Below are 72,089 nucleotides of genomic sequence, written 5' to 3' on the forward strand. Positions count from 1 at the left end.
TGTCGAAATATTGTGGTTGGTTATATGTTGTGAAGTTGCTATTGGGTACATCAACAGTGATACTATGATCCCTAGCTTGCAAAAAATTTGCAAAAATTAAGGCCGTCCGGCTCGCAAATATACAGGGGTTCTGACCACAGCTTTAGCTCAGTGATAGATGCATGAGTATTCTCACAATAACAGACCACCATGGGTTTAAACAACTGATAGTTAATAATTCTTACCGCTGCTCTCTTGAAGGTATTGTAGAATACCAGGAAAGAAATCGAAAAGATAGTCAGTGACTGGTTTACAGTAACCATATATCCAATCAAGAATAATGAAAATCAACTATTATTCTTCTAATTGAGTTTCAAAATGCTCATCATGAATACAGTTGTTCACTAATTTATCCTTTCGAAATTCTTTATCATTTATGACGCCAGTTCTAGACGATCTCTGGAACCTTATAGGATATCCTGACTTATCACTATAATGATCAGTAAATATTTGCTGACTGAAGAATGTGACTATCATCAAAGGATAAGTAATAGTTGCTCATAAATAAAACTGGTTTAAATGATTCATCAATTAAACTTGTTGCATGAAAATAATGCTTGGTACCAAGATAGCTCAAACTGTATATCACGAGATGGATCAGGTAAAGAATAAGAATTTCTAAAACTTTTTATGCTGACAAAAGACACAAATATATTCCCATAAATAAATATCACTATAAAATATATATATATATATATATATATATATATATATATATATCAATGTAAATAAGCTTTCCAATATCTCTAATATCACAGGAGCTATTAGCATTAACAATAACATTTGCTATAAAAATATTTATTAATACTGATATATGAAAATTCGGGTCGATTCAAAATTTAGCAAATTGGAACCTGTTCAGACTATACATTTAATGAATATATTTCAATCAATTAACAAAAATGGTTATTTAAAACTCAGGGATATGAATTGCCGTGCCATGCACGGAAATAAGCCTCCTACAAATTTCCAAATATATTCATGAAAAGAGTTCTTAATAAATATACTATAGTGTCTGACACATTGCAAAGTATTCAAGCTTGATTCAAAATTTATAAAGCACTTTTGAATAATTACCCAATTCACTAAAAGGCCTTATTAATGAGCTCATTAATTATATGACTCACTCAAAAGATGTTTGCTGAAGTTCTCTTTGAATAATTAATTATCTCCAATAATTACTATAATTAATTATCTCCAATAATTAATTAGCCAAATCCGTTTGACTCTTCTGTGCTAAGGTATGGTCCAGATTGCATATAATTTTCTATCAGTATTAGCTATGAATGGGAATATTTTACAATTAAGAACTCCTCAACATTCACTGAGTTCACAAATGATCAAACATTAATTACAAATAATTGGACATTAAAAAGGGACTGGCTTGATGCTTTTTAGAAATATTTGAAAAGAACCCTATCCTCATATGCTGCCTTATTGGTCCAGATCACAAGCCAGAGAGAGGCCTTCCTAGAAAATGTTCATCTCTCTATGATTGGTTTTCAAGTCTTTGTAAGACGTTATATGATTGGCTATTTAAGATTCAGACTTTCCATAGCTTTTTGTTACACAATAAGTGAATAAGTTCATGCTTAAATAAATTATATAATAGACCATAAGAATTCCAATTGAATGAATCTTAATAAATAAGAAAGGTAATAATGAATAAATTTATTTTTTATGTGAGCTCTATACACTCTTGTTTTTCATATTTTTTGATGCCAATAAATATTCAAAGTAGCAAAATAATCACTGTTTTTTACTTTCCTTGCCCTATTACCATAGGTAAGAAAAGTATTGCTTTCCGAAAAAAATTAAGGTAACCCAATTTCTAAATTTCTATACGTTTCAAGGTCCTCTGAGTCCAAAAAAATGGTTTTTGGGTATTGGTCTGTGTGTGTGTGTGTGGTGTTGTGTGTGTGTGTGTGTGTGGTGTGTGTGTGTGTGTGTGTGTGTGTGTGTGTGTGTGGTGTGTGTGTGGTGTGTGTGTGGTGTTGTGTGTGTGTGTGTGTGTGTGTTGTGTGTGTGTGTTGTGTGTGTGGTGTGTGTGTGTGTGTGTGTGTGTGTGTGTGTGTGTGTGTGTGGTGTGTGGTGTGTGTGTGTGGTGTGTGTGTGTGTGTGTGTGTGTGGTGTGTGTGTGTGTATGAGTGTATGTGCGTCTGTGTACACGATATCTCAACTCCCAATCAACGGAATGACTTGAAATTTGGAACTTAAGGTCCTTACACTATAAGGATTTGACACGATCAATTTCGATCAAATGCAATTCAAGATGGTGGCTAAAATGGCGAAAATGTTGTAAAAAACAGGGTTTTTTGCGATTTTCTCAAAAATTTGATTTTGATCAAATTCATACCTATAAAAGTCATTGATAAGCTCTATTGATTGCCACAAGTCACATATCTGTATAAATTTCAGGAGCACCGCCCCATCTATGCAAAGTTTGATTTTAGATTCTCAATTATCTGGCTTCAGATACAATTTAAACAAAAATGTTTTAGTGGAAAAGATTCAGCGTGAATATCTCTACAATTTATGTTCAGTAACATTTTCACCTAAAATTGAAAATAAGCTCGAAATACGAGAAAATAAGATTATTTAATTGCAAACTGTTGGCAACTGTTGATTTTATTAAATCATTCACTATGAAGAGATAGCAGACTCCGTGTGTCTGGAGCGCTATTGTCCTGTCACCAGCTGTCTCAGATCTTAGAATAGTAGATTTGATATGCGCGGGTACACTAACGTCAGTTGATCAATTTTCATAACGGCAAGGAAAGTTGTGTGAGTGCGCCAAACCAGATTTTCAGTTATATAAACCTTTCCCTAACATATAATACTTATACAATTAAAATATAAAATAAATTTATATTACAATAGTTGGATGGTCGGTTAGCTGATTGATCGAGCAAAAAATCAAATAAATTGCCGGCTGATCTGAGATCATGTGACCTACTAAATCATAATAAGAATTATTCCAACCTCAAAACATATAGACATTTTTGGATCTGCCAATAAACAAAATAATTATGTTATTTTATAATTTTATTTCTGCCAAAGAAGGATAACTCTACTAACTTAGATAATATAGTTGACCGTTTCATAAATAAGTTGTTATCTTATATAAAATTATCAACTAGTCAAATAGAATTAAAAAGGAGTAATAGACCCCTAAAAGAATGGATAAGCTCAGGCCTGGTAAATTGTATAAGAACAAGAGACAAAATGCATAATGCCTTGAAAAAACAACCTTTTAATGTCACATTGAAAGAGAGGTATAGAGCCTATAGAAACTTATTAAATAAACTTATTAAATCAGCTAAATTCGAATTCTATAAAAACAAACTGAAATCATGTGAAGGAAACAATAAAAAGGTATGGAACTGCATCCAGGAAATTTTAGACACTAAACGTCATAAGCTCCCCTGATATTGATCCTGAATTATTAAATAATTATTTCTCACAGGTGGGAAAGACATATGCAGAAAAACTATTTGAAGAAAATGAAATTTTCCTCAAGAAACTGGTAATAATTCTAACTTTCGATTTCTGAATTCATTTTTCATACGTCCCACAAATTATGATGAAGTTATAAATCAGATAAATATTTTAAAAAATAGTGCTGCTCCTGGTTTCGATAATTTAAGTAGCGTTTGTCTTAAAAGAATAGCCCACTTCATAGCTCTACCTCTCACTTTAATCTTCAATAAATGTATGGAAACAGGGCATTTCCCAAGTCATTTTAAAATTGCCAACATAATTCCATTACACAAGTCAGGAGATAAAACAAACCCAACCAATTATCGTCCAATTAGCCTTATAAGTAATATATCCAAAGTTTTTGAAAAAATTATAAAACAACAGGTTGTTCCATACTTGAATGAATTCAATTTAATAAACAAATATCAATATGGTTTTCAAGAAAATAAATGCACTGAGGATGCCATGACTGAACTTGTAAATATAATAACAAATAACTATAAGTCAAATAAAAAAACTTTAGCTGTATTCCTGGACCTGGCTAAGGCGTATGACACCATCCCTCATTCAAACCTGCTTGAGAAACTTGAAGGAAATGGCTTTCGTGGTCCAGTATTAAGACTATTTGCTAGTTATTTGGAAAACAGAACACAAGTGATTAATTTGAATGGAAGGGAGAGTAAAATAGCTTTGTCAGGATTTGGCCTACCTCAAGGAACAGTATTATCCCCGATTCTATTTCTAGCTTACATAGACGATTTATTGAGTCTTCCTATTCAGGGGTGTAGGATATTGTCTTACGCGGATGACACTGTATTAGCTTTTACTGGATCCTCGTGGGACAGTGTTGTATCTCTTGCTAACAGTGGACTTTGCAGGGTGAGGTCTTGGCTTGTGGAGAATGTTTCGACATTGAATTATAAAAGAAGTGTTTATATGACATTTTCTCCGAACTCGAGTACACAGCCAACTGACAAAATAGATAATGTGAATGCAGTTAGAGTACATAAAAGGACTTGCTTAAATGACCCCAACAATGATGATATGAGTTGTTCATGTCCTGTGTTAGAGAGGGTAACTGAAACAAAGTATTTAGGTGTCACTTTGGACCCAAATCTAAGATGGAATAAGCATATAGATAAGATGTGTAGCAGGATGAAATTCATGATTCATAAATTCTATAAATTGAGCTTACTAAAAGAGAAATCTTCAAGTAAAATGGTCTATCTTGCATACGCCCAATCAGTTTTTCAGTATGGAATTAGGGTCTGGGGTGGTGCTTTTAATGCTCATTTCAATAAACTAAATATTATTCAAAAGAGTATCCTCAAGGCAGCACTAGGAGTGCATAGAAGGTACCCTAGCCAGCAACTTTTTATGGAGTTCGGAGTTCTGTCAGTTAGGCAACTGTATATCAGAAATCTTGTTAAATATATCAGCAACCATATACATCTTTTTACACCTCATTCAACTAATTATAGTTTTAGATCAGTAAATAGATGCTTTGTTCCTCGAACAGATCTAACTATATGCAGAAGACAATTCGACTATACAACAAAAAAGCTTATTAATTTTATGCCAGAACATTTCATTGCAGGAAAACCTACAAAAGCACTTAAATTAAAAATTGAAAGCTGGATAAAGACAGAAGATATCATACCTAAAATATTTTAATTTGATGTACATATACTGTCTTCCTCAGTTCCTCTGAATTTATTATTAGTAGGGCTATACTCCCAGATTAATTTTCTCTCTCTGAGTTTAAGTTTTATTTTTTGTGTCATATGTACTGTATTGTATTGTTTTTCTAATTCTCTCTTTGCTTACAAAAGGAATTGCATATATGCTACAAATGAATTACATTATGTTACTAAATGGATTACATATGTACAGTGAATTGTAGATTAATAATTACATGAATCATCTCTTTTTCTTTTGAGTTTTTAAATTATTATGAATTCATTCTAGTTTTTCTGCTCTCTTAGTATTTCACTCTTAGTACTTCTTCTTTTCAGATTGAAATTTTTTTTTCTAGTTTTTCATACATTCCATATGTTTCTTTTTTCTTTATTATATTTTTTCTATTTTCGACTGAATCTCAAGCCACTAATTATAGCCGACTGATTACTCGTTGCCATCGCTCAAACTACTTAGTTTTGCTGGTAACGCCAATGATAATATTATAATCGATTTTTAAATGGAAAATATTTTAATTTTAAGTTTTTGTAATGTATTGTATATGAAAATTTTTATATTTTTCACATTTGTAAAGTTTGTTTAATGATTTTGGCAATAAAAAAAAAATATCGATAGTAGCCGTACTTCTTATCAAAAAAAGACTCAATTTCATAAGAATGTTACCTTGACTAGGCTAACTGTTTTTTCAGTTTCCTAATTCTATCTAAGATGATTTATTTTATTGTGTGTCAAACGTGACATCAAAATGTTAATGATAAGAGGTTTTTGATGATTGAAGAATTCGAGTAGTTCTAATACTGGTAGTGATGATTGTTGTATTGGTGGGATTCACAACCTTCATTAGAAACCTGGAAGGCAATAAAATAGTAATTGTAAAATCAATTGCGTGACCTGGCTGCCAATGTCAGAGTTTTCAAGTCAAGCTTGATCAATTTTAGGAAATTTAAGCTTAGGAGTTGAAAGCAGTAAATTTAGATTATGAATAGCTACAAAATCATAATATATGATATGATATGATAATCTACACCATAACAAATTTCATACGATAAATAATCCATTGGATTAGACAATGTTACCTATCCAAAATATTATCCATTCATCGTATATCTCCCAATTGTCAAATCGTAAAACCTTCAACTGTGATTTTAAAAGTCCACTTTGGATATGGATCAACAAAGAAGTATTGAAGATATCATCTCTTTGATGATTATGGCTATCAGTTCTCATTGAGAATTCCCTTTTGGAGGGGGAATAAGAAAAGGTGGAAGGGAATGGAAAATAGTGGAGAAAAGAGAAATGAATAATCTCCAATGTCAACGACTTCTTTAAAAAATTCCTTTCTCATTTCATATTTTTTCTCTACGGCAACAGACTGGTATCTTCTAGCTCTTCTAAGGTATTATAAAAGTAAAATAAAGACCCAGCAGGCTTTCTAACAAATGTTCAAGAAAAGCAGTGTAGTTTCTAATATTCTTGAACTTTGATCTCTTTTTCTGATCAGACCTAAGTACACTTTGTTGCGACAATGATCATCCCCTTGATTCCTTCCCACTCACTTCTGTGAAGAAATGCAACAACAGAGTAAGGAAACGCAAAGGCAAGAAGAAATATTATAAAATGAGAGAGCATTTTCATAAAGAAGACGTAGATATTGTATTCTTCTCTTCGGTGGATCTTCACCTCTTCATCTTGTCCTCTATCTCCCCTAGCAAAAATTCAAATGATGAGAGTGCAGAATGATACTCATTTCCTTCCACTCGTTTCTTCACCTTTTTCTATTATTCTGTATGTCATTAATTCCAGCATCAATTTGAATTGCATGAATCTCTCACTTGAGGCATGAAAGTTCGTTTCCGTTTCTTTAACATTATCTTTCTTGAGCAGATAATTGGAGTGAGCTTTGATAAGGTTTTGAAGGATTATTTGTAGCATTGTAGCAGTTCAGTGCTAACTTCACATCCATATTTCTTGAGGTATCCGAGCTGTCGTGTAGCAGGCTTGTCTATTTCTTCGACCATGTTTAGGATATACACATGGTCTATGGATATATATGGTCTAGGATATACACTTGGTCAATGAATATAAATGATCTAGGATATACACATGGTCTATGGATATATGAGTGCATTGAGTAAATCGGTAATGTTTCCAGAGCTATGACAAAATAATGGAAGCAATCAGTTTTTGTTTATTGAATCTATTTCTATTATTATTGGCTGAGAATTTGAGATTACATTTCATTCAGTTGTTTTATGTGTTAATATTGTTGTATGTAAATATGTTTGAATAGCTTATGCTTGTGAACTACAGATGTAGAAAGTCAACTTCTTCTTTGTTGTATTGCACCTATTGTTGTATTGTTGTACTCCTCCTCTAAACACGGTCTTGTTCCATATTAGAGGAGTAGTTTCCAGGGAAATACATTGTAAGATGTACTCATTCTACTGATGATATAAAAATTCTATATATGGTCGAATATATATATTCTATATATACTATACGACTAAGATATTGTAGCTCAAAACAAATAATGTAAAAAATGCCTGTGAGTGTATCTTGCACAAACTCATTTAATGAAGTAGGCAATTTAAAATTCAAGCCTAAGTTTAAGGTGCAATCTCTTTGCCAAGCAGATCATCAAAAATAGGCTATTGAATTTCAGTGATTGGAATTGAATAAAAACGGGATTATCGACAGTTTTCAATCTTTTGGAATCATTATATACGATATTGAATACATGAGAAAGATGGATTCTCATACAGTTAGTTTTGCATATTGAATAATATTTTGCAAATAGTTTTTGACCAAAACTTGTCTGTTCCCAAAAAATAATATTAGAGGTTGTTAGCAATTATAATGCTTCATGATATCCCAATCAAAATAAGTAAGAATGGAACGAAATTAATATTATTATCAGAGTGGTGTGTGCTTAGTTATCAGTCAAGTTATTTATATGACTTATGACAAGTCTCAATGATAATAATTTCACCTTCTAAACTTCTAGTTGGAAATCACGAAGAAAATTATTCCGGTTCGGTTCTAGAAGAATTTGAAATTTCAAGACTTGGACGGCCTGTGTCCTCGGTTAACTTTTGTAAACTACAATAACTTTCTTGAAATTAGAAATCCTAAATATTATCCAAAGAAATTTGAATCCGTCACCACATCATTCATATGATCATATAATTCACATTTAGGCCTACTCATCATTGTGCAATCCTCATATAGATTAGTGGATATAATAAAAATTAACTAGATCAAGTTATTTATTGAAGTTTTCCAGTTTATAGTATGATATCATGTAGAGTAGCTAGATAACTAGATCAAGTTATTTATTGAAGTTTTTTCAGTTTATAGTATGATTGTTCCACATCATGTGAGGCCGGACTCCCTAATATGCAAGTATCAGTAGCCTACTGCCAGCACTGATTATTATAATTTCCTCATAATCCACCGACGAAATCATAAAACATCTCACATGCTCATTTTCCTTATAGTTTGTTCAAGTAGCTCAATCATAATACTGTAAAATATAATATCAATTCGAAAGAATAATCAATTATTCCTTCTTTGTTGGACTTTGGGATCAGAGAATCAATTTATATGCAGAAGATTGAAATTCGATTATAATTAATTTGTAGTTTGTAGTCGATCCTTGTCCTTGATTCACAAACCAAAAACTGGATTTTCTATCCATATTTTCGTAAATTTTCAAGAATATCACAGCGTTGCCTGTTATACTTCTCAAAGTAAAGTTATCTCAAATAACCCCAATTTACTCAAAGAAAAGTTAAGTACTTTAATCAATGTGAAGTTATTACTTGAAGATCCAAAGATATTCCAGGCACGAATTTGGCGAGAGGAAACTTTCGATTAAAAAGTCATATTTTTCAAAAAAATCAAACATTTCTTTATTTCAATAGTTTACAATATCATATAAAATGAGAAATTATACAGAATTTCCGAGTGATACAAAATAATCGTAACATCAATAATTATAATCAAGAATCGCAATAATCGATAATTAATCTACTACATACAAAAGTGAAAAAACCTGTACAAGGATGAAAGACCTATCGGGCAGCTCAGATGCAAGCAGCAGCGAGTCTGCTGCTTTACAAGTTAAAAATGTTGAAAACAAATCGATAATAAGTAAAATTAATATTTAAATGACTGGACAACATGTCCTAGGGTAATTAATACTAAGTATGAACAAATGAACGGTAAAACGAGAGTAAATGGAGAACATAATTACACAGTTATCAGTTACCTTGATATACATAGACCATAAATACAAAAAATCTGTCAAAACACTGGTTTAAGCACATATTATATAAAATATAGATATAACATATATTTCTAGCCGATTCAATCAGTTTATTACCAGATAAAGCACTTGCTATTGATTTTATATGGACATATAGTATTAAAATTCAATATTTGACGAGAAAGAAATAAAAATTGAATTTAGTGACATATTATATTTGAACAATATACCCCAGTGTACAGAGTATAGAGTACCCCAGTGCCCCAGTGTATAGAGTTCAAGACTGACATAATCAGAAAATTATGAACAGTTATAAATTTGCTTCTAGTGCTGAGGAAATGTTGATGATTTATTGAGAAATAATCTCTTAATTCAATATTACTTACAATCGCTATAAATTTACAACATACTGCGATTAAAAACTTTTGAAGTTGGTATTAAAACATTTTATTAAAAATAAATATTTTTGTATAAATATCAATATAAGGCATTACAGGGATTCATTCCTTATTAACGAACAGTAGGCTGATCAAATAGGGTCGAGATTATCATCACAGTTTCCAAAGAGTGTAAATGAATGTGGTCTTCCAGAAATTCATTCATCGACTTTATTTTGCTCTCTTGTTCTTATTCCATTCTCTTATCATTGTGATGCAATAAGAACTACGTGAATTTGAATAGTCTTATAGTGTTGTGAAGATTTTAATTTCTATTATCAATGAAGTTATTCAAATTTGCTTTGAATAATCACAATATTCATCGCATTCTATACAAATAAATTGACAATTTTGGTTTCTACAATTTTTTAAAAACAATAGAGTTGTAAAATTAGTTTTAGAGCTGGTATAATCAAGACCCCATTTACAAGCTATTTTTTCCGACTCTCGTGAAATTCTAATAAAAAAATGTCATCACAATCTATTAGGCCAAACATTTCAGTAAGTATCGATAGCTTTTTGAAAAAAAACGCTCATTAGTAATTCCTTCTACAGTAAGTACTTTTAGAAAAATAGAATTAGATTTCTTGGACCATTTCAATACCATACTTGAAATATTCAAGAACAACTAAATTGTTCGCCCAAAAATTGATATCACAAATATTTTGTTTCAGAATCATATTCCAACATTCTAGAATTTCAAGCAAATTATTGACTGCTTCAAGAAAAGGCTATACCGTATTGTATATTGGATTCATGTCCAGTCTGGCTTAAAAAGTGAAATGCTTTGAGTATAACTGAAATAAACGAATGAATTATCTGTCAAAAATATGCTACGATAAGTTTTGAGATAAAGTTCATTGAACATTGAGTCCAGTTTCCAAACTCAATCATAATAATATTATGTACAAACTACAGTTAACAATGCGCTTTTCTTTGAGTAATAATCATAATATCACTTAACACTAAAGATCTCTTATTGTTAATTATTTATCAATATAGTAGTAATCCACTAGTCTACAGACTTTAGCTGACTAGGGGGAAGAAAACGATAGATACCGGAGATATCTAGTAGATATCTTACAGTAGATCTTGATATCTAGTGGATATCTTCGGTGTTTATCGTTTTCCGTCTAACCAGAAGATACTCCGTAGCAATTAGGGAGAATATTCTGGACGGGAGATCAAGGGGAATAGGAGATTACCCAAGTGCTCTAAAACACAGTCAGGTAACATCACAGTAACGCTTTGATGCGCGTGTCTCCGCCCGCGGGTTGAACTAACTTTAAGCGACCAGTTTTCGAAAACTTTAGGATTTTCATAGTTCTCCTGAACCGTTTTATTTTTACAATTATACCGTACTCTCAAAACCGTTCATTCCCTAATCGATCTAAGTTTAGTTGATTTACTTGATCAAATCTTAACGGTTACAATCATTGCTTCAAGACTCTTGGCCACGATATTTCAAACAGTACCACAAATAATGATTATCATCGATTAAGCAAAATCACAATAATTATATTATATTTACACAAAAGCAAACACAACAACCCAGTTATCTATCTACATTTTACATCTATATGTTCACATGTGGAAAACTTAGCATTTTTCTTAATCGAATTAATTTATACAAATGAAATATTACAGTTAATCACAAGCACAGACAATCGAATCTGTGTGTAAAGGCATTGAATGTGGTGTTGCCATTTCTTATGAGTTCAAAAAAATTAATGATATATTACAAGGCTGAATAATGTGGTTATCATGCATGCATAAAATAATAGTAGTGGGTTAATATATGTGTCGAAATAAATGTCACGTGGAAATGGGGAATAAATCATGCGATTGAGTCAAGAGTGATCTTTACAAATGTAAACTCATGGGAAATCTTAGCAAAATGGAAAAAGAAATTTTGTAAATCGTATAATTTAAAGAATAGATTTAAATATGTATCAGTTGAAAATAATTTAGAGCTTTCAAGAGTATTAGACTGATTAAACAGAGGGATATAGCCTAATATGAATAGACAATATGATATAGAATAGGTTCTGATTTCAGGAACGGAATTCTTGCAATTATACAATTCTTGTTCATTATAAACAGTTTCAATGCTGTAATAGTAACTGAGTACTTAGAGAAAACCAGGAAAATTTACTATCAAAACAAAACTACAGTCACAGGTATTCTCATACACTGTACTTGATAATATAAACTACTTGTTATGTACAATTAATAGAGTACAAAACTCGAGTAACAGAGTTGTGTTACTCGAGGTTATTTTCTACTCTACAGGTGGAGATCATTTGAAAACCTTGAAGAGTTTCACCATAGCCGAAAACCGGGAAACTCTTTGATAGAAAAAAGAAAACTATACAAGCAAAATTCACAAACAGTAACTGCAAGTGGTTAAATTAAAAATGAAGTCAACAAAAGAAGATTATTAACACCAAGCAGGGAATTTACAAGGCCAAATTTTAAAATTATACAAGGGTTGCTGAAATAACCGTGAACTGATGTTACTTCTCAGAAAGAGAACATCATGGACAAATCATATGATACAAATGGCACACCCTATGAATTACTATTTAAATGGTACAACAATGCTTCCAATGAGATCATTATTTGATTTTATGGTTCAGCCATCTTTGGAACAATTATACATTTATCATCGCGATAAATATCCTAAGTCAGTAACAAAATATTCACTAGTGATTTCAAAAATCGTCGTTTTACAACAGAATACGCATTCTAAACCATACGAGTTCCAACTTAAAATTAGGAGCAAAAGTGTACACGGAATAAATCTACTAAATTAACAAATATGACTAAAAGCACAGTCTATATTTCTTGTCTCATAACAAGAGCAACTAAATATTATTTGTGTCCCTATGTCTTTTACGATTATAAAAAATTATAGTCTATAATAATTGAAATCAATAAACCTGGAGGAAGATGAACAAAATATAATCTGAATGAACATAATTATTGACACACTAAATATTCTACGGTTTGAAACTTAAAACGAAACTTACATACAGTGATAACTAAATAATATAATAGACAGGAACTCAGTTAAAAATGAACTAAATGATAAGCGGATCTACATTGTGGATCAAGAAAATAAATGGAACCTTGTAATAATGTCGACCAATATATGTTGTGTACCGTTATGAATAATTCATTGAATGAAGTAAACTAAGTAATCGAAGTTTTACAAATATTGATAACAGCATGTTTGCATAGCAGAATATCCATTCTGTTGAAATGAAATTAGGGTCAACTTTGAATTTTTAAATGAATAACTATGATCATACATTTCAAATAAGCTGATTATTTGTAATATATTATTGCGGAAACCAAAATGTCACTCAATTTTCAAATAAATGATTTGAAAATGGTATTGGAGATCCATATTTTTCAGTTTAAGAGATTCCGTCACTTTTGCAGACACATTTGATCACGAAGGGACACAAATTTCATCGAAACTCCAGTCGATGAGTGGATCTGGTTGAGGCTGGCATCTCTCACCGATTGTGCCTCATCAGCAATTTCCAGCCAACTATGATGATCACTGTTGTCCAAACTGATCCACAAAACGGCGCTGGAACTAGAAGAGATAAGAGGCTCGATGCTTTCAGTTCTACACGTTTCGTTCTGGGTAGATCTGGTGCTTCACACTGCAAAACAACAGGTAAAATATATTATTCAAATGAAATTACATTCATGAATATCAACTTCAAATCAGGAGACAGAAATTTTAACATTTTTGAAGTTGAATGAACACTTGATTCATAGATATTTTCATTTCAAAGACCATTCTAGATAATAGAAACAATAATTATTACAAGAAACATTCAATGCAATAAGAAATTGAAAATTATACCTTTTTCAACTTATTTATCATTGATATTTCATTATAAATGTGGATTGTGATCAGCGACTATTTCTTCAATCGGAATCGAATAGAATAATATAGAATTTATTGAAACACAAATGGAGCATTGCACAGTAGTATGCGACATGTCAAAAGAGTTTATATAATTATATAAAAACAAAGTCTCTATATGAGAAAACAAAAAAAGTCCATGATTTTATTTTGAAAGAATTTATTGAAATGGAATACTTCAACTTCAACCCCGATAAAAAAATATTTAGAATATTTCATTTGGATTTTGGTTGATAACTTCAATCAAATTATAACTCATAAAATAATACAGTACGGTAGTCCTATTATCAATTTTCTCATAGTACGTGAAAGAGGAGCCTCAAGCTAACAATCAGCTAACTTTAAAGTGGATTAGATCAGTGCTTCAATTTATCAGACAAGGAAATGGAGATAAAAATGGTATCTTCAGGAAGAGTAAGGGTCGAAGTTAAGTTATGGAGATTGTGAGTATCGTTCATTCTGAGTATAAATTACAGTCTTAACAGAGAAGGGATAGGAGGATCCTTTTTACTTTGTGGTACACTTAATTTGTAAGCTCAGCAGTGCGATCGATAGTTTAGTTCAGCAGTTTGCTCATAGATGGCATTAGACGGCATGAACCGACAAACACAGCTGCTATCGAATTGTTTCACTGACCTACAAACAATGAGATTTCGTTGCAGTAGGTTAGTGCTGCTCTTGGCTCTGGCAACGGATTAGTGCCAAACTAAACAGACTAGGCTACGTCATATCAGCCGATAAGAGTAGTTGCGTCAAAACATCTATGATGTCTCCATCTCACAATGATTTTAACATTATCAACAATCAATCCACATGAACATCTGATTATGTTATTTTGATTATGACACGGAGTAAAGAACTACCGAAGTGTATAAAAATGTGATTATTTTTTCTGTGCTTATGATATTCAAGTTTTTAATCGATTGGACTGATTATTCCAATGATTACAAATAGGATTCCAAAGAAATTTCAGCTTGAACAAAGACGAAAAAAAGAAATGGCTGGAAATGTCTGACGCCATCTCAATAGGCATGATTGGTTTGACAGAGGACGACAGACATTGTTTGAAAGTTAATTTGTCAAGAGAGAAATCTCTGCTGAAAGGGACACCAGTTTGATGGCACTTTGTTCGGGAGGTCAGAACCTTTCAGCTGGGAGACAAAACAAAGACCTGCAGCCTGTAGGGGTCTAACAACAGTGGTTGCAAACGATTAAACCATTGTGGAAAGGCCAGCGTAGCAGATTGGAGCCTATTAAGAGAGATTGGTCCGATTTTGGTTCTGCAGTGATGTGATTGGGTCAAGAATACTTTTAGCAATAACAACTGAGGACACGCCTCAGCTAGCATTTGTGTCTCAGCAAGAGACAGGTTCGAATTGAGTGAGGTGAGGGCCCCACCTCAATAAAAGTTGAGAGCTGTTGTCTAGTGTCCAGTGGTTTAATGTGATTCCGTTTGTGGCGAGGGAGTTCAAAGGTGGTGAGGCGAAAAGTATCAGTGGAAGTCTTGTGGTTTCTGGTTCCCCTATTGTTATAGTGTCCACTTCATCCACCCCACTGCACTGCACTGGAGATGCACTGCTCTTCAAAACAAATACGCTTTCTTTTCAACAGTTCAACTCTTAACATCGGAATAGTACATTTCAATATCTTCCTGATCACTTTTAGGTTACATTTGTTTCTTCTGCGTAACATTCTTACATTTATTTGTGTAACTTTCTTTGTTATGAGAGAATCAGTGGTAGGCCTAGATGTGGTTGACGTGGTGGACGTCGATTTGGTCCGGAAGTCCTCCGCGATTTTCCTGAGCTCCTCGCCGACCATCACCCAGTTCTCGGCAGAAGTCTTGAGCGAGTGTGAAAACTTGAGTGAGGCGGGACAACATGGCTTCCTCCTCAGCGAAGAGCACCTCTTTTTCGACTCCCTCAGTTTCCTCAGCGGTCTTGGAGGGTCGACGACTTCCTCGTCATCCGTTGTCCTTGAGTTACTCGTCGTCCGCGAGTTGTTGATCGTTACCGAGTCACTGGTGCTGTCTCTTCTGCGTCGTCTAGGATGTCCGCGACCCAAGGGCCGGGAGGAAGGGGCGGCTGAGGAGCTGCCAACGTTGGCGACGAGATCAGGCAGCGGATGCAGTCTTTGCTCGAGGGCGTCTGGGGAGGGGTCCTCTCCCCCGTGGTCGGGTGGCTCCTGATCCTCGGACTCATTGTCACCGTCAGCATCTGTTGCAACATAATCAAATAATTAGAGGAGAATAAAAATCAAGTTTGTAAATACTGGAACAATTCTAACGATGAGTATTCATGATTAAGGTCCATAAATAGTAAACTATATACTGTATGACAATGAATAGTATATTTGACTAATATAAGATGGTATAATTACAAAATGTGACAATTTAAATACACACATGTCACTGTACATAGGCTACACAATATAATATAATGACATGTGATAAATGAATGCTTTGATATTGAGAGAATCGAATCAAGGTGAAAAATCATTAGACTATTTTAAAAGGACTAATGAAACTATCAAAACTACACTGTTTGATCAATCTGTGATAAATAATAATTCCCAAGTAATCGAAGCTGTCATCGTTTATTTGCTTTTCAGTCACAAAAGAAGATTATAATTACACAAAGAATATTAATATTAAACTCAAGTTATAAGAAGTATATTATTGCTAATATTAAAACGGATATAATAAGAAGGATGATGTAGATTATTGCGTCAATCACTTTCAAATAAAATGTTAATTTTCATCATTATCATGGAAATAAGCATGATGATTCCTAGTTTTCAATCATAGAGTATTGCATCCACTGAAGCAGCCAGGCTACTTCAGTGCTCTATTCACAATCTATTGACGTCGAAAGTGGCATGAATAGAAGGCGAGCGTGAATCGAAACGAATATAATCGATTAGGAACAGATTCGACGATGTTACGGAAAAGAAAAAGAAGTAGAAGAGAAGACAGAAGATGACAGAAAAAAGGAGACGGTGAGAACGTTGTATATTTGTCAATAGACGGTCGTGGTTGTGGAGTGGGGAGTAGATAGGAAGAGCAGAAGTAAAAGGAGTTGAAGGAGGAAGAGAAGAAGCCAAACCAAAGCTTGTATTTTCGATGCCTGTCTCAAGACAAGTCTGAACTGCTTTTTACTGTATTGTGGGCACTTGCCTCGGTCGAACACCTGTGCTCGTCATACAACTATACAACACATATACATAGATACATAGTATGTATTTATATACATATATAAACCGGGGCTGGTGATTCATTGTGTTTTGATAGTCCGTGAGCAACAAGAACCTGAGGCAAGCCAAAACGAAAGACCTTAGTGACGAGGGGTGAAAAATAACAACAAAAATCAGCTGCAACCTTCACCAACAAGTCTCAACATGTCGGACCGACCGGTTCCAGGATCACCTTTCCACAACAGGCGGGTTCCTGTCGATCCTCTCCACTTTCTTCTCCACCAACTATTATTATGGTCGTGAACTTGTAGCCCAATTTCTGTCTATTTCTGTACTACTGTATGCTGCAGGGTGTTCTGCGATATCATAATGTACAAGTTATTATGTAGTAACTTATCACCCAAGTGATTTTATAATTAAGTTTGTTATTCCTTCTATTTATAATAAAACTAAACTTACTACTTACTATTTAGAAGTTGATAACTTGTATGGATGAATAGTACACCAATGGAATGAATATTCTAAAAATAGATTACCCATAGCTTTCAGGTTCTCATGATGCATGAGAAAGATCGTTTTCAATTTTCTTATTAGTGAGAGTTTTATTATAATAATGATTGGGAGCTGACCGAATTTGTTACGATTCGAGCTCGACAACTCCAAAACGTCAATCAACTTTAAAACTAAGGATTAGATGGAGAATGACAGATTTATACTTTTCTATTGAGATAATTTTGCTAATGTTTCGCAGAAATGAATAAAGAGTATTTAATTGTGAAAAATTTTGTGGTATTTCTTTGCTATATAAGTTTGACAAAATATCGTTTGGAAGTAGCAAAATTCAATAACAGAAAAACTGTACTGTTATCGAAACTATTTAGAAGATACAGAATCTAAAAATAATCAATAGATATTATCTTTGCTTTCAACATGAATAAATGAACGAGATAAAAGGTGTTATTCGCAATGAAAGTATAAGAACATTTGACAGATTTTCTTGTATTCACTAAGCTCATGTAGTTTACAAAAATAATTACTGTAAACTCGGCAACATTGTAAAGTGATGAAAAAATAAATGTGGGTGCAACGATTATGTGGGACGGTAGATTGCTGCAAGCTCAGCCAAGGTTGTGGATGCTTTTTTTTTATTTTTTCTTATTTCAGTCTGAAGTGTGCTAGGGGCGAAAGCACAGAAAGAGTAACAGGAAGGATAGAAGGAGACAAAGAACGAGAAAAAGAAGATTAGGCATCAGCTGAGCAACAAGAGACCCCTACTCACCATGCCACTCCTTGAGGGGGAGAGGGAGACTCTTATCTCTTGTTTGGTAAGATATTATTATACCTATAATAACACTAAGATAAAGCAGAGGCATACACACTCAACAAACTGTCAGTCATCCTCTAAAAACGACTACCAAGTTTAAATGTGTGTTGTAAATTCTCTAGTTTGTCAAAATGTCAAGTGAAACCAGTGTAGTCCAAGTAATCAAGTATTCTCTCTGGAATTGTATCGCTATGGCCCATTTGATAAAGCTCTCTATCAGGGAACATGTAATAGGATACTAATTAGAATACGTGGTCTTTTGTTTTGAGATCAATCCTTTAAGATTAAACCAAATAATGAATGTGATGATAAAAACTTAGCTGGATCTTCTCTTCAACAACTATTACTTCAACCACTCAATCAGATTCACTAGTTCGATACTTCGAAAACTAATTTGTTTTCATCTCAAATTCAATTACTTATCAACATCTTCTTATCCTGAAAGCTAGATTTTTATAACTATTCGAATTATCATTTGCTGATTATTCTATATCACACTAATATAATCTTTCTATTTCAGTGTAGAAGTGAATTCGACCAAAAGAGAACATACTCCATCTCCATACTCCATAAAAAGCCAGCTAAATAAAATAGAAAACAAGTAGCTAATCAAAGAATGGCACACCGTTTGGACGTACGCTGGAGGGATAAATCTCAAAACAAAGAAATCAGCTATAAAAAGCGAGACCAACGCAATCCAGCAGCTGATTGCGTAATAACACTCTGGCCTGGTGCAGCACTCATTTTATTATTATTCTACAGCACAGACCTTGAATGCAGTTGCAGTTGCAGTGTTGTAGTTGAACGCGGAAGTGAAGCAGCAAAACAGAAAAAGTCAATATGGGACGCGCAAGCGCGCACTTGCCGATAGAAGAGGAAAAGATGTCATAATATCGTAATATATAAATATACTAGACTATTTCCATGCGGGAAGGAAGAGGATGATGAAGAAGAAGAAGAGATCAATGTTGCAATAGATTGCACTCGATATTAAACTGTAAAATTAATGAATTCACCGTGTATAATAAAACTGGATGCACGATCTTATTATTGGCGTGGCGTTAATTCAAGGTTAACACGTATTGACGCTGAGGGCAATACTTATAGTCTTCAAGTAGTACAAACTACATGTTGAAGTAAATGAGTTATTGGTGTAGTAGTAAATAGTAGTAGCAGAGACAAATAACCTAGGTATCTTTACTCTATTGTAGTCTAGTAGTAGTTACATGAGTTATAGTGTACAAGGTACAGCGAAAAGTATTGTTATATTAAAATTATTTTTCTAGTCTTTCATTAGACAGTACTACTCTTTTCCAATATAAACGTATTTTACTCCATTTTTTTTTGTGAGTGAATAAATTCAGTGATTTTACAATGATCACCTAAAATTTTGAATTGCGATACGACATGTGATTAGATTAATGAAAATGAGTGATGGTTATCAACTGATATGATGAATTTGATAATAATAATTAGGTGAAAAATGTTCCATGAAATGTTTATCCTTTGTGAAGAGACAAAAGAAGAGGTCTGAAGATCAATAAAAGAGCTGCTCTGTTCAGTTGGTCCTAGGGTGCAGCGCTATCTATGAGTGAAGTGTTGTACCACGTTCAACATCAAGAAATGCAGCTCTATTTGAAACCATTCTGCAGAAACCGGTTAAACTATATAGCGTTACAACCCTATGTCTAACTGACAGAATTGATAATAATTTATATCCCACTAAAAGTGATATTGTAACTTATAGTTTCAATGAAAAATGTTTTATTAGCACAACTCCATGTCTCCACTACTTCATAGTTCCATTATGATTACATGCCATTCTTCTACCTTACCTCAAATATAAATTTGAATGAATCTATTCCTCTTGGAAAAATCATTTTACATTGAATATGCACCACGGTTATTTAATGGTGTTCTCCAGGTTTTGTTTGGGTTTTTTATTTTTCTATTCATTTAATAATTTCAAATGAACCAATGAAAACAAATTTTACGGTAGTTAAACTAACTCATGAGTCTCAGTACTTTTCAACCAGAATTTACTCTCTGATAGGGAAGCAGGAAGCGTTCAACATTATTCACTGCCATTATAAGAATTTTTAAAAGCTACCGATAGAATACGTTAAATTTTTAAACGCTACCGTAGAATGCAGATGTGAATCATAACTGACCAGAGCGATTATTCATGGGAAAATCGAAATTATTGCTGTGATGACGCGTGAACAACACGGAACCGCTGGCAGGCGTGGGCGGGTGTTTTGAGGTTAATGTACCCGTGAAAAGAGGCCAAGGGCTTTGACGAAAGCAGTGACGTCAGCAGACCACCAGATTTCCACTTCTCTCTCACACCTGTTGCCTGCCTTTAGTAACTGCTACTGTGTCCAGTAACCGTTACCTTTGATGCACTGCTACTCCTCATATTTTAATGACATCATTTTCTTAGTAGGCAACTGACATTGTTTGGATGCGTTTGACATTGAACTCTAGTTGGTTTCTTTATCACTGATAGCCAACTTTGCTGAAGGCTCAACACGCTTCTGTTTTGCTTGTGTAGACATCCGATTCTAAATCGTCTGGAGCTCACCATGACAATAAAATTGTATTGATCGTCTTTTTATTCGAGTTGAAATTTGTTTCACTCTTTTATTCGACAAACATCCCAAAGATGAAACTTGACTACTGGTGAAACAGTAGCAGCGAAAAACAATGATAAAGTACCGATGTAGTACAGAACAATTACCCGGAGAGAGAAAGAGGCAACGGATGGAGGAAAGAGTTTCCAAGTGAGAAAGAGCAGAGAGACTAGATAAAAAGTAGTGGCTCGTGCACGTTATGCCAGCAATCCATTTAATCACGTGACCAAAACAAGAGATGCGCACGCACGCGCAATGCTGAACGCGTGCCAATGAACCCTACTAGCTTGTTTTTGCCATCTCCCTTCCTTGCTATCTCTATCTACAGGTAGGCCTATCCTCTCTGTACACCCATGCTAATCCGGTTCAGTTGCTGCATTGAAATTATAATCTGCTTATTTGAATGATTCTGAATTATTTGAATTTATCTGTTCGAATGAGGATTGATATTCAATGTTTTATGCTATGAAATCATTATTATTACAGTATTTTGTATGACCTTTATCGCTCCAATTCAATATGATTCAATCATACATCATTCTAAGTCATGAAACAAATCAAACTTCAAAGTTTCCAGTTTATATACTTTTGAACCAAATTCAATACTTTTGAATTATGTCAAGTTAAAAAGTTACCCCATCGACTGACTTGGTTGAATTTATTTGTCGGAACTTTGGAGATAAACTGTTGTGCGTTGAGCCTTCAGTAAGAGCATCTGTACTAGTAATTGAATGATCTGTTTTTGTAAATTAAAGAAATAAATATTGTAGTATTTATAAAAGACAAAATGAGTTTGAATGAGGACTTGTAGACTACTGTTGGCCTAAAACTACCATGGATTATGTTCATAATTGTTTGAGAAGTGTTTTACTCGAAGAATTTATAAAGAAGTGATGTTGGGTGAACAGCGAATAACATTTTCAAAGTCGGAAAATAAAGTTTAGTTAGTCTGGAATAATCTAAGTAGCTCCATTTAGTGCATACTGCAGTATTTTTTTCTTGATGTACAAGAATACATACCGTTTCACAAGAAAAACTTATTGTAACAATAATTCTCTATCAGTACAGTAATCAGTAATCGTTCAAAATCACTGGTAAAGCAATAGAATATTCTTTACAAAAAAAAATTCTTTCAACATGATAATTTCTCAGTAGATGTTTTGAACATAATTTTTTTTGAATAAGAATCATGTGGAAGAATTTACATAGCTGGAGTTGATCATTTACAATGAAACGCAAACTGCAAACTTGTATGGATTTACAAGGAAAATTTTCACTCTCAATAATTTTTCCAAGTGTATCTTGTTGTCACCAATTTCGGGTTGCCTTGGAGTTTTATAATCCAATAGTTGAGTTTGAAATTTATTTCTTTGCTGATTTCAATGATTTAAAAATGTACTTCAAACTCACAATATCCATCACTCATTGATAATGTCATCTTAGAGTAGGAAGAGATAGACATGATTTTTCTTTGAATTACGGAAAGTGATAAGCATGGAGGTTTCCGAAACTTCTTATCTCTTAGCGAAACCGCAAAAACAGTATCTGAATAGTTCAAATAAGACAACTAACTTGCGGTTAAAAGCCAATAACAATGTTTTGTTATTGCTTTGTTTGTTATTGAAATTCACAATGATTGATAATAATCTGTAGTGTGCTATAAAGAAATTATGTGAAGTTTTTTGTTAGAACACAAAAAATTAGTGTCATCAAAAATTAAATTTTCATTTCTGATGTGTAGCAGCATACAGTTCATGAAATTCGACAATCCATTTAATAATATCTTTTTCCTAAATTCAACAACATTTTTTACAACACGTGTACTAACCACGTGGATGCTAAACAAAAACACGCGAAAAACGATTTCAAGTTTTTTTTTCTAATTTATTAACTTATGAAATTATTGTACTGGATCTTTTATTATTGTATGTTCTTTGAATATTTGTAATCTTCAAGTAATTTCAGTTTTGTCAAACAGTGATGAAATAACAATGAGAATATAATAATTATATGAGAGTCAACCTCAAGTTAACTCCATTTATTAGACTATCTTCAAAAATATAATATGTCTCATTAATTTTATCATTAGATTATGAAAGTTCATGAAAATTGTAGAAATTAACAAGTCCTAAAACTTTGACAGTGAAATTCTTGGTTTTAAAAATTATTTTTAAATTATTTTTTTTGTTTTTAATAGATCTTTAGATAAAACGCAATTTAATTTAAAAGAACTTAGGGACAATAGATTTTAAGACCCTATTTGTTTAGAAAATTTCCACTACCCGATAAAATTTCGAAGTCCAGCTCCTGCATCCTAAACATAATGATGTTATCAAAAATATTTATGGTAGTTAGAAATCATTAATCACAACTATTTTAGTGTCAATAATAAATTTCATGGCTCACTATTATTATCTTTCATCAAGAGAGATGATACAATAATTTTCGAATGTATGTATTCTAAATTATTGTTGATAAAGTTTCAAGTTCAAAACTCATCAGCTCACGGACCGAAATAAATATATAATGATTGTGGATAAGATATTCAGTACTTCGCAGTTGATAATTTTGAGACCTTAGCACTTGGCTATTTTCAGACACTGAAGTTGTAAATATTCTGACAATTTCCGAAAATCCGAATTTTCCGTTGAAGAAAATCACAACGACTCTAAATTATCATTGACAACTCAAAATTATTTTGAAAATCCCTATCAGCACTTTATTATTTTTGATAAGACCTATGGACATTTGAGTGATAGCGGCGGCACTTACCTATGACAGGCGGCTGCTGTTGGTGATTGTGAGCAGGCTGCTGGGTGCGAGGCCGGAAGAGTATATGCCGCAGCACATCGTACAGATCAGCAAGCAGTTGATCCAGGCGACGGTAGTACTCTTCGGTGTCCTCCTCCGAAGGTAAATTGAAAGGTATCGCCATCTCCAAAACTGACTAAAAACAACTCAACTGTAACTAGTAGTTCTGAGTGTTTGTTAAGATAGAAACGAAGAACTAACAATCACGGGCACTTTGAGTAATATTCGGACGGCTACGAACGTACTGACAGTAGAGTCTAGAAAATCGTCCAGTCCGAACTTGGGGTAGCATAGCACACACAAAACTACTCCAGGGCACGTGTTCACTGTTCCAAGTCCAGCAACGTAATGAAGCTAGCTGTAGCAGGCAACTTACACGACAGCGTTCAACTGCTACCGGGGTTACTCACCGGCGGTCACGTGACCAACGTTCTCGACCAATCAGCGCGCGCCACTTCCCCCACTCCTGCCGAGCGCTTTTGAGCGCGCTCACAGCCCCAATAACTTATCTGCGCTCTTTTGAGAAGCTAGCTGTTGCTGGTCTGAATCGCTGTGCAACGGTCTTGTCGACAACGAGTGAGAGGGTCAACTCTGATCAAACTCAAACAAATAAATAAAGTGCAGAACCTTGACCTGTAGTAACTTACTTGCAAGCTAGTAACAGAGTTTATACTGACCAAAAGTTGACAAACACTTTGAGTCTCTTGTAGATACTTTTCAAGTTAAGTTTGTGACTAATATGTTTCCTACTTTATCAAGAAAAAACCTAGGGCAGACGTGTTTCCAGATTTCTAATACAAGTTTCATGTTTAAGTTTTGAATTGTTCTATGTCATCACCCGAGTCGATAAAAGATCACGAGGGAGTATAATTCCACTTCCACTTGACACTCCAATCACCAAATGCCGTCTACCCTTGACTATAAATTGTATCCTACTAGCTTATTGGTAGTGCAGATTCAAGGGTAGAATTCAATGTGGCCCAGAGTTCATTAAAAAGTCAACAAGTTGATTTTTGTTTTAGTACGATTAATTCAGTTTAATAGGACTGATCAAGTCCTCGATTGATCAAGTTCAATAGGATCTAGTCACTTCCAGATATCTCAAACTCCATAAAGCTGAAATATAGAAGATTCTTTAGGATAAAAATGTAATATCACACGTTATGTGGTTTGAAATGTTTGATAATTTAGTTTCTATGATTGATGAACTTTCAAGTATCATTACAAAAGTCCATGTAGAGGCAAAGAGATGATCATAAAAACGAAGTATTCATTGATTGAATTAAATATTGAATATTTGAAGAATTTTTATGAAATTTTATTCAGTACTTCCAAAGAAAAGAGTATTTATCTTTGAATTAAGAGAAAATAAATTTCCAATGAATTTAAAAATTGTAATAGCCCAATCCGTCAGGAAAATATATATGAATATTATGGAATTAAGATCTGTTTTCTTCAAAACCGTGACAAATGCTAGCCTAAGCCTCATGCTATAGTCCTAACAATTAGATCGGATTGGAAGAAAGGGCGAAGATTGGCGAAGAGGTGAGTGGGCTTCATATGAAGGACCGAAAGAGAGAGAGGACGTATGAGTGGAAGAGAGACAGAGCGAGAAAGAGATAAAAACATTAATGGAAAGAGGGAGAAGAACGTTGCATGGTTGCATTATAATAGACGGTTATTAAATTAACCATAAATAATCGGCCACATCTCTCGTCTACTGATTTTCTTTTTCTTCTTTGCACTCTTTTTCTTTTCACTCCCCTGACTGGCAACCCCCCCCCCCCAACCACAGTCATCATCGCCGTGTACCCAAAGCGATAGACCGACCCTCTGCCTCACCAACCAACTCCCTTTACTCCACACACTTGTTATTAATTTCTTTCAGCTCTTTTTTCTCAGACGATACACACATGAGACTTGCAGCAGCTATTTTTGTGTGAGCCAACCAAAAGTTCAATATCTAATTGCCACTTGTGGAGTCGTAATTACACCGTGATGAATGATAAATTGCTAACAAATGCGAAACTAATTTCCAATGATTTTGTTCGCGTCAAACCTATTTAATCCGGAGTTGAACAATTTATCAGGTTCTGAATATTAATTGCCAGGGGATTACTTCTTTCAAACTATATCAATTGGATATAATCAGGTTTATATAACTTGTGGAATATAGTGATGAAATATATGTATTTTAAGGACTCGTTTTCGCAGAAAACTTGGGGATATAAATGAAGATTGAGAAATGGACTTTGTAATGAGTTATTTCATTTTTTTCATAAAAAGAATATAAGAGATCTATGACACTTCTTCAGTACAAATGATATCATGGGATACCACGTATCATACGATATGGTAGGCTATACAGTAACTTAGTAACATAGCATGAGCTCAATAAGTACAAATGAAACAGGATGGTGAGTTTACGTCACATAGATTCAATAACGAGAAAAATACTGTTCAAAATTTGATATTAAGAGCGTGGACTAAATTTGTAGTAAAGAACCAATAAGGCTTTGGAGCTCTCATCATAAGTCTGTGAAAAATTAAGTATTTTACAATGATTCATGTATATATTTGATAGATATACCACACTCAAAAGTTGAAAAATTGTTGCCCGGTTTCACCAAGCTCGGTCAATACACATGGTCAAGCCAGGTACCCTTTACAAGTATGCATTGGTATGACTGATAGTAACTATCGTCATAGAAATCATAATGCACCAGTGCACTCGTTGTGAACCAGACCTGATTTGACCATGTTCAAATATCTTAACCGAGCTTGATGAAACTAAACATTATTTTTTTTGCTTTCAGAGATAGTGTTTATACAGATTGAGAACGACAATACTGTAATAGTGATATTATAACACTGTAATATTGTGATATTATTACTTTCGCAATTTCTTTTTCATAACTCTCTAGCTTTTTCAATGCTCCAATGTGTAGACTACAGTGAACGGCTATGTTCATTGTTTTATATACCTCCATTATCCACGGTTTATCAACTGTACCATCAAAGCACCTCCTTTGCAAAGCAGAGAGCATTCAGTGGGATGAGTCACATTTCCCCTCACCTTCTACTGAGCAATCGAACCATATTCCTCCTCTGTAAAAAGCAGGTACCACGATCCCCTCCCACTCTACAGGTACCACCACACCCCCTCAATAGGCCCCCTTCTCAAACAATCACTCACTCTTTTCTTTGCTTTTTTTCTGTCCTTTCCTCTCCATCACCTTTATGTGCTGTTTCAGGTCAATTCTTCTCTCTTTTCTGAGCTCCTTCGTCAGATTCGACACAACACCATGACTCACTATCACTGACACACTACTTTCGTTACCTTTCACGCTCAGTCTGTGCCTATTTATATCTCAAATCTATTGATTCATCTCTTGAATTTATTCGCCTGTAATATTAGCAGCTAATTAGAGAGTAGGTGACTAATGCCGAGAGAATTTGACGTAATGACGTCAAAATTTGTGTGAGTTCGTTGCATCCACTGATCAAGATCACATTGAGATGGAACAGGTTTTACTGATAAAAAACTAAACACTCTCTATTTTCCCGGTCGTATGTTGATGGGAAGAACATTATTTTATTAACTCTTACAAAAAATCGACAATTATTATTTGTCGAAACACCGCCGATTTATGAAGTTATAAATCACAATATTATAATATTAAAATATTTCATATAAAACATGCAAACTTCATTTTATTTAACTAATTTTTCATAGTTTGTAATGATTAGCAATACGGTCATTCGATGTCAATCAGTGTATAAGCTAGTAAATATTGTAACATACATAAATGAAGAGCTCTAAACAACTCTCCTGAATTCGACTGTGTCTAATTGTAGTGTGGCCTGGGCTTTACGTATATTACTTCTTGGTAGCATGTCATAAAGCGATGAAATCAAACTGCAATTCATATTATAATATTGAAAGTTAGTTATGGGTGTCTCTAGGTGTTACTGAGTGGAAGGTATCACTAAAAGCATTATGGGCATATTTTAATTGATTATACCACGTTACGTAACATTACGCAGACGGGGTTGAATGAGCTTGGAAGTGTAAGTGAAATGAGTTTGCCGTGAGTGTAAGACATTAATCATAAGTTAATATTAAAAAAATGTTATGTTCAATATCAATATTAAATCTTTGTGAAACATTGGGATTATTATTGTTTTTGTATTTCCAATAACAATGAAATGTATTAATTAGAAAAATTGAAAAGGATGTAAGCATCGAAACTAGTTGTTTTAAATTTGTTATTTTATAATAGATAGATATAAAAAGGGTACTATAGTTTTATTTTACAAATAAGTAATAATTATACTTTATCAATTGAGTGATTATAATAATAATATTAATAACATCGATTGTAAGAAAAAATTATATTTACTACCAAAACCTGCTGTAATAATTCATTGTTAATTCTTTGAGAATAAATCAATCAGATCAGTTTGAAATATGATCTTCCAAAAGAATAAATTTGCCAGTAAAATAAATGTCAAACTATACAGATACAGTACAAAGAAGGCTACTCCAATGCGATATCAATGTTTTATGAAGATGTAGAGTGATGGAATGTTGCGTTTATTAGAATGTTCATGAATTTATAATACTGTTAAACGAAAAACCTACATTACCTTAAACGTTTCTGCTACTGCACATTTTGCTGACAACAGGGAGAACATCCGAAAGGGTTTTTTTTATTAGTAATTTAAACACTACTTATGATTGTTAAGCACTCTCGAGGTTAATTTGTAGAGTGGACATTACTGTCCTAACTTCGCAAATAAAAATAGTCATTCTATGATTAGGTTTCCACCCACCTTCCTCAACGGGAAACCTCCTGGATCAATTTCAATGTTTCGATGGATTGAATGTCATACGTATTTATCTAATTCAACGAGCATGGTCTTATACTACATAAATTTTATCACACCATACACCAAAAAGCAAACACAAATCTTATTTATAATAAATTATATGTTATTTACAGTAGTGAGGAGAGAGAGTAGGCATACAGCTCATTCTATTGCTGATTATGAAATCTGAGATAATTCCGTATAAATAAAATGTACACGTGGATACTTGGATCATGTTAACGTGTAAGTAATGTGTTGTGGGCTGAGATGCAATTATTATTGGAAAGATAAAGCCAGTACCGTACTAGACACTAGACAGCATGAATCATGCCAGTAGAAAGTGGAAGCAAATGCGCAGTGATATTGTTGAAGTGAGAAGATCAAAAGAGAGAAAAGGAAAAGAGTTGAAATAAATAAGTGAGAAATGTTCTGAACAAGTAGAAAGATGAGGAAATATGGAAGAGTGAGTGTGATAGAGAATATAAGTGAGCAAATTACTATCTAAAACACTGGAAGAGTGAGAAGGATAAACTGAAAGAGTGAGAGAAAAATGTTGAGAAAGACAATAAGAGAGTAAAAATTTGAAAATGAGTCAATTGTGTCATTGACTTCTCCTATGTGTAGAAATTGATGAAATTGTTAGAATTTTCTTTGTTCTACACGAAACCTAGCATCGTAAAAAACTCCGGATGAGATAACACGTGAAATATAATAAATTCAGGGACAGCTTCATGTCAGACTACTCAGAGAAATGAAAGTTGCATAATCTTGAAGTGAGTAGTTAGAATAATGATTTATAAAGTTTAGGAAAAATGATCGAATGTGATAAAAAGGTGGGACGCGAAGACGCAGATTGCGTCATATTGGAATTTTTGTCAGGAGGGGGGTTCAAAAACAATTCTTGGGGGAACCCCCCAAAAAAATCAGCAGTAACAAAACGACTGAAGACATTTTTTTGCGAGGAATACTTACTTATGGAAGGGGTGGTTAGGGATATTTAAGGATGTGCGTCATTGAGCTTGGAGTAAGAAGCTGCCCTGCTTTTTATTATGTTGAATGATATTATCACTGTACATCATTAATTTGATCTAAAAAATTAAAAGTCTTGCATTCTATGTATTCAGCAGTGAATGATGATGCTCTTTCCCAGTAATAACTACATGATTTGTAATATTGTATGAATATTCATTTAATTAACATATGAAAATTCAATGAATGAAATCCATATCCTTGAAATTGAATAAAAATGTCTTCACTTACCTAATTCTTATTTTATTTTCTTTGATTTGTGTCTCTGTGTCTTGAAACCAAACTAGGTTTTGATTTTCATTAGAGGGAGGAAGCTCCTGTCAAACGTTTTGGTTTCAAAACAGCTCTGCCCAACATGCGTTGCATACTTTTTGAAGGGCAGCCTGCAGGCTGTTAGTAGGGAAAGGGTTTACAATATTACAGTGCTACATATTCTTCACAGTTTCACATTAAAAAAGTTCACATTATTTACAGAACTCAAATTTCTCAATCACACTATTCACAAGATTCAAATTTCTTAATATCCTACCACTTCTTATAAAGAAATATCAAATAATCTCTTGACGAAAAAGAAAATGTTTGAAAGCTCAATGTATGGATTTGAATGATACTGCTACTTATGTGGTGCGTGACATTTGATAAACAATTTAGACTAGTGTATCGCATACACATGCGATTTACATGCTCCATCAATACCATTTTCATTTGCATTAGTCTTACCTCACTCTGATCAATTTTACTCATTCACATTCTAATTTATATGTTTGATTACAAAGTAAAAAATATCTCCTTTCTTTATAGGACAATAGAAGTATAATATAACTGTGGTGAGAGGAAACCTGTGTTAGCCTTCGTTTCTGAATTATTTAGTCCACTGAATTTTTACCTTTTAAATTATCTGACAATTATCTGAGCTCATCTTACTTTGCCTTCTCCCAAAGTATTGCTATATATGGCATAAACTTACTAATGTGGGCTAATAGTTGTCAATACAGGGTATTAACAGGTTCTGATAGATTAGCACATGCAAAGTCCCTTTTTATTATCTAAATATAATGACAGTATTCAATAATCATTGAATATATACAGTCCTATTACACATGAAGAAAAATTCATCCAATTTGAAATTGAGACTTGATAGACATTCTTACAACACAAATAAATGTAATGGACATCTTCATGAAGTTGAAGGAAATGCCGAACACATAAAATATTTTTGATCAACTTTCTCCTTCATTGTTTAAGTTGGATTGAATATGATATCTAACATGACGTGATTGATTGATTTGTAATATTTGTGCCGAATGATTGATATTGGAAGTCATTACAATGATTTAAATCACTTCTCTTACATATTCATGATTCTCTCTGTAGTCGATTCTTGTAGTTTACAGATTGAATGATAGCATCTAAATTGGAGTTTCGTTTAATCATGTTCATGAATGAACATTTCTGTTAATGATATTTTAACCTCCTCTATAAATCAAATGTTAAATATTTTGCCTTATCAAAATGTTTCAACACCTCACAAAGAATCTTCCTATATCTATATACTATTTAAAATTCATCATTTAAATAAGAAGGCAATTTAGTCATTGCCTTATCCTTCCTAATTTATATATTCTCAAGTATTCATTTCTAATCTCTTTTGTTTTCTCCGTAAATCATTCTCCTTATTATCTCTTCTATTTAACTGTTCCATATAACTTTTTGTTTTCATGAAAAATAACAACTCCAACATAATAGAAACCCTAGAGCAGTAGTTATTCAAATTAGAATATTGTCTTCAAACCATTCCAAATCGTCTCTCTATGTGAATTTATTCCTCTATATTGTGTATTCATATATTCATCTCCATTCTCCTTCATACTATTTATATTTCTCTTCATTTTCGTTTTGTCGTCCCTTGAAGTTTATTTCGTTGGTTCGTGTTTTTTGTGTATCTCATGAGTTTCCTTCTTGTAAGTGAAGTTGTACTGGCTCCGTGCAGTCTGGTTGTATGCAATTCAAAATTCAGTCAAGCAGGATGCATAGCGTGTTCCTGACGTACAGTTTGAAAAACCGTTGGCCAGAGCCCAATCTCTAAAAACATAATCAAACCTATCATGAGCTCATGACAAAATTTCTTCACCTCGAAATAAAAACTACTATATTATATTATCACAATATAATATATATAGTGCTTCCTTCTACAGTATATATAATTCTAGACTAACAATATGCTATATATAGTGTATAATATATATATATATATATATATATATATATATATATATATATATATATATATATATATATATATATCATTAATATACAGTATTATAATTATATTTTATATTATCATTATATTAACAATATAATTTTATATAAAATAATATTATACTGTACGTGATAGTTGAGACACAATATCTCACAATAAATAAATAAAATCTGGTGTGGTACACTCACACAACTTTCCTTGCTCATTGAACTGTAAGCCACATTCTCAAACGAGAATAATTTAGAGGAATAACATAATTACTATTGGCGGCAACATATTTGAAACTACGATCAGACTACTGTATATGTGAATATATAATTGTTTTCAGAGTACTTTTTCCCTTGTGTAAATAATTGTTCTACAGATGAAATATTTTGACTATGACTGTGTTCTTTTTATAAACTGCTCTAGCTACCTACCTCATGCACGGGAAGGAGGTTACAAAGTTCATTTCTCAAGGATGGGGTAGACCCCCATTAGTTTCCCAGGAATAAGACTCATGCCAGTTGATAGAGCTGATAAATAACTATACAGGGTATGAATTTGAAAAAAATCGTTAGAGCCGTTTTTGAGAAAATCGTGAAAAACATGGTTTTTAGTATCTGTCATTTTTCTCAAGAATATTACGGAGCTCCTGCAATTTTCCCAGAAATGAGAATCATGTCAGTTGATAGGGCTAATGAATAGCTAGCTATCCATGGTATGGATTTGAAGCAAATCGTTAGAGCCGTTTTCGAGAAAACCGTGAAAAACATGGTTTTTTAGTCATTATCCGCCATTTTTCTCAAGAATATTAAGGACCTCCTGAAATTTTCCCAGAAATGAGACTCATGCCAGTTGATAGGGCTTATAAATAGCTATCCATGGTATGAATTTGAAGAAAATCGTTAAAGCCGTTTTCGAGAAAACCGTGAAAAACATGGTTTTTTAGTCATTATCCGCCCATTTTTTCCGCCATTTTGAATTGAATTTTATTGAATTTCTTATTGTCGGATCCTCATGGTTTTAGGACCTTGAGTTTAAAATTTCAAGTCAATCGATTAATTTGGAATGGAGTTATCGTGTTCACAGACATACACACATACACATACACACACACACAAACACAGACCAATACCCAAAAATCATGTTTTTGGACTCAGGGGACCTTGAAACGTATAGAAAACTTGAAATTAGGGTACCTTAATTTTTTCTGGAAAGCGATACTTTCCTTACCTATGGTAATAGGGCAAGGAAAGTAAATAAAAGTTATCATAAATACTCCAAATTTTTCGCCATTTTTTTTGGATCTCAAACTCATTGCAATTATTTGCAATCGATAACTTTATGATTTGAGCTTACTCATTTGATATATTCTCATTGCTACAATTATTATAAGCTAAGAATAGATTTAAAATTGTCAATCTTGGAAGTTGAGTTGGAAATAGGTACTAGGGAAATTGAAAGTGTTGAAGTCGCCTACATTTCGATCAAGGACAAGAAAAGGCTTTGACCTGAAAAAATGAAATAATAGTATAATTTAGTATAATATAATTATTAAACTGAAACCTATTATTGGGTTATATTATTAATCACTGTTGATCAATTATCAAATTATCAATTATTGTAACCTGCCAGCAAGGCAAGTCACACAATATTATTATTATTAAAAAAATATATAATTTAATAGGAATTAAGTTATATTTGAAATATAATATTTTTATTTTTTATCTTATTTGAATATAATCAAGCTTTATTCTCTCCCTCACTTGTACTATATCGGTTGCTTTCCTCTTATTAAGGAAGCTGAATTAAATTTGATAGTCTATATAAATAAACTAGTCTACAATAGTTATACTTACTCCATACATTAATTCATTTCCATCATATTGGACCTATTTATTACTTTAAAAGAGAAAACCTAGTTCCAAATTTTGAAAAAAAAATTCCTGGGCTAGATGCATCAGTTCTGGATTATACGTCAATTCTTTGAACTTTTATATCAGAAATTATAATTGGAAAACCTATTTTAAAATTATTTCTAATGTATCAGCGATGAAAAGTGTTGAACATATTAACTCAAACATTTTAAATCTCTCTACAAAACAACAATATTATTCTTGCTTCATTCTTCGATTTTTGTGTACTTTGATTGGAGTATTGAAATTTTGAATACAGGTCTGTATTCATCTTTAATTATTTTGCTGTGTAACATATTTTCTCCAGTGCTAGAGTTATGTAATATCATAGAGAAACGGATACTATAACGGGTATTCATTTGTCTCTGGTAATATTAAATCAGAATGATATATGCGTTGTAATTATACAAAATTAGAATGACACGGGAAACTACACTAATCTTATAAAGTAAATTGGGTCATTAATGGTTTTCCAATTTCAATATCATTGCTATTAATAGCCCAACCGCAGACGAGGAAAGTAGGAATTTCGTTAATATTATGACACCCTAGAAACTATTACAGGAGTTCACCTTGTTTTCTCAATCTTTGTTTACATCTTGCGGTTTGGAATCATTGAATTGTTTGATATTGATGGATCTTACTCATCAAATCATGATTCACGATTATTTATTTATAAATGGAGACAACGGTTTCCCCCCTTGTTATAATAATAACCTTCCTAAGAAAGGAAATTACATATTTATTAAGAATAACTTGAAACGTATTTAAGTCAAGTTGGACTTGAATAACCAGGAAACCCAATGTCAATCTCTGACCTAGTTAGTATGTGGCAATGTGTTATAGGTTTTCAAAGATTTTGAGGCAATTCAAAATACAATACAATCTTATGGAATTCCAATAACTTGGATATATTATCCAGTCAGTGGAAATTAACTTTGAAAATTTGATCCACAAATATTTTCCAATAAAGACAATAACCGCCATAACTTTATGAAACTTCCAAGATAGTAAAAATTGATCATTTGATCATTTTTCATGTGATCATAATTTTCATGTGAACACACCAGTTCAAAGAAATCTCTTTAGACCACCCCAATAGGGAAAAATGGTAGTGAACATTCTATCAACATGGAATAAATAACATAACATTTCCTTGACAAATTAAAATTAGAAATTCTATCAAGCAGGATTATTGAGAAAAATATAAATGGAATATATTGATTTCCGTAAAAGTTATTGTAGTAATTATATTCGAGCTACATCACATTCAACACATCACAGTCTCCCACGTTCAATAGTTTGTTTGTTATACAAAAATAATATAATTTATCTTGCAACTTTTTCAAACATTTTTTCTTTTTTTTTGTGTAGTTGAGAAGTTGATATTGTGATAATTATTCATATTGAATGAAATAGACTAAGACATTGTCAAAAACGATTTATTGATACTTAGGAAGACCGGTTTCGGTTATTACACCATTGTCAATCTCTGATAAAGTTTTCGGTGTAATAACCGAATGTCTTTCTAAGTATCAATAAATTTTTGACAATTTCTTAGTCTTTTTCATTCAATTTTTCAAACATGTTCATAAACTTATGGTTTGAATGTTGATTTCCTGATGTCCTATGTTAGTTAAATCATAGTTTCATCTTCTTGTGTCACAGTTTCCTTGAACAAAATTATTTGTCTCCTCCTTTTCGACAATGTATTTTGTAATCTCCCAATGAATTGTGAAGAATGTTTGTTCAAAATTGGAAGAATTACAGTAGTGGAGTGAGGAATAAAAAAAGCGAAAATAACAATAAACCTAGCAATAATGATAGTTGCAACAAAATGACCAATTAGTTAAGCCCCTCGATTTCGTACATGAGTCATAATGGTATAAATAAATTATCAGGGAAGTGAATAGCAGGTCTTATTATATTATTTGCTGTAGGCTGTTGACCATAAAAGGCAATATTCGCTTGTTCCCCTACCTTCTTTTCATCAGCTATGCTTTCAGAACGTTCTTTCTTCTGCCTTTCAAATAGACCAAGAAAAGATCCACGAAACGTGCAAAAAACGACAGGCTACCGTGACTAAACGATTGTTCGGAAATACGATCAGTAGACGATAATCCTAGGTTTTTGAACTGTGAAATCCACTTCATCCACTTTCAATCTTATTTCCAGGCAAACCTTTCTATAGGAACTGCTGAATATAATGAATATGTGAAGACCTGGATTATGAGTTCATACTCAAACCTTTGAAGGTTATTGAAACCTACCTTGGAATTTTCAACCTCCAGTATGAGCTGAGCTTATACTAAATTGATGAGTTCTGACTTTTGAATGTGAATGAGAGAAGTTTTGAAACTTGTGGAATAGTGAATGAGAAATAGTGATGTTTTGACAAGAAAAATACTGCACTATTTATTTATTTATCATTTTGTGTACAAACACTTGACATGAGGAAAGGCACAACTAAGTTTTCCCATGGGCTGAAACACACGAGGCGTTTCTCAGACGTGTCGACACGGCACGACAGGACAGGAAACTCTCAGATTGACTGATTGGATTGACATATCGAAGAGCTTTCTGTATTATCGTGCCGTGTCGACTCGTTTAAAAAACGACTCGTGTGTCTCGACCCTTATTTACAATATCGGGATTCAAAATTTCCAGTTTTTTCTATGTAAGGTTTTCTGCAGATTGTTCGATTCCGTTACTCTATCTTGAATTTCAGTAAGTAAATCAATGGGTAAATTACAAGCTGTATAACAGTTTTTTTCAAAATAAACTCAATATTCCTTGATAACTCAAAATTAAGTTGATATTGACATTGTACGCGTCTCAGTTTCAACAATTCATTATGTCAATGGAAATTTAAGAGGTCTTTGAAACAAGGTAAACTTTCCACGTTCTTATTACAAAAGTTTTAAACTACATTAGCCTCAATAATTTCGGATAAGGTTCATTCAATTATTCACAATAAATTAGGTAATGAGATAATTTTCTCATATTGTCTCTACAGACGTTTAGAACAAAAATAATCTTAGTAACACTGTTATATTAATAGGTTTGCAGATTTTGTTTGATGATTTGTAATCGCTTTTGAACAAGATATATACTCCATTCTTCATTTTTACCGAAGGTCTATATTTAACAAAAGGGTGAGGACAACATTAACAGGCTTCACTCAAATATTTCTTCCAGTGTTTTTAGTTCTAGAAATATAATATGAAACTAGGTTTAATGTCAAAATTATTATTGAATGAGTTCAAAAATATAAATTTGATTCATGAAATAATACAATATTTTTTTTGGATGCCTCGAATATTATGCAATAAAGTGGCCTGATGTAATCTTAAATTCTTGTATTTACAGATTCATTTTTTTATTTGATTGATTAAAATAAATTTTTTTATCAGTTGTCTTTATATTTTCTGGGTGTGTCTTTTTGTATAGTTTAGGTTATATAAAGGGAGACAATAGAGTGAGGATAAATTCAATATTTTATTTATTTTCCATTCTAAATATGAATTTTATTCCATGTCAAATAAAAAAATAGTATCAATTTATGAATAAATCTCTAGTCGAACTTTGACTGTGAAAGATTATAACTGAAATCAAAATCATGTACATACTTAAAGTTCCTAAAATGCACTCCAAATACTACTCAGTATCTCCATTGATACTATAACAATTAGTAATAAATGTACAGATTCTTCACACAGAAAAAAGAACCCTTGGAAATCTATTAATTCGAGTAATGTAATGAAAGGTGACTGAATTTGCCCTATTTCACACTTGACCTTTCAAACAATAGAAATAATTACCAAGTACTTTGAATCATTAGGTACATTCTTATCTAATCCGTAATAGTATACTTGTTCAATAACGTATTAACTTTTTATGGTCGGCTGCAAAGTGTAGTGAACTACACTACTATGCTACTAACCACTGTGATATCTAGGAGTGCCAAGGTTGCATGGATCACTGCACTGCTCTCATGTTAATTGTATTATCTGCTAACAGAGTAACTAATCACTAATAGTATATCTATATTGTTGCCTAATAAACAATGACTCACTGCTTAAAAAAGAATCGAGAAAGTTCTCTTTTCCTACATTGCCGAACATGTTTCAACATGAATACGAAAGAAACAGTGCCTAGTTGTTTGTTGGGAGAAATAATTTTGAAAAAAGTTGTCTAATTATAATTCGTATTGCGTGTTTCACTTTTCGCAGACGTTTCGATTGAGCAGTCTGATTTCGGAAGTTGCGGATGGTCAAAGTGACAGATGGCGGAAAAGATAATGAAGAGTGAGCAAGAGGGTGTTTATTTATGATGGTGGAGAGACAATGGGTTGACAGAGACAGCTGGATAGGGTGGGTGGTTTTTCTGAATCATGTCTAGACCTGCTTGACCTTGAAATCGACCATACAAGCTACAGGTAAACTTGAATGGATGCTTTAAGTGCTAGCGTTTTTATTTGAAGACTATCAATACAGATTGGAGGCATATAGAATTGACTGAGTTTTTTCAACAATCTAGACTAATATGCTAAAAGACACACAGATCATTAAATTATATTGCAATTATCTACCTCATAGTTATTCATTAAATAAATAACTGGAAAAGTCAATATTTTGTAATAATTTTCATTCTTGTAATTGACGTTTTAGAAGGATGAAATTCTCTGTTATAATTTCTGGTTGGTAGTTACTATTCATGATATTGTGTGCTGTGCATTATGTACTGCATATTGGTATCCACAATGCGTTACAATTGGTTTTACTATTTCCATAGTAAATCTGTGATTCAAATGAAGCTTTGGCATCTTTGTAAGCCACATCAAAATGGAGTTACCAACTACTATTCTATTTAAAAAATTCGAAATTGAATGAATAAGATTGAAATTGGTGAAGAAAAAGAATAAAATTGGTTGTATTGTATACTCTATCCGAATATCGAATAGTCAATGTCAGGAAACATTTGTCAAAAATATTTTTTTTAATACAAATAAGCTATTTTATAAATATTTATTCATGGAAGGCAAAGAAGCTTTACCAAGTGAGATTTTTTCGTGGTAAGTTATACATATGTTATCAGCGCTTGTTATTGCATCATGCTACTGAATCGAAATTTCATATTTCCCTTGTAAATTATATATTCCTTAAATACTTCACTTTATATTCATGATTTTTGTAGGAAGCATTTTTATCAAGCAAATAGAGTGATTGTTCAAATAATATTTTCAAGGTTGGAGACAAAAATTACGAACATAACAATATTTATCAAATGATTTATAACAGTGCTCTCAAATTGATTAGCATTCTATAAACTATTCTATGCAGGTAGTTGTATTTTCTGATTTACAATAGAACCTCAATCATTATCCTAATAAATGTGCCTCAGGAAAGTCGATTCTTGACTTTGACTCTAACTTTATTTTCTCTGATATCTAAACTGGAATTATTGTTGTTCATAGACCTATTGTTTGTTGAGATTGGTAAGAGAATATTCTGTTTCATATCCTGGAAAATTAAATTTGAAGGAAAAAAAGATCGCAGTCGGTAGGACTCGAACCTACGCTCCCAGAGGGAATCTGATTTCTAGTCAGACGCCTTAACCACTCGGCCACGACTGCTTATTATTTTAATAATTCATGCTATGCAAATTTAAATCCTATCAATTCAAGACTGAATCTAAATAATAGACACACATAACAATATAACAATCAAACGGAATGATTAAAGCTCAGCAATGTTTTCTAAAATACATCTGCAAGCTATTTTATTCTTATACAGTTTTTCTACTCGCAGAAGCAAATAATTATTTATTCTAATGAGAGTTTTGATGATATTGCAGTTGATTAGAATATTGCTGGATTTGACAACAGTACTCGTCCCAAATACGGTTGCAATTCGGCTCTAATTATTTTATGAAATCGTTCAATCTTATTTCTAACTGAAAAATCAAGGTTTCAGAAATCAATCATTTTATGTCAATTTATTCAACAATTTCACTTGGAAGATGGAACATGAAACATCAGTGAAGTTTCTTCTGTAACTCAACTTGGAAAGTTATTGCGCAACACTGCAAAACTTGGTCAAGTTCATTGACTCTTCGTCTCAAACTTGCTTTCGTTCTCTTTTATCCTAATTTTTTACTGGCCAACTCCTACGTCATTGGCAAATATTGTGATGCAATTTCTTGCTCAGATTTACAATAAGTTCAGAAATAAAGTGAGTTCCGTGTCAGCTAGAATTTACCGTTATGTTTGTTTACAGTCAAATTGTCACCTTTCAATTTCCTCCTCTGACCGATTTCACTACTAACCAATTTTTCTTATTTTCGTTCACATCTAGATTCCTTGAGCCTTCGCTCCCAATCTTGATTAGTTCCATTCATTGTAGTAACAGTAATCTTAATGCTAGTGTATACTGGAAGTAGAATATTCTACATTCTTGAATTTTCTTATTTTGTGATAAGGGCGTGATAAACAAACCATGAACCCTTATTCTTAGAACGCCTTTTTGAACTTCACGCCGTGATGTACATTGGAGTGAATAAGAATGTTCTCTCACAACAATAAAGTCCATTATTTTGATCAGTTCACAAAAAAATACTTGCAATTATTTCACGAAACTGGGAAGTATGGAAAAAGGACAAAAAGGTAGTAGGCATCACAGATGTATGAATGTGGTGAATCTTTCTTCATCAACTGATTTTTCTTGTTGATCTAGAGGAAATTCATGCCTGAAAAATGTTGAATGGTTGATTCGATAAGCTAAAATATTGAGTAGACGTGACTCGTGATACTTCTACTCCATTTGAATAATTTGATGTGACATCATGCAAGGAAATGGATGATTGATTCTCAAATCAAGCTGTCTTTTGATTCATAAAAAATATATTTACTATTTAATTTTTGGTACTGAATGTATGAAAACTCAATTGATGTACAAGTATACTAAATGGATTGAGAATCTTCTTCTTCTGGTCATTTTTTTATGAAGAGAATTTCCTTATCAATGATAGATTGGATTTATTTGAAGTAATATCATGCAGTCATTATCCAGATCCACCAAAATACCTAATGTGGTAAAATTGAAGAGATACTACTCCACTATCCAATTAATCCAAGTTATTAATCATAACATGAATACATGAGTCATAAGAGCTCCAGTGAAAATTATGCACCGTAACTATCAACATCCATTTACGAGTGTTTGAATTCATTGATCACAGAATGGTAGGCTCAAAATTTCATTCAATCAGATTATTATTATTTGAAACTAAAACCCGCGTAATCTCTCAGTAATGAGATGTCCAACCACGTTGATTCTGCTGTATGCTTCACTCCCTTGGTGATAATGTGTGCTGAATCTGCAGCCCGGGGTTAAGCCCTCAATCTATATTGATGCAAACACCATTTCTAATCAATCGGTGATCGGAATGGGAGATGGGTCGAGTCTATGTGTGTGGAGCAATCCCTTCAGCCAACACCATCAAGTGCACATTCTAGTTGTGTGGTGGACTGTGCAGTGTGCACTGTGTGTTCTGGGTGAACCCATCCTTCCTCAAACAGACCATGGTTTGCTTGAGACTAGTCCGGGAGGCATACCTAAATTGACAGGTCTGCATCTGGAATCTAGAGGTATCTCCCAATAAGTAGATCTGGATCTAAAATTCAGATATTTTATCCATTTATAAATGGATAAATTTACATATTGAATTTACAAGCATTCATGAATGCTTAGTTGTTAAATGATGTAGATTTAGTGTTGATTACGTGGTATGTTGAATTATTGAGCTGACAGGCAAATGGACAAATCACTATTTGAAATCTAGAGGCATCTATAAACGGACAGATCTACGACAAAACTTCAGTCACTTCTTACATTCATTCAACAATAGAAAAGTTGATAAAAATGATTACATTCCAGGATCATGTTCATCCAGTTGATGAATAATATATAAAGCGATTCGCAATTCTCTAGCAAGACATCTAAGATTCATCTTGGATTCTAACTCATCTGAGATTCTAAGTTAGATTCTAAGATTCTAAATTGTATACGGTTGACATATATCCGGTAGATGAATAATAATTTATATCGTATTTTTTCGCTGATTCAACTGGATAATGCTATATTTAACAACATAATGACAAAAATATTACTGTTAATCCCTAAATGGCTTTGTTTACGTGTCACATCTCGAGACACAGTGATTGTAAATGGATTGAAATTTGTAGATAGTATCAGAGACAATAATAATATAACTTACTTATAACTTACTTATCCTTCATCTATGATAGTATTCTCATCAACAATATAATACATCTTATTATAAATCATGATAGCAAATCATAATATCAACATAAAATTCTGAAAGTATCATGAGAATCAAAAAAGGGTTATGGCGTTATATACAATCAATAAAAAAACTTGCTTATTTTCAAGTACTCGCGAGGCATTTTATTAATTTGAGGGCGCTGAATCCGAATCTGAAATCACAATTTTTCTATCTCCATTTTTACGCGATCAAGGTTTTGGTGGATAGGCAAAAGACGGGCGGTTTGATGGAAAAAGATTCCCGATACATTTTAAGTTTGACGACTTAAGCTTGAAGACCCGTCGTCCATTTAACCGTCCAGACGCAACGACTTACATGTTCCGACTTTTGCTTGAGCAAAAGACTGAAGCTAAACTTGAGCGTCTGGACCGGGCTTTAGACATCTCGAAAAATAGAGGCAGATGTGGGAGTGAAAACAGTAGACTTTAGTGGTCCAGACCTAATTCTAGAATATCAAGGTATTTCTAGATGAACGAAGTAGTATTTGAATCTTGAAGACATCTCAAAATGTACTGATTCAAATTCCCAAATCAAGACGTTTTTGACTATCAACGTAAGATACTGTTGTTTAGAATAATTAGAGCATAGGTGAATGCCGATTGATCGATCTATTGATGCAACTGATGTGATAGGCAGGCATGCGATAGAGATCCCTTATAATGTAGGTCAAACATTTCCAAGGCTGAACAACGACGAAACAAGTTTTTCGTAACTAAAAATATCAGTAGAGTGCACAATTTATAAAAGCAACATATACTTTTGTAAAAAGTTAACACTCGTTCAATTATTACAATTATTGCTGTATATCAAAATATACCCCATTTATTGGGGTATTTGTTGAACGAACCAATTTTATTAAGAGTGGTCTTCTATTATTCAATTAGTATTCACTATTGTATTGATGATTTTTTGTATCTGATACATTCTGGTGCGCAAATTTAGTTAGTGACTTGTCACAAATAAAATCTGTCAGAGTTGTAAATATATCTTTTTGCGGTCGAACGAGCTACGCAATGTTTATATTGCGGTGAGTGTGGTTTTTAGCGAAGGATTGCCGCCAAAATAATATTCCGCCAATCAGCGTTTATCCTGAGGACGCCATTTCTTCAAATAGAATAAGCGGGATTTTTGTTTACCAAAATAAATAGGGGTTTCCCAACGTGACGCTAGCCAAAACGAGTATTGGTGGAGTACGCAAGAATAGAGAAAGACTCTCTTCAATCTCTATCAGCGACGTACTAATTTAGGAAAGGTCACTGGTGGGATACGATATCTCCTTGTGGAAATTTGTATCCTCATCAAGTCACTATTGATACCGTACTGAATAGAAATTGAATGAAAGTATTTTTTTCAATATACAATATCGTAATGACTATAATGTTGACAGCAAAGTCAATATAGCAATGTACATACTGTACAGCCTCCCTATGCCAATAACTTCAGCGATATTGAAATCTAGATTCTCTGTTAGCGCCAGCATTGTCAAAACGATTCTATGTACAGCGTATTGACTTTATAGCGTATTGATATTGTATATTGAAAAAAAAAATATTTTCATTCAATTTCTATTAAAATTCAAATTAACTGAATTGCACTTATTATATCATTCTGAGATCTTACTGATACCATAGAGTAGAGATACTTGTATCATTTGTCTCTACTGATACTAGGTAAGGCTTACAATAGGAAGTAAAAGGTGTCATTGAATTGGATATCTATTTCTTTTTATAATATAGAGAATAATTGCTGTATAATTATTATACAGCAGTTTTATTTTCAACTATATTGAACGAGTCAGAATCACAGGGATGAATAATCACAAATCAGGCGCCGTCATGAAAGCAAAAATAGTATAAATTATATTTCTAATTATTCAGCTAATAATATAGTTTTTATTCTCACATTGAAACGAGAATTCCCACTAGAAGTAGACTGTATTAATAGTTTGAGAGAAGAATGGAATAGAAGAAAATTTTCATGACTAGTGAGGTAGTCAGTACAATTAGTTCATTGTTATGAAAATTGTAACTGAGAATAATTGTGAATTATATAAATTCACTGCTTAGATCATTCATTGTAATCTGTTACATACCTGTAATCTGTTATCTCTGTCATGTCTTGTGTGCTATTTCAATTTATAATATTGCTGCTTCTTTTAGCTTCATTCAATAACTGTAGTATCAATTTATATTATAACTGTTGATATTTGTGATATTAGTTCTTATGTACCTGACGATGTCCATTTATTTGTTAAAATGCTCATGACAATAAAGGAGCACAAGTTCGGTCGTAATTATATTCGACTAAGTTATATTAGCTATGTTAAATAGAAAAGTAGACTGCATCTTGAAATTTAGTTCTGCCCACATCATTGAATCATTTCTATTAGTCTCGATTACTTTCAGCCCCACTACTACCCAGACTGTATTCTACTAATTTCAAAACGACAAAATTAACATAAGAAACTATATTTTGAGAGTATGAGAGTCGTCGGCTTGTAATGGCCCTCAGCAGTAGACCACTCAAAACTATCAAACATGACGCTATTTATCAGTCTGCAACCCAGTTCTGTGATTGATAGTTTTGGCAAATGAAAAGGAATAGTTTTAAAGTACTCTAACAGGGGTTTAGTAGTTTTCTATTGAGGTGGGATCCATTCAAAAGATTTACCACTGATAGGGGTGCATTCGATATTTTCTTTGTTTACTACTTACGGTAGTTCAGGGTGGAATTGGGTTAGTTATACTCCAACAAATAGTGTTTCTATGTGATAGTTTAAGACTCAGCAGAAAGAGAAACGGGTTAATAAATAAGTGAGAATGTGATTGAGAGTGGACTTGTGATAAGATGTGAGAACTAGACGTATTGTTCATGGAACTGTTGATACTCCTTCGATTGTTTGATAGCCTACTTGTAATGTCTCAAGGAGTATGTGGAAAGAGCAGTTAATTTGAATCAATTTCGAACATGTCGGGGCATTTTTGGAACACTACTATAAACAGTGAGATTATTTTCTACCGCATTTGAAGTAGAAGTTTCCTTCTTGAAAAACCCATGAAAGCAACGATAACAAAAGTTTTAAAATTGTAATCTGTATGGAGCAGTATTGAACATCTTGAACAAGGCTCTGGCTTGAAAATATTTTCTTATGAATTGGGGTCCACAGTGATTGTTGAATTTCAATTCCAATTTTGTTAATGTTGTTTTTAAAGGATCAGTCTTAGGTATTTGAAAATTTGTAGTAATTCATGGCTTGGAAAGAAATATATATAAAAAAGTTTCGCAGTCGGTAGGACTCGAACCTACGCTCCCAGAGGGAATCTGATTTCTAGTCAGACGCCTTAACCACTCGGCCACGACTGCTTATTATTTAAACAAATCATGCTGTTTAAATTTGATTATTATTAATCAAGACATGCAATAATATTGTAAAAATGAATAAACTTGCATTATGATGCTTCAGCATTATTTTGATCTGTGACCTCATTTGAAGAAGCGTGTGTTGCATCTAATTTCAACCAAAGTTATTGATCAATACTGTTATTGGTAATCTAGTGATTCAGAATTATTATTGATGAAATTAATTATAGGAAAATATTCAGATTTTGACGATTAGAAGTGAAATATCACCGGAGAAACTTCTTCGACTATCTTCGACCACTATATGAAGTCACATCACATTTCGTACAGAATCTCATGCACTGCATTCTGATTTCCATGGGTGACATGTCCTCAGATCATGTGTAATACCTCGATAGACTTCGAATTATCATAGAGGAAAATAATTCTCGAATAGGCGGTTGTTGAAGGGCTTGACAATCATTCAATGAGTGGGATATACTTGACCAAACTTATTTACGCTAGATTGCACCATCCATGATAAATTTTTTTGAATTTGTCGATCATATCTTCTTAAAACTGGGCTAAAAGTTTCACTATGGGATAAGCAGTGTTGTGCTTTTGAGAGAAGAAACACAATAATTATAAAAGACTACAAGAGTTAGAATTAGAATTTGCTGCTTTCACAAACACGAAACACAAAAGTCTACTGAGAAGTGTTGCTAGTTACTGGTTTCCGATTATAACCCAGCATTGAAATTGCTATTTCTTGGTGCAACCCAGGAATCAAGGATTAAAGTTTGAAGTATTAGAATTATTGAAGCTACTAGAAGTTATAACGGTGATAGTTATAGCTTACAAAGTTGAGCGAAATAATTATCTTACTCGGAACTTAGAAATTAATTGTTCTTTGAGATTCATCCTGGGTCTATACTCTTGAAGCTCCTCGGGTTCTATACAGGAATGATCCTTCCAGGATAATTTGCGATTAACTTATCATGTTCGATTTTAAAATAATAATATATAGATATTGGTTACTAAGTATAAGATCCAGACCTTCTAAAAAATAAAAGTTTCCAAGTGTGTAAAATTTGATAAAAAGATGATCGCAGTCGGTAGGACTCGAACCTACGCTCCCAGAGGGAATCTGATTTCTAGTCAGACGCCTTAACCACTCGGCCACGACTGCTTGTTATTTAAACAATTCATGATAATTAAATTTAAATTCAATCAATTCGGACATGCAAGAACTCATAAAGCTGGTTAATGATGACTCAGCAGCGCTTCAATCAAAACAATATTGATTAGAGCATTAGAGAAAACAGGCAGAGATATTCACAAGTAAATTTGTAAGTCATGTGATGATTTTGATCGATAACCTTTGGTGTATTGGAAATAGCCTCGAATATAGTGGCTCAGATTACCATACTTACGAACTTTATTAACTACGTAGGTAGAACCATGAATACAACGTATTGTAAGTAGAACCATATGGTTCGTAAGTAGAACCGTGGGGTCCCATCTGACCGAATCCCAAAAGGTCGAAGAGTATACTTTCCCATATTATGGTCGAATCCCATCTAGCCGATTAGATTCGATCAATTGCAACGAACTACAACATTTTTCTATCAAATGGGATTCGACTGTTTGAGAATCGGTCAGATGGGAAAATCAAATTTCGACCTTTTGCGACAGTTGAGATTTTCGGCCAAATGGGATTACTATTAAAACTTTTCGATCATTTGGGATTCGGCCATTTGGGAAAGTACAAGAACCATCAATACAACCTTTGTTGTATTGAGAAGAGACTTCAATGTAGTGGTTAAAATTTCCGTACTCACGAACTATTCGAACTACGTAAGTAAGACTATGAATAGGTTCGAACTACGTTAACAAAGAGGTGAAGACCTTATTTATAAAAAATTACTTGACCAAATCCAGTTTCAGTGTCTAGCAAACAAGTACTAGAATCGTACTGATTAGCCGCTGTGATTGATTGCCAAACCGATATTGAGTTTAAGATATTTCAAGAATCGTTCATGAATACGAACCTTCAAGATTGAGAAGCAATGAATTTGAAGCAATTCGTTCGTTGTTGCATGAATTTACTATACTGCGATTTAGTTATGAAGTCTCATTAGATTACTGCAAACTCACAAGACGCTCTTCTGTTGTAGTGCAAAGAGAAATAATTATATTTATCGATTTGCAGTTCTTGCCAATATTCTTCACCGAGCTTATGTATTTTATAACTCTTTATTAAATAAGGTTTTGTTCATACTTTTCGTGGATGAAAAAAATGAAAATTTTAATTTAAGTTAGGGTCGAAACTAGTCGTTGAAATATTTATGTTTTCAATCATAATGGGTACTACAAGGTTTTTATATTGTTTTCATTAATTTGTTCGTAGATGATTAATTTTTAATAGATTTTAAATTTCAATATCTCTTAAGCCAGTCAGATTCAATCATATTTTTCATTCTTTCAACCATTTTCATTATCACATACTGGCAATAATGTACACCGAAAATTTTAGTAGAGCTACTTATATTCTATTCATAGCTACGACATCAATTTTCCTAAATATAAATTCCTAAAGCATTAGTTCTTCCTATTTATTACGGAAACATTATTTTTATTGCTCTACAACTGCTCTTTTAATCCAACTTTCGTAATCGTAGCCATCCTGATTTCGATAAGTTGTTTGTTTTTCTACATATGAACCAATCGATCTCCCAGGTTTACCCCCTCTTCATGAACTAGGACGTGATGGTTTAGGCGGGAAGTGAGATGCTGGCAGTTGGCGGTTGGCGCCAAGTCCCGTCGCTGACTGACCGGTTCATGCGTTCACAGAGGTTACCTACCATCTCTTACGATTTCTTCTTTTTTCTGTCTCTCAAATGTGCCTGCCTTGGCCAGGCAACTCTTGCATATCACTTCTTATCCACTGATATAACTCATACAACACTTTTCCTCCACTACTTCCACCACCTCTTCTACGCCACAACTCCCTCGTCTTTCTTCTACTTCTTCTTCTTCATCTTATTCTTCTTTTTCTTTATCTTCTTTTTCTTCTTCTTCTTCTTCTTCTTCTTCTTCTTCTTCTTCTTCTTCTTCTTCTTCTTCTTCTTCTTCTTCTTCTTTTCTCAGGAATATTAACTTTCTCTGCAGTTCATCTTTCTTGTTCTTCTTCTCCTCATCCTTCCGGTCCAATTCTCATGTCTCTTTCTTCAATTCCTCCTCATTCTTTCTATTCCTTCTAATCCTCCTTCCAGCCCTCTTCTTCCTTCTCTTTCTCACCCTCATCATCTTACTCCCAATCCTTCTTATTCAATCTCTATAATTTTTCTACTTTTCCAACCTTCTTCAACTCTTTTTCACCTTCTCATCCTTTATCTCTATCACCTCCTCCTCCCCCCCCCCTTCATCGCCACCTGGTCCACTTCCCCACACTCCTCATTTTTCTCCTGCTTCTATTTCTCCACCTCGTCCTGCTCCTCTACTCGCTCCTCCTTTTCCTCCTTGAACCTATCCCATATTAAACCTGGACAGGTTCCAAATGCACAGCTACCGAGTTACTACTCCAAGCGCCATCACTTGGCGCACCTCCCCACCCCCCATCCTAATACAAAACTTGATTTTAAATACGTTTTTAACCGTAACCTACTCGCAGCCTACAACCTCTGTTATAATCCACTTCTCTGTTTACGATATAGGTTTGGGTGAGTTTGTGTGAGTGTGTACAGTGTAGTATATATATACCCTATACAGCTTGTGCGCGTGAATATGTGCTCGATTACACTACAAAAAATGAATCTATAATCTTTGTAATTCGGAAATAAATGAAATGTAAGTTCGAATTTGCGAATTATAAAAAGGAGTGTCTTTTATAAAAAGGAGTGTCATGAATGAATTCATGAACCTAAAGTTTTCTTGCAAAGAATTAAAAAAATCTATGTATTTTTTATGTTTTATACTCTTTACTTTCTTTCATCTGTCTCTGATTCTGATCACCATAATTTATTATCTTCTTCGTTGATCTCCTCTTATTCTTGACCTAGAAACCGATCCCACTTGTCATATCGGTGGTAGTCATACATAAGTTAAGCTGATTATGTTCTAGACTCATATACGACGACTACAATTTATAACTTTCATATGCAGTCGTGGCCGAGTGGTTAAGGCGTCTGACTAGAAATCAGATTCCCTCTGGGAGCGTAGGTTCGAGTCCTACCGACTGCGAAACTTTTTTGCTGCATAAAAATCGCACAATATATACTTCAAAAAATATTTTTAAATATGATTTTTCCAAAAATAGATTTCGAGAGATCCAACCATCTTTGAGATTAGCAGATTTATATTATTTCAGCTTGATGTTTCTGTTTACTCTTGAAGGAGTAGAGACGCAGAGTGACGCAGAGGGACGCAGAGGGAGCCCCTTTACTGTCAGCTCAATAGATAGAAATATTATATACTTCCTTTAATTTTTATTCTTCTTCAATATATCTATTCTGATCAATTTTTACAATTGATTGAATTTCAAGCTGACACACAAAAATTTGGATTTTCGCAAACAAAATTCATATCACTTTTACAAGTTACATTTGTACTATGCCTTTCTGATTGTTGTATCAACCTATTTGTAACATGACAGTATTGCATGCCGTTTATAGAACAGGGTCAGTTCATAGAGCAACCGTTCACCTTTGTTTGCATAATGAATTTTATTACACTACAGGATTAATAATCACTCCCAACAAATGTAGCAGCTTGCTTTATTATAGTATACATAGAGTCATTATTTGCAATATAATAGGAATAGCGTGACAACTAACTTATTACGATAGATACAGTATTCGTTATGAGGCTTTATCAGTATTGTATTGTAGTACAAAAATATGAAGTGTTTATTGATAGAGTTGCTGTTTGCTTTCATGAAGTTTACATCAAAGTTACATCAAAGTTATTCCTACTCTTGGTAGGAATAGTGAATAGCAAATACGTTTTTGGACTTAGAACAAGACAGTTTATTTACTGTACATTTCGAACTACTTCAGAATTCTCTTCCATGGTCACATCACATCACTTATATAGTTGCAAACATTTGTACGTACTATCCCACTCCTATCCATTCAATATACTGCATTAAATTTTCTTCATTATTTGAATTTCCAATCTTTTTGAGAGCTATAAACGAAGAACGAAATGTAGGGATCGCAAAAGCACAACACATTGATTCCAATTTTCACATTAGAACAAGGATTTAGTAAAAGAGTTGATAAAAAATCACCACGCATTTATTTTATATTCCAATAAATCGATCGATTTCTGAATAGGGACCACACGGTTGGTGTTCTTTATCCAGTCTTCGTGAAATCCTATAAGGAAATAACACTGCAATAAATAAGTCACATATTCCACTTTAGGAACGACTCACCAAGGATTGACGCAAATCTTGTCAATCAAACCAATAATGGCTTTTCTGGAGAGAATTCAGGAACGAATTTTGTTTTTTAATTTCCCGAAGCAAAATTTGTAAATCTGTTTCCAGGAAATCCATACTTGGAGGACATTTCTTTTTCAATCATACAGCAGATTGGTGATTATCACCATTCCAGAAAGTTTTCTTTTTCCAACTTGTAGAATAAAGATTTCGCTTGAAAAATAATGATATTTAGGTTTTAACGAAGATTTTAACTAAAATGGAATAGCTTCCTGTGATCTTGTGTTTCTTGATGTTCAGAAGCAGAGATTAGCATTGAAATGACTACACATTCTTTATTATTCATCATACATGGATACATTGATACAGTTGGAGAGAATAAGAGTGAATCATACAACGACCAGTTTTAGCAGTTCCAATTTTTAATTATTGATTACATAACAGGTGATATTCATTTCTCTGAGTAGCTCCAAAATTGACAAAAACATTAAAATTAAACTTTAAAGAAATTATCCTTTAATTTATATCATCCGATAGTTATTCCACAAGTATATCTCGAAGTTCAATAGAAATGATTGAATAAAAAATCTGTCTTCATTCTTATTTACTATTCAGCTAAAACGAAATTGATTCCAGTGAAATACATTATCCAACTGGAAATCAGAAATATTCGGCTTGTGACAATATTATAAATAGAGTAATTCAAAAATGTTAAAGTGGCTTCATTATTTGATTTGTCGTATAAATTAGAATTGAAACTGTTCTGGGCTTGAGCCTCTATGATACTTTTCTGGAAGTTGTGTGATGCTAAATAATTTAATTAATAAATGAATTGATCGAATTGAAAAATTCGGTTAATCGGAAATTGATTAATTAAAGAATATAACTGTAATTAGTAAAAATAAGATTCTCTCACAGGAAAATGTTGTCATACTGCCATTTTATTATTGTATTGTTTCTATTATGGTGTCACTCTTCATGTATAATGTATGTATAACACTTGATATACGTCAACATATTTTTTTCGAATATCAAAGAAAGCGAAAAAGGGGGTGAAAATTTTTATTGAGTTTATAAAGGTTCCAAATATTATTCAACCTAACACATCAAGTACGTCTATTGAATGTATTGAATCTCCCTAACTCTCCATCTGAGTCATCACATTACATCTGTGGTTTAAAAGTGAGAGAGAGAAACACTGATTAATTATTTATAATCAGGCTTGAAGCTGAATACAAGTTATGAAATGATAATGGGCATTGAGAAAAATAAAGAGGTATCAGCCGGAAACACGAATTAAGTGAAGGAATCTATTGGTGGGGGGGGGGGAATGAGTCACTGTCTGGTATCTCCTTTGCTAGCCAATCAGAACGCTCCATCAGAATCAGGTGATGTCTGAACTTACAAAGTTGAGGAGTAAACACTGTCCTCTCACTTAGCCAACTCCCTCTCACTCACTCAATCTTTCTCACAACAATATCTAGTGTCTCTCTCACTCTCATAAAGATTGTTTGGATGAGTTCATAATGAAGCTCTTTCCATAAATTGTCTAGACTATTATGTTTCTATTGTAATATTTTCATAGATCTTGCTGATAGGTCTAGATGTCTGTATTGAAAATGTCAAATAGTATAGGCATTAATTGTAAGGTTTAAAAAAATGTAATACATTCTTGAGAGGATTGTATAGTACGATTGTGTCTTATTAAGCTCTCTTTCATTTACATATAATACGTCACCTCTTTATAAAGTCATCAAATAGAGTATCAAATCAAGAAAATCAACTTGAGAAAACAATGAATAGTCTTACAGAAAATTCTTTGGAGAAGAAAATAAATCTATATTGGAAGTCAGTGTGAAAGACTTCGTTGGCATTAATTTTGTTTGATCATATTCATCTATTACAAATGGGCCTGAGATAAGCCTGAGCTATAAGTCAAAATGTATTGCCAACTTCACAAATATTGAATCTAATTCTATTTCTCCAAACAATTTTGAATAACCAACTAGCCTATAATTACAGAAGATTTCTAACCACAGCTTCATCAGTCGAATATCAGAATAATGCATGATTTGAATTTAATCTAAAAATTTTACAATTTCTGACGTTGTTTTTCAATGAATAACGATTTGCCTCGGCTTGGCTGCAATCGGTAAAGCATGAGTGTAAAAATATATAAGTCATATTAATATGTTACAAATTCTAAAATGCTCAATAATAATTTAATAATTGGTTGAAAAACACTATTTCCAGCATTCATCTATATCTTGATTCAAAACTATCGGTATATTTATGTTGCCGTTGTTGACTGTGTGCTGTTGCACAGTATGTTATCAGTGTTGTAACAAATATTCGTATTTTAATGAAATAATATGCATGTGATAAGTGATAGCTATGCAACAGGAAGGAAGCAGATAAACAGGGCTTCAAGAAGAATAATACTTGCATCACTGTTTACTGTTTATAACAATTATAGTTCGTTGACCTCGGAGTTCTACAATCATCTCAAAAGGAATTCATTTTAGAAATACGAAAGTGTGATAATTATTATTATTATAATTATAGAGAGGTGAAGAAAGCTGTCATCAGCCACTTTCCATTGCTTTATGTGTGTAGGTGCAGGTAATAGATATTACATAGATAGATATCTTTCATATTATAGGATATAGGTAATAGATATTACCCATCATATCACATAGCATATCATGAATAAATAATTGGCTAACCAATATTGGTATACTGGTTGACCACAAAGTAATGAACTACGTTCAAGTAATGTAATACATTTAATCAATCGTAAGCTCTTTTGCACAATATTATTATTGATAATTTTATTCTTGTGAATTTTTCGTGATTGTATGTAGTCCTATGTATGAGTTTGTACAATTAACAAATGAATTTGAATTTGAATTGATGTTTCGTTTCATAAACCTTATTGTTTTTTTTTCTCTGTGATCGGGCATTCTACTAGACTTGGTGAGTCAATGTAATCGGTGAATTGACGTGTTTATTGTACGTTTTGCCAGCAGCAGAACCGAGATTCAAGAGAGCTACAGGATAACTTGTCACTTGCAGAACACTACTGTGATGCACTTACTTCAATAACAAGTAATTAGCTTTCAAACTCATTAGATGAACTGGGGATGTAGCTCAGTGGTAGAGCGTTCGCTTTGCATGTGAAAGGCCCGGGGTTCGATCCCCCGCATCTCCAAATAGTTTTTTTATTATACTGATGTATTTTCATAAATTAATTGAAGAAATAAAAGAATAATATTATTGGGAATAATTTTCTTCTTGAAAGATATTAGATTTGGCAAAACATATTTTTTACAAAATCTTCCTCAAAGTCACCATTGTATCTGGCTTACAAAATATTGGAAACTAGCAGGAACCCGTGCTTCGCAAGGATCTATTTTCAAAATCGATATCTGAAAACTTGACATAATGAAATTTTGAAGAATTGAAAATAGGCCTATAACCATCCTTGGTTAATTAAGAATCTAGCCTATATGCAAAATTTCAAGTTGATTAGTCCAGTAGTTCAGACGTGATAATGCGTCAAACATAATTTTCCTATCCCGTACATGTATAAGCCAACTCTTTATTTTATTATAGATATGGTTAACGACTGCAAGAGATAGGAGTGTGGAACAGAATAGTTGTGAAACTATGATAGCCCCAGAAGTTTCTCGAAAACAATAGTAGGTACCACATGAACTTTTTGAAAGTGATTTCAAAAAAATGTTAAAACAACAGAACTGAAAGTTGTCAACCTTATCATTCTACCTCCATTTAGAGAGTTCGATTCTTGTTGGCAAGAAACATGTTATTGTTATTTGATAACATTATTTGATCAGAAATCATTGTTAATTTACTAAACGATAGGATAAGTTGAATAGTTTCCCTTACAGGGGGAGTTTTGACAACCCACAAAACTCATTTTTCATTTGGGGAAATATCGAAAAGGTGCATAGGATCTTATTTTTTGTTCAGCTTGCCAAAATACCCCTCATTTCAATATTAAAATTTTTGACTGACTCTACAGTGAGTCAATAATTCTATCATGGCTCGAATAATTTTGAAATTGTAATAAAATAAAAATGGTAGAGAATAATTAATTCATGTGAATGTCAACACCTTTATTTAAAGACATATTAACTGCATGCGTTTTTGTATTGCCGATACAGCATTGATAAAACTGTAGACGTTTATTTATTTTGTTCTAGCTAAAAAATTAATAATCCATACATTGGGCATATACATTGCATCAGGAGAATGAAGTAAATCAAAACTATGGTTTTCCTAAACATATGTTGTTGACATAATTTCTTTGATGCAGCTGTTTCACATTCGCCATATTATTATACAGAGTTTGTGAAAAAAATATAGATTATCAAAACAATACTTTTATTATATAATAATATTAAACATATTTATCAATTATCAGAACAATATTATTGAGGTTGAGTGGAATCAGGTAGAAAGCAATAACAGAACAGATGTTCTTTTTTGAATTTCTATCATATTATTTTGTTATTTCCAATGATTACAACATATGTTAGAATATCGCATGTCAATAAATAAATTATTTCATTTCCATATGGCACTCACCTTATCATGTTCATAACCTTACTTAATAGAATCCTTTTTCATCCTTTGAAACCCTTAGAGGCAATATATCTCAAAATCCGTTCTTAGTGCGCGTCTAGCATGTTTGAAGAATATTTGTGCAAAGTTTCAAGTCTGTAGGACAATTAGTTTGAGCTGTAGTGTGATTTTACATCAAAATTTTCGAAAAATGCCCTCTACTGGACCCCCCTGTGCTCCTGATCGAAATTTTTCTGCATAGATCTAATTTTTTTTTGTAGCTGAACAAAAAAGTTCCTCATGACTTTGCTGTGCAATGAGCGGTTAAAAAGTACAAAATTTTGGGGGGGCCCTAGCTCCCTCAGGGGGGAAAATTTCTGAAAATCCTTTCTTAGTGGATGTTTTCAGGCTACCATAAACAATCGTGCAAAATTTCAAGTTTTTAGGCTCAGTAGTTTGGGCTGTGGTGTGATTTCAGTCTGTCGGGGCTTAGTATTTTATAAGTATAGAGATAATAAATTATTATACTACCCAATTATTGTTAAAATTCAATATCCTTATTCAGAGTTATTCTCAAATGTCAGCCAGAAATTGAACAGAAATGATGGTATTGCAATGACAATGCGTTTTAAAATGTGAATAAATGAGATAAAATGCTGCACTACTGAAAAAAATACTCGATGATCAACATATTTTATCACAGAACAATTCTTCATCGCGTCCTTGACATTTGAAGAAGATGCAGTTTTAATCATAATAAGATTGATAGCAAAAAATTACTGTCAAATAAAGTCCAAGCCTTCTTATCTTTATAAACGGAAAATACTCAAATTCTCTCACATTTTTTTCATTTTCTCATTATTTGTATTCAGACATTTTATTTCGTCAAGCAACCTTGGAATTGTGGTGGAAAGCGTGAACTTATGTAGTCTTCAATATTTTCCGCCGATCCCAATGCCTGGTAATGCTCTTATTTGTAGTCAGTCATTCAATTCATACGATTATATCAAGCGAGGTGACCTTGAATTTGAAATGCTAGAAGGAAGCCTTTGTCTCTCGCTTACCAAGTGATAAAACTCGGAACTCCGTTGTATTTCCTCTCCTAGCACGAGTGTAGGCGATAATATTTTACATTGTTGACCTAATTTTCCAACGCCGTATCTTGGTAGCTCATCGCCTCTAAAGACGTTTTTCGTACCGCCAGTGAATTTGAGGAAGAATATCTGTTATCTGCTGAATGGGAAGAGTAATTGGGTCGTAATTTCAATGCTTGCACTAATTACATCCCAGTGACAGGAATGAACAGAAGATAAGGGTTTTATTGAGGGAGAAAAACGTGTTGAATAGTTGCAAAGTAACCAAAAAACTAAAAAAGAAAAACTATATTGAACGATAAAAACTATGTATCCTAAAATTGTGACTTATTCATCGGAAAATAATGTTTGTTTATCAAATGAATGCAAGATTTGATTATTGACTTTTGCCATTATTGGGTGTAAATTGCGAAATAAATGTTTGGCATCGGACTCAGAATGGCTCGTATAGGCCTAATGTATTATTTGTCATCTCATTATCAATAACTACTACTGCTAATAGTTACTGTAATGAGAGTACAGACAATCGATATGCTCAAACTTTGAATTGAGGAGTTTGTAAACATTTGCCCACTGAATCTGAAGAATAGGCCTATTCCTATTTGATTGTTGGATCAAAGCTTGATCATCTTTCTAAAGTAGAATTATTAGTTAATAATGGAGTATGGTGGTCAAACTGTGATCGATGTTAGTGCAGCGTGCATCATTCTCTACGTATTCAATACTCTCTGGTTGCCAAAGTCACTTTATTCAATCTTGACATGAAGCTTTTACCAGACCTGCTACTGCTTTCCATTCAACACACAACAAGCGAAACTGGTTTTAACAACTGGGGATGTAGCTCAGTGGTAGAGCGTTCGCTTTGCATGTGAAAGGCCCGGGGTTCGATCCCCCGCATCTCCAATACTTTTTACTAGAAATTTTCTAATTTTGTAGTTTAATCTCAATGAATGATTTGAAATAGCATTTCTAATTTTATTTATCAATGGATGAATTTATATTTTTATTCTACAATCACTTGCAGAAACGATCAACATGCTCAAGCCCAGAACTGTTCCCGCATCTCCAATACTGTTTACTAGAAATTTTCTAATTTTGTAGTTTAATCTCAATAAATTATTGGAAATATCATTGATAGCATTTCTAAGTTTATTTATCAATGAATGTATTATATTTCTATTATACAATCACTTGCAGAAAGAATCAACAGGCTCAAGCCCAGAACTGATCCCATTCAAATTTAAAACAAAACACAGTTGAAAAATATGCTGGAGAAGATTATTGAATAACTCAGCGGTAATAAAAATATTCTGAAGATTTCTCTTTTCACCTTCAATCAGTTCAAATTTAAATGTCGAAATCCTATGTCTATCTATTCCTTCTAGTTGTGAATTTCATTCTATCTATTCACTCTGTTGACATTCCAGTAGCAGACATCTTCCAGGGGGTTGACAACATTTAATCTGGATTCTCGTTCAATAAATATTATGATAAATTATTCTTCAGTTTTTTATTCTTCTGAACGCTCGTCTACAAGTTGCAAAAACTTGGGCAACCTAACAAGATCAATTGATAATTTTGAACGATTTGTCAACACTGATGAGCTGATTCAATACAGTAATAATAAGAATTATAGTGATTCAATAATAGAGTTGACCACTGTTGGGGTCAAGTTCTATTCATTCCGACCATTCAAAGCATTAATGCATTATAATTATTAATCATTGAATAAGCTGTGATTATATCAACAAATTTGCTTCTAATACGCATCAATATAATATTCTTTCAACGAATACACATTATGAACCGAAATATGATTGTTGTTCTATCAGTTTTAAATCTGTAGCACAATATATTGTTTTGCATAATATAGGTACGTCATGGTAATTTGCAAATCATTTTTCATAATGATAGGTCACCATAAGAGAATTTCACTAACTTTTTAGATTGCGCATGTCCACTAGTATTTTGTTTGACAGGCCAGAAAGTGGGGTGTACAAATTGGCAAGGGTCAGTTTGGACCACTCGAGCAAACAGGGGTTTTTTGATGGATTTTTTCTTGTTTGAAGGGGTGGGGGTGGGTCGCTAATAGTGTCGACATTGTTGTGAGGGGAGGGTCGGGCGTATTGAAATTCAATGGGAGGACGTTGATTGTCTTTTTGTGCGATGGAAATTTGAAAGGGGAAGGGGAGTTAATGATTGAGGGGAACCCCTGATACATTGTCATTCCAAGTGGTCATCACAGGTTTGAGCCAAGACAATGGACCTCGACGTTTACACAATACTTGCTATTAGTAGCTAAGTGGCGGTACGAGTGGTACCATACTCTGAAGTACAGGGATGGCCCCAATTCTCCAGCATCAACGTGCCCAAAGGGTGGGGGAAACCATACAACCCTTCAACTACAAATTTCCATTTCCAATCAGCCAATATTGAACTGCACTTAACACACGCAAATTCTCAACATGAAGCCATGAATTGGCATATACAATGAATTTGCAAATCAAAATCGCCAGATTTGAATGGAATTGTATATTTCCATTTGCTTCCCTGTGCGTGAGATGATCTCAATAATCAGGGTTCAAGTATAGTGTGAGAAGGAGAATAATTGTATTCCTTATACAATATTACTGTGCTATATTCTCCCTGAACTCAAGTTTTTTCCCAGAAATGTTCAACCAACTGAAACAATCATAATTGAAGCTGGAGCCTGTTTAATAAGAACTCGGGAACTCATGAAACTGTAACAGATGACATTATCAATTTATTACAATCCATCATTGTTCCTACTAAACAACGAAGATAAAGAATATATATAGTGTCGATCCCAAAATATAGAAGTCAGTCCGATATTTCACACGCATAATTTTAGAAAAGATATTCAGTAATATTTTGAAACAATTCTTGATTTTGTAAAATTTTATAAATTTTGTATCATAATACTTGTGGTGAGATTTTTCCATGAATGCCAATAATTTATGATGATCCATATGACCAAATAATATGATGATCCACTGTAAGTGTTTTTTCACAACTGTAAGAGAGATTGTATGAATATTCACCAGTGTAACCTGTATCTATCTATATCTATACTGGTTGTAGGCCTTTATTCAATTAAGTTGAATTACATAACCATATAGAAACATAATTTGAAATTCAAACCACTTTTCCTCATAAGAATCCAATCGACTATAGAAATAGGTTGGAAAATGATTTGTTTAATAGGATGATATCGTAGAAATGAGTTTGAGATTTCTAGAACTTCCTGATCTAAAATTGCAATAATAAGACGCTTTGTATTCGAATGTGAATACATTCAAGTATTAAAGTGTATTGGAATGATTCATTTACTGCTACACTGTACCTGCATGGATTAAACATTGAACTCCAGACAATGGATTTGCTTCACGTAACCTTGAAAATATATTCTGGAAGTCATGTGTAGTCGATTCAATATTTTTCGTTCGAAATTGAGCAATTTCAAGGGAGGCATTGAAAAATAAAATATTCAAGTAGTAGCCCACCGACGGGCCGTCCACTGTCTACGGGCGCTTTTTAGAATGCCATTAATTCATGAATCTTTCCCTGATGTGACGATTATCATTCAAATCGTTCAGTACACAAATTTCTCTGCTAACCGCCGAGTGACCATGAGTTTTCAGCATCAAATTATTCATGCGGGAGGCATTTCGAGGTTACTGGTTGAATGGGGGGGGGGTATTAAGGGGACCTCAGTAACCTCTTCCGGTACCTGAATCGATGGCATTCCATTCCATGGGGTGGCGTGACTGACTGACACAAATATGCAATTTCAAGTTTTGTCGACAAGTGACTATTTTTCACTGGTTGATGGGATGGGTGCATCCATGTTCCAGAGATTAGTTACCTACTTGAATTCTTGGGGAAGAAGTTGAAAACCCTTTTGGAATGAGAATTAAATCAATTTAGATTTGCGATTGAAGAAAAACATAAATTACAGCTAGGAAATCCGGTAAAGTAGTAGCATTAAAAATATAATTACTCCATCTACTGGAATTATTTCATCCCAGTTAGTTAATAAAATTATTAATTAATATACTCGTTCAATGCGTTCAATATTCTCGTTCATATTTAATGCCTAATTTATTTCAATTCAGTAAACGCTCCCAAAATCGCAACTACTCAGAAAGTGAAAGAAAAAAGTAAGTCATATATTTAGAGACGTTATCTCTGCAATACTCACGCGTTTCATTACTCAACTTTCCGATTACAGTGCTTGATAGGCTACTGATTTTATTGAAGAAGCTAACAGTGCAAAATAAAAGTTTCTTCTTCATTCAACATTTAGCAAGATATTTAGTGAAATTCTCTAAGAAATTCTTAAACATATTCAAGATTGATATGCCGTTTTTGGTCAATCATGAAAGCACAACTTCCAATCCACAATTACCGTGATAATCTGCCAAGTTCTTTGGAGAATTTACGAGCCTCTCACAAACCAAAAATTATCCATCATGTGAGTTGTTAGCTGTTAGTTTGATTTATGGGTAACCGCTATGAAAGCACCCAAAAATATAAAGATCAAGCCCTAAACTGCACTCGAAATTCAAAATTCGGTGTGCCCAGCGGAGAAAGTGAAGGCTAATTTTTAAAATTATAGCCTGAAAGACGAAAAACGTAAAAATATTCTGACAGCCGAACAGGTTCTTTTGATAAACTGATCTGAGATCGTGAGGAAAGCCCGGATCATGCTGCCAATGCATGTTGAAGGGGCTTAAAACATATTCGTGACATGACTACTTGATAGTTTCTAGAATAGTGTGAGTAGCCCACTATAGTTTATTTATATCATAGATGGAAATTTACTATCAGTTGTGAGTATGTAGTGAAGACATGGAAATGGAACCTATTTAGGTCTCTGGTATTCAATTGTTGTCACTGTATTGCATACAGATATCGAAGTAAAATCATAAGTACCTATTGGTAGATTGTTAGTATTGATATACACATTGTGGTGCTGTATTTTAAATGCCTCACGTTGCGTCGGCAAATTGTGTTGTGCTGCAAATATATAGCTCCACGTATAACGAATCTTGCACTGAGTCACCAGTATTGAGGTTAGAAATTTGAAAATGCGTACGTGGACGCTAAGTGAACACCAGACTGATTGAGTCACTACAAAATTCGATACAGTCGTCTGAATCGCGGGAGGCATAAACACTCGCTCACCCTTGATTCTTCTTATGACTGATTGTATAATGATAAAATTTTCAGTGGTAGCGTAGCGGTCGCTAAACACTGAATATAGATGTCTTAAAACTATTACCTGTGATGAAACAACATATAAAATCATACAGGTCGAGCATAAATCCCGATGAAGGTAATTTACTGGACTGCGTCTCTAATAAGTTCCGAAGGATTAAAATAGGGTACTAAGGACCAGAGATCGTTCGGAATATACTTCGAGAACAGAGTCATGTCGGGCTTTATGCTATATTGTAGGAAATTATATGATCTCCAGCTGCATCTGCCATATAGTCGAAAAAATTCGCTCCTAAGTCGAAGTTGGTAACAGATAAAAGCTGATATATGAGCAGGTAAGGACAGAGAATAAATAATCTCGATCTGACCCCACACACTACATCCACTTAGATCTGTTCCAATATCCAGGTTGAATCAATTATTTCAATGATCGTACTTGATCGGTTCTTGATAATATAGAATGTGTCAGACACAATAATTGACAGGCTTAAGAAATAATCGAACTCAGAAGATGAATTGACAAAATGGAAATATAATATAATAAAATATATGATTTGACAGTGCAGATTCAGAGCTTGGATTACAGATTGAAAATAGTTTAACATTAACAAAAATAATTGGAAATTTTCTTGTACTCGCATGACACCATGCATGATCCAAAAGAATTTTATAATTGATAATTTTAACAGTTTTTGAGAAAATAGTGAAAACAAATTATAAAAGATTTGAAAAATTACTCAGGTCGTGGTTCTGGCAGCGGAGGATAGTTAACCAACTACAATTTCTTATAAATTCTATATAAAATCTAGGATCTTAATAATTATAAGCGCTTGTCGGCGTGGCCATTACTTTAACGGAGAGAATTTTATATTCTCTGCACCGTATTTTCTTTCAAAGCGTAGATTGGGGCCCCAAAAATATAAAACTCACGTGATTTTAAAAGGGAAGTGTCTTGCCTTCTTCTAAGCCTTTGGCTAGAACCTTTTTCTGAGAATCTCTGTGTAATTAATTTGCATGAAAATTTGCCATTGGTAGAATGATTATGACGTAGGCATGACGTCAGTGGCAAGCAGTAAAATATAATTCCTTTGATTACAATAATAACTTAATTTGTTTATTTTTTTAAATTGCTTAATTCTCTAGATACAGTTCCTCTATACAGTGTACATGCACTAGCATATATGATAAGGCAGGTTTGCTGTCTGATAATAGATTAACATGATGCTTTCAAACGATCATCCTTTTGGTGCCATTTCTATGACATATGATTGGCTTAGACTTGCCAAAGAGATTCATTCACCATGTGACTCAGTTGAATCAATAATTTATAATTTAATATTTCTATACAATTCTTATTATATTCGAAACTGTTATAATTATTTTTTTGCTGCTCTTATCAGTGATACAATATTCATGCTATGACCTAGTTCGTTATAATAAAATTTGACATTATAATGTAATTTCGTGAGTAATAAATAATTTTAACAATAATACATACATTTTATTTTTCTATTTGAAATTCTTTATCCTTTTTCGATAGTTCTTAATTTTAGAAATAATATTATAGCTTGCATGAAAACTTGGCATGACATTTATAATATATTGAGTCAGTCAGCTGTGTCTGAGCTGCTACAAAACATGTGATCAATTGTAAACAAAAGTGTAATCTCCAAAAGTTCAATGAACAATTCATAAATGGTTTGTACATAATTTGCAAAATAATTATAATTTTATTAAATAATTCTTTGAAAAAATGTGTAGTACAAAACGGTACTCTTATCTTATACTCAGCTGTTGATAAGGAAGCCTTATCGCTCGGGTGCTAACTGTTCATTTGGCAAACCTTTTACTTTATGAGGGTAATTATAATTTTTCTAGTTAATTCTCTCCTTTCATGAGATTTACTCAAAAGATTCATCACAACATGTCAATCTGTTTTATTGTCTATTTCCCATACTATTATTGCAGATTCACACTACATTCTCACAATAGGTCATCATTATTCTAGACTAACATCAATTGACATAATTATAGTGGCATCAATCATTTTCTATTATTTTCACTTTCTGTTATTTTAACTCGCACATTTAGCAACTTGTTATTTTCCGTATATATTGCAAGATCATGAGTTCTTTTTTGCCAACCACGTCCCTAATCTCATTCTCTTTATTTTGTTGGCTATTTTTTCACAATTTTGGTTGTTATATTTTTCAATATGAATAACTGTATCTTTATCTACTATTTTAGCAGCTAAGAATGCGCATATTATCCTAGTTCTTTTTTCAGGGTATTATTGTTATATATTTTTTGTGATTCGGAATTGAGCTATTTGAAATTACCATCACCAGTAGCCTACAATAAAAATAGCCTACAGTTTGCAAATAAGTAAACACAATTCCCATTATTGACCTGTCGATAAAAACAGAGTGGATAGAAGATAAGAACAATCAATCACCTAAATTCCATTATAAGCAAAATCGCTTCCTCCTATTTGGAGATATTTATGTCAGCAGATTTTGTTTACGCATAGAAACACACATCAAAATCAACACACATAGTTACGATAAATTCTATAGTTCAATCAATTTCTAAATGAATTGTCATGGGCAACTGAGACACTATATATGCAAATTTAAAATCATTGTATTCTATTACTTTTTAATTCGAATTGTCATCAACTTTCAACTGTACACTGTTTAACAGAGAACATAGTATACCAGTCAACAAACTTGCGATAGACTAAATCAAGCAGTTAGGCCTACTCAATAAATTTGGCCTAGAACTGAAGTACCTATTTACTTTATGACAGTCATGAAACCACGCTCAGATGTATGAAGGTCAAACTCGTGTTAATTATTCAGGCCGCTATAGCTTTGCTTTCTTAATTGTACTCTCTTGCTTAATAAACCAATATGTAACTGGAATTAAATCAATTCATGTCAATTGAATTGGATTTTATTTGAATTGTATGTATTTCTGTGAATTTTTCAAAGACTAATTTAAAATCAGTTCCAACATAAATTAATAAATAAATCCTTAAATTCATTTCAATCCTTGATTTTTACCATCCTAGTTATGGAATTTTTATCATCTTCATAATAATAGATATAAATTATGCTCATATATTTTCGAAAGCACATGATATAAATGACTAGAACACAATAATATATATATGACTAGAGCACAAATTCTTAAGTCCATTGTGTATAATTCATGACTGATATGATTTATGACTTATGATTTTTAATTGTTTGAACAGCGAATTGCTGGAAATGTTCATTCCTATGAAACAGAAAATTTGTGATTGAAGCTCACTTGAATAAATAATTCATCTATCTTCTCTATACTTATAAAAGGCTAAGCCCCGACAGACTGAAATCACACCACAGCCCAAACTACTGAGCCTAAAAACTTGAAATTTTGCACGATTGTTTATGGTAGCCTGAGAACATCCACTAAGAGAGGATTTTCAGAAATTTGCCCCCCTGAGGGAACTGGGCCCCCCCCAAAATTGTGTACTTTTTAACCGCTCATTGCACAGCAAAGTCATGAGGAACTTTTTTGTTCAGCTACGAAAAAAAATTAGATCTTTGCAGAAAAATATCGATCAGGAGCACAGGGGGGGGGAGGTCCAGGAGAGGGCATTTTTCGAAAATTTTGATGTAAAATCACACTACAGCTCAAACTAATTGTCCTACAGACTTGACACTTTGCACAAATATTCTTCAAACATGCTAGACGCGCACTAAGATTTTGAGATATCTTGCCTCTTAGGGTTTCAAAGGATGAAAAAGGATCCTATTAAGTAAGGTTATGAACATGGTAAGGTGAGTGCCATATGGAAATGAGATAATTTATTTATTAACATGTGATATTCTAAAATATGTTGTAATCATTGGAAATAACAAAATAATATGATAGAAATTCAAAAAAGAACATCTGTTCTATTATTGCTTTCTACCTGATTCCACTCAACCTCAATAATATTGTTCTGATAATTGATAAATATGTTTAATAATATTATTATTATATAATAAAAGTATTGTTTCAATAATTAATTATTATCATTAATATAATAATAGTATTGTTTTGGTAATCAATAAATATTTTTATTTTCACAAACTCTGTATAATTTATAATGGTGAATGTGAAACAGCTGCATCAAAGAAATTATCTCAAAAACATATGTTAAGGAAAACCATAGTTTTGAACTTCGTTTTCCTGATCAATGTATAAGCCTACACGTGGCATGTATTATTAATTTTTCAGCTAGAACAGTTTTTTGAGACTGCTCAATTTTTATTATTAATGAAAAGTTTTTTGAGACTGCTTCATTATTATTAATTTTTCAGCTAGAACAGTTTTTTGAGACTGCTTAATAAACGTCTACAGTTTTATCAATGCTGTATCGGCAATATGAAAACGCATGCAGTTAATATGTCTTTAAATAATGGTGTTGATATTTACATGATAATTATTCTCTATCATTTTTATTTAATTAAAATTTCAAAATTATTCAAGCCTTGATAGAATGATTGACTCACTGTACAGTCATTCGAAAATTTTAATATTGAAATGAGGGATATTTTGGCCAGCTGATCAAAAAGTAAGGTCCTATGTACCTTTTTGATATTATTTCATCAAATTAAAAATGAGTTTTGTTGGTTGTCAAAACTCCCCCTGAAAGAGAACTATTCATTTTATCCTATTTTTTAGTGAAATAACAATGATTTCTGCATTGAATAACATCTATCTTGCCAACAAGAATTTAGATATGACCTACACTTTGGATTTATATAATTCTATTAATAAATTCATGGAAATTGAAGTACTTTTTTCAGTTAGTTGATGAAATTGATTATCAATAGAGAAAATTATTATAATTTTATCAATACAGAATTAGATTAATGAATTGTCGATGTACTGAGTTATTTCTCAACAATAATTCAATATTGGTATTTATCCAATCATTAATTTTTTCAGAAGTTATTTCATTTGAATTAGAAAATATTTATAAGCTCCTATCAATTTATCATTCGTAACAATGAATTCTTCAAAACATGAATTTAATCAAATAAAAAATTGCTCATACTTCTGTATTCATGTTCGCATGTTTTCCACTTGTGATGGATAGCCAAAATATTGTGGAGGGAGCTGCACGGCGAATTGTAATCGAGGGCTCTGATTGGCTGAAAAGTTCAGCGTTCGGAGTGAGGTGAGGCGAACAGTTAGAACAGAGGCAAGCGGCACGGCGAATGGTTCGGAGTACGGTACGGCGAATGATTAACAGCTGATTTTTAACATATGCTCATGTTCGTTGAAAGGCAAGATGTTCGGAGGAATGCACGGTTTGCTGCGTGGTTCGAGGTTCGGTTCGGCATGTGTGGACGCAACTTTAGTTGTTACAGGACATGTATACAGATCACAGGCCAAAGCAACATAATAATAATCTTCTTCTTCTTCTTCTTCTTCTTCTTCTTCTTCTTCTTCTTCTTCTTCTCTTCTTCTTCTCCTTCTTCTTCTTCTTCTTCTTCTTCTTCTTCTTCTTCTTCCTCTTCTTCTTCTTCTTCTTCTTCTTCTTCTTCTTCTTCTTCTTCTTCTTCTTCTTCTTCTTCTTCTTCTTCTTCTTCTTCTTCTTCTTCTTCTTCTTCTTCTCTCTTCTTCTTCTTCTTCTCTTCTTCTTCTTCTTCTCTTCTTCTTCTTTCTTCTTCTCTTCTTCTTCTTCTTCTTCTTCTTCTTCTTCTTCTTTCTTCTTTCTTCTTTCTTCTTCTTCTTCTTCTTCTTCTTCTTCTTCTTCTTCCTTCTTCTTCTTCTTCTTCTTCTTCTTCTTCTTCTTTCTTCTTTCTTCTTCTTCTTCTTCTTCTTCTTCTTCTTCTTCTTCTTCTTCTTCTTCTTCTCCTTCTTCTTCTTCGTCTTCTTCTTCTTCTTCTTCTTCTCTTCTTCTTCTTCTTCTTCTTCTTCTTCTTCTTCTTCTTCTTCTTCTTCTTCTCTTCTTCTTCTTCTTCTTCTTCTTCTTCTTCTTCTCTTCTTCTTCTTCTTCTTCTTCTTCTTTCTTCTTCTTCTTCTTCTTCTTCTTCTTCTTCTACCTATATCTAATTGGCTAAGCCCCGAGAAACTGAAATCACACCACAGCCCAAACTACTAATCCTAAAAACTTGAAATTTTGCACAATTGTTTATTGTAGCCTCAAAACATCCACTACAAAAGGATTTTCAGAAATCTGCCCCCCCCCTGAGGGAGCTGGGCCCCCAAAATTTTCACTTTTTAACCGTTCATTGCACAGCAAAGTCATGAGGAACTTTTTCGTTCAGGTACGAAAAAAATCAGATCTATGCAGAAAAATTCCAATCAGGAGCACAGGGGGGTTCAGGAGAGGGCACTTTTCGAAAATTTTGATGTAAAATCACACTGCAGCTAAAACTGATTAGCCTACAGACTTGAAACTTTGCACAAATATTCTTCAAACATGCTAGATGCGCACTAAGAACGGATTTTGAGATATTTTGCCTCTAAGGATTTCAAAGGATGAAAAAGGATCCTATTAAGTAAGCTTATGGTAAGGTGAACTCCATATGGAACTGAGATAATTGACACATGATATCCTAACATATGTTGTAATCATTGGAAAGCTTATAACAATTTCATCAATTAGCTGATCGAATTGATTTTGCGTTGATTGAGAGCGCGAGCCAAGTGTTTGTTCCATCGTTGTATGCTTGGCCACTTCGGTTTGAGCCTTCTATCAGCTGTATATGGAGTCTCATACACTCCGATTAGAACAGAGCACAAAGGTTTTCTTTGGTTAGGAGTTTGTTGATAATTCTTTTTTCAAATTCAAATTTTATTGCCATCAAAAATCACATTGAAAACTTTCTTAATAGACAACAAGATTACAGAAACAAAATGTCAAACATAAACCTACATTTATTTGTAGCACGGCCAGAAAAAGACAAACTTGAGTACTAGCCGTGAGTTTATTAAATATAACTTAATAATATATTTTTTTTGTTAATATTTTGTGAATAAAAATTCCTTATATTTGATCTGAATGCTTATTCATAATACAGTAGTCGGGGTCACTGCAATCAAAATTTTTTTATTCTGTACGGTAGCTAATAAATTTAATACGTATTGATTGTCCATAATGTATCCAGTGTCCATAATGGAAGTAATTAAACTACTCAAAATTGATGGCTCACTGGTCCCTCATAGATTTATAGTATTCCTGGTGATTGAGCCTGTCTTTTTCAGCGTTGTCTATTAATAATAAAGCTTAATTTACAACTATCTTACCCAGCGAACTTCGCACCGCCAATGTATATCATGTTACACTTGACTTTATTTGGTGAATCATGAAATTTATGTGACAATCAACATGTTCATCTCAATACGGACGGACTTCCTATGTGCTTAGGTCATGCAGCATTCATTATTCCGAAAACATATTATTCTTCTCAATTAATTGGTAGTAATATCTATCAGTAAAGTTTTCAATTAAAAAAGGTTATATCAGTGTTTCAAAGAAAAATATTCAATGTTTTCATAGCTGTAGATTGTATTCTTCCCATTTTAGGATGAATATAAGCTAAGCTAAATTCAAAAAAATGTAAATTATTCTTCCATTCTTCAGTAATTAATGAATGCAATATGAATACTATACATATATATTATACAATATATATACTCTCTTTCATTAGGTGAATAATTTTTTCAACATTTTCCAGTTTCTCAATGATAGGGGAGTGATAATAATTATTTGTATAGGTCTTCTGAGGAACCATTATCATTAGCTGGAACCAATCAACTACACTTCAACTCCAAACTACCGTTTTAATACCAGTACACAATAATTTATCACAGGGTGATGTGTTTATTACAGCTGGTAACTTTAGATGCTAAATCATATTATCACAATATGATCTTGAATCATGATCTTCTTTTCGTTCTTCAGTAGCCGCTCGGCCGAAAATTTCGAACACATATGTCTGTAAAATGGATTAATAAATATTTATTAGCCCCCCTATTAAAATTTCTGTTCAGAAACCATCCCAAATATTCACGCAACATATTCCCAAAGTTTCATGCCGTTATGTCAAGTAGTTTTCAAGTCTACAGGGAACAAACAAACACACAAACAAACACACAAACAGACAGACATTTTCTATAAATAGATTTCCATTCGGCTCAAACAAAAGCCTCTCTGAATGAAGGTAGAATGATAAGGATTCAGTGTTCTGTCGTTTTAACATTTTTTCAAATCACTTTCAAAAAGTTCATGTAGTACTTCTTACTATTGTGTTTGAGACACTTCTGGCGCTATCATAGTTTCACCACTATTCTGTTCCACAGTCCTATCTCTTGCAGTAGTTAACTATATCTCTATAATAATTATATAAAGTAAAGAGCTGGCTTTATGCACGTACGGGATAGGAAAATTATGTTTGACGCATCATCACATCTGAACTACTGGACTAATAAACTTGAAATTTTGCTTATAGATTCTCAATTAACCAAGGATGGTTATAGGCCTTTTCTCAATTCTTCAAAATTTCAAAGATCCTTGCGAAGCACGGGTTCTTGCTAGTCTTCTATATGCCTTTACTTAATCAAGTAATAAACTTGACTTTCAGTTATTACTTGATACTCCATTTTTACACGATTACAACTTGATTACATTGTAATTTCCATGTGAAAGTACTATGGTCTAACAGACGTGCACTATAGACACTGGAAAATTATCTAATTCAAGTTACTATAATTCACGATAGTAAGTTCACTATAATTTACATGGGTAAATCTCTTGCAGTTTAAGTTGAACAGGTGTTCAGGCACGCAATCCTACGCGTAGGAGAGTGTAAACAATAATAAAAATAAAACGGTGATCCTTGCCAGCAGAACTATCAACATAGATACAGAAAACATGATCGTCTCATGCTCTTTGCTTTCAGATTCAACACTTCAAGTTTTCAAGGTCCTGATGATTGAACGTCAAAAGGTGTAGTAATGCATCTCGCTCTTTTTATTTTACCTAGCATGATATAAGTAGTGCTACGGCATATTATTAAATCAACTAGCTACACTGAGCTTTACTATTCATTGGCAGATAGAGGAAATTCAAGGTGATAGACTGCAATTAGAGTAAATGTGTTCCGACTATGTCAAGTTTTAGTTTTTTGTAATTAATTGATTTTTTGCGTTTATGTATACCGTATTGATAATTCATAATGTTCAAGAAGGTTTAGTGTAGGTAGTGGACTACAACACAAATGATATTATTGCGTTGGGATTATAATTATTACTCTACTAGCAGGGCACCCGTGCTTCGCTACGGGAATTAAAAGATAAAATTATTTTTGTGAAACATTTATAATCTAAATGCTACCAACATTTATTGTTATGATCGTTTTTGAGATTAGGCCACAACTTAACATGAAAATTATTAAGTCGAATCATTCAAATAATTAATTGATGTGTTGGAAGTGCTCTGTAGATGAGTAGTCTAATTGCAGCGAATTTTGTAGGATATGGAGTGGGGCTTAAGAGTCGCCCTCAACTTTATTCATTGGCAATAGATATTTCCCGTTGACAGTTATCAAATTAGCAGTGATCATGTTATTTTTGCTTTGGCAATTGAAGATTAAATCCCAAATTAGGTTGATTCGGAATTTGATGACTCTGGTATCCATGAATCTCTTGCTTATTCTGGAATTTTTGGCATAGCCTGTCGCTTACTTTTCGTTTCACTTATCCAAAAGTGTAAAAGCAGCCGATCCACTGATTCTTTCTTCCATGGAAGTCCATTCATACATATAAGAGTCCATTCATAATAGTATAACATATTTATTGCAGCTGATTTTACATGTCCCAAACTCTACAATCATAAATATTAAAGTGGGATCATTTCAATGTGAATTTGCATGAATCTGATGAGTTTATTCAATCGCTTTGATTATTGACTACTATTATATGATTTCTTCCTTTGATCTTAGCTTGAAACCAAAAGTTCAGGGATGGAAATTTGGATGTAAACTTACATGTAACTCAATTTAATTTCTATCTAAATTGACAACATTAGAATTTACTTGTTATCTATCAATATCAATACGTTTGTCTTGTGTCGTAATAACATCATGAAAGGAAATAGGAGCAGCTG

At 33.1% G+C, this 72,089-nt stretch overlaps 1 protein-coding gene and 6 non-coding genes across 7 annotated transcripts; 3 read left to right on the forward strand and 4 right to left on the reverse strand.

Annotated features, from left to right (window-relative positions):
* Positions 1-11,949: 11,949 nt before the first annotated feature.
* Positions 11,950-24,372, reverse strand: LOC111048366. Its single transcript, XM_039431883.1, has 3 exons — positions 23,789-24,372; positions 15,416-16,083; positions 11,950-13,598 (listed from the first exon to the last, which is right to left on the reverse strand). The coding sequence occupies exons 1-3, from the start codon at positions 23,949-23,951 to the stop codon at positions 13,446-13,448; spliced, it is 984 nt and encodes a 327-aa protein (XP_039287817.1). The 5' UTR covers positions 23,952-24,372; the 3' UTR covers positions 11,950-13,445.
* A 15,067-nt stretch (positions 24,373-39,439) lies between these two features.
* Trnas-aga lies at positions 39,440-39,521 on the reverse strand. Its single transcript has one exon. It is a non-coding gene; the product is annotated as a tRNA-Ser (tRNA).
* A 5,992-nt stretch (positions 39,522-45,513) lies between these two features.
* On the reverse strand, positions 45,514-45,595 carry Trnas-aga. Its single transcript has one exon. It is a non-coding gene; the product is annotated as a tRNA-Ser (tRNA).
* A 1,083-nt stretch (positions 45,596-46,678) lies between these two features.
* On the reverse strand, positions 46,679-46,760 carry Trnas-aga. The gene has a single exon. It is a non-coding gene; the product is annotated as a tRNA-Ser (tRNA).
* Positions 46,761-49,731: 2,971 nt separating this feature from the next.
* Trnas-aga lies at positions 49,732-49,813 on the forward strand. The gene has a single exon. It is a non-coding gene; the product is annotated as a tRNA-Ser (tRNA).
* A 4,340-nt stretch (positions 49,814-54,153) lies between these two features.
* Positions 54,154-54,225, forward strand: Trnaa-ugc. Its single transcript has one exon. It is a non-coding gene; the product is annotated as a tRNA-Ala (tRNA).
* A 3,301-nt stretch (positions 54,226-57,526) lies between these two features.
* On the forward strand, positions 57,527-57,598 carry Trnaa-ugc. Its single transcript has one exon. It is a non-coding gene; the product is annotated as a tRNA-Ala (tRNA).
* The last annotated feature ends 14,491 nt before the right edge of the window (positions 57,599-72,089 follow it).

This window comes from Nilaparvata lugens, chromosome 7 (assembly GCF_014356525.2).
Source record: "Nilaparvata lugens isolate BPH chromosome 7, ASM1435652v1, whole genome shotgun sequence".
In the NCBI taxonomy this organism is placed as follows: Eukaryota; Metazoa; Arthropoda; class Insecta; order Hemiptera; family Delphacidae; genus Nilaparvata; species Nilaparvata lugens.

Coding starts and splice junctions, on each gene's coding strand:
- LOC111048366 (XM_039431883.1), bottom strand. CDS start 23,951: ATGGCGATACCTTTCAATTTACCTTCGGAGGAGGACACCGAAGAGTAC. Junction 16,084..23,788: donor ACAGCAGCCGCCTGTCATAG/GTAAGTGCCGCC, acceptor ATGTTGCAACAG/ATGCTGACGGTGACAATGAG. Junction 13,599..15,415: donor CCAGTGCAGTGCAGTGGGGT/GGATGAAGTGGA, acceptor GTTGTTTTGCAG/TGTGAAGCACCAGATCTACC.